The sequence below is a fragment of the Procambarus clarkii genome, chromosome 23 (assembly GCF_040958095.1).
Source record: "Procambarus clarkii isolate CNS0578487 chromosome 23, FALCON_Pclarkii_2.0, whole genome shotgun sequence".
Classification (NCBI taxonomy): domain Eukaryota; kingdom Metazoa; phylum Arthropoda; class Malacostraca; order Decapoda; family Cambaridae; genus Procambarus; species Procambarus clarkii.
This window is the reverse complement of record NC_091172.1, coordinates 38498349-38570437: the sequence shown is the minus strand read 5'-3', so window position 1 is coordinate 38570437 and position 72089 is coordinate 38498349. Positions and strand designations below refer to the sequence as shown.

General features: G+C 42.0%; 3 protein-coding genes across 3 annotated transcripts; 1 reads left to right on the top strand and 2 right to left on the bottom strand.

The window, feature by feature from the left end:
- The first annotated feature begins 32020 nt into the window (after positions 1-32020).
- LOC138367831 (uncharacterized) lies at positions 32021-33480 on the top strand. Its single transcript, XM_069329810.1, has 2 exons — positions 32021-32829; positions 33198-33480. The coding sequence occupies exons 1-2, from the start codon at positions 32021-32023 to the stop codon at positions 33478-33480; spliced, it is 1092 nt and encodes a 363-aa protein (XP_069185911.1).
- A 2134-nt stretch (positions 33481-35614) lies between these two features.
- LOC138367830 (uncharacterized) lies at positions 35615-35992 on the bottom strand. The gene has a single exon (XM_069329809.1). The coding sequence runs from the start codon at positions 35990-35992 to the stop codon at positions 35615-35617; it is 378 nt and encodes a 125-aa protein (XP_069185910.1).
- A 78-nt stretch (positions 35993-36070) lies between these two features.
- LOC138367829 (uncharacterized) lies at positions 36071-41468 on the bottom strand. Its single transcript, XM_069329807.1, has 3 exons — positions 41238-41468; positions 36662-36783; positions 36071-36425 (listed from the first exon to the last, which is right to left on the bottom strand). Exons 1-3 carry the CDS (start codon positions 41466-41468, stop codon positions 36071-36073), a joined length of 708 nt encoding a protein of 235 aa, XP_069185908.1.
- Positions 41469-72089: the final 30621 nt, after the last annotated feature.

Sequence of the window (72089 nt, the reverse complement as noted above, 5' to 3'; positions counted from 1 at the left end):
ACTTCGTTTGTGCTCAGTGTGGGATGGACTGCCACTCTCGGATTGGCCTCATCAGTCACACCAGGCGCTGCACCAGGATTGACAACTAGGGCGCAACTCCATAGTCTCCCGAGACTGAAGGATGCCTACTACTACTACTACTACTACTACTACTACTACTATATTGTAACACTTACTTGTATTCAAGTACCTTGTATTCAAACACTTATTGCCACACCTTGTGTTGTTACTCTGCCACACCTTGAATTTTAACACTTCCTGCCACACCTTATATTGTTCAACCTCCTGCCACACCTTGTGTTGTAACACTTCTTGTCACACCATGTATTGTTAAACTTATTGTCACACCTTGTAATGTTACACAGCCACACCTTCTATTATTTCACTTACTGCCTCACCTTGTATTGTAACACTGCAATGCTTTTTATTGAAACACCTACTGCCACAAACATGAGTTTTAAAACTTACTTCCATATCTTGTGATGGAACACTTACTGCTACACTTTATATTATAACACTTTGTGCAACGCCTTATATTTTAAAACTGCCTCATCTTATATTGTAACACTTGCTGCCACAGCTTATTTTGTAACATTTACTGCCACACTTTGAAATTTAACACTGCCACACTTTGAAATGTAACACTGCCACACCTTGTATTCTAGTACTTTCTACCATATCTTGAATTTAAACATATTACCTCACCTTGCATTATAACGCTTACTGCCACACCTTGTATTGTAACACAATACAATGTCACAATACTTTCTGTCACTGCTTGTAATGTAACACCTTGTGTATAATGCCACGTCTTGTGATGCAACAGTTACTGTCAATTTTTATTGTAACATTTACTGCAAATCCTTTGTTGTATCAGTGACTGCCAGACCTTGTTTTGTAAAACTAACTGCCAACATTTACTGTAATACCTACTGTCACACCTTGTATTGTAACACTTACTTCACCAGATTAAATTGTTACACTTTCAGCCACACACCTTGTTTTGTAGCTTACTGCCACATCTTGTATTGTAACACTTACTGTCAAACCTTATATTGAAACACTTACTATCACACCTTGTACTGTAACAATTTCTGCCAATCCTTGTATTGTAACACATTCTGTCGCACTTACTGCCACATCTTTTATTATAATATTTACTGTCACACCTTTTATTGTAACATTTACTGCCACATCTTGTATTGAAATATTTACTGCCACATCTTGTATTGAAATATTTACTGCCACATCTTGTATTGAAATATTTACTGCCACATCTTGTATTGAAATATTTACTACCTCACTTTGTATTTTACTATCTCCCCCCCCCCCCTTGTATTGTAACTCTGCTCTACCCTTATCATAACTCTTTCTGTCATATCTTATATTGTAACACAGTCAGTCCTTATATTGTAATATTGCAATACCTTGTATTGTAAAACTTACTGCCGCACCTTATATTGCCAAACTTAATGTAACACTTAGTATCGTAAAACTTACTGCAACCCCTTGTATTGTAACACTGCCACACCTTCCTTTAATTCAAACACTTACTGCCGCACCTTGTTTTGAAACATGCCACACCTTCTATTCCACATTTACTGCATCACGTTCTATTGTAACACCTAGTGCTTCACCTTGCATTGTAAGACTTAGCGCCACATCTTGAATTCTAGCACTTACTGCCAAACCTTATATTGTACCACTTACTGCCATACTTTGTATTGTAAAACATACCGCCATACCTTGCATTGTAACACTGTCACACCCTGTATTATAACACTACAACACCTTTTTTTTAACACTAACTGTAGCATATTTTATTGAATCACTTCCACACCTAGTATTGTAACACGTACTGCTACAACTTGCATTGTAAAACTACCACACCTTGTTTTGCAAAACTGCCACACCTTGTATTGTAACACTTTCTGCCACACCTTGTATTGTAACACTTACTGCCACACCTTGTATTGTAATACTGCCACACCTTATACTGTAACACTTTCTGCCAAACCTATACTGTAACACATGCTGCCACAACTTATATTGTAGCACTGCCACACCATGTGTTGTAATACTTACTGCCACACCTTGTTTCAAGGGTTGTCATAGCCGGGGAGGGGCGTTTAGGGTTGTGGAGATAAACTCCCACAGTCTGCAAAGTGTCCCTGATTGCGTAAGTCTCAAATAGCCTCTGACAACCAAGACCAGCTACTGACCTCCTCGTGTGGCCTAGTCTCTAGGCCCTACGGAACTGCTTCTACTAACAGGAGAAGGGGCGAAGGCGGGCCTCTGGTGGGCAAATCAGTTGCTTCGGGCAAATAAAACCCGTTAGACTGGGATGGTAGCTCATCTAGGGGAAGGAAAACCCCGAATTCAAACCTCTGCTATCTTGCAGCTAAACCCATTCATGGGAATGGCTTCGGGAGTCAACCCCTAGGAAAAATTCGGAATCGGAGTCCCTAAGGCGATTTGCAGCTGTTTACAGCTACATTCCGGCAACTCCTGCGACGTTACTGGTCCAACTCTTGCCGTTCCCTTGGATTGCATCGGTGGCGTGGAAAGGGTGGATCTGCTGCATAGGCAACAGCCGGTTCTCCAATAACTACTGGCCAGGCCTATGCCCTGGAGAGGACACTCCAGCGTCGCCTTGACGATGGCTCAACACGGGAAGCGAGTTACCAGTGATAAGCCTACCACTCAATTGGCGTAGAGTGAGGCGCCAGGGGTTGCTTCGGACAGTGGGAGAAATCATCCGATTGCATAGGAAAGCTACTGCCCTCCTCAACCTGGGCAGCCTCCCAGCAAATAATGTGCTGTCCCGCCACGGTCCGCCTGCTCCACTGGGTGCGTGGGGCTTAGACCACAATCCAACAAGCAGATCGTCAACCATGCACCAGGCAAAAGAAAAACACAGAGCCACCCAGCTCACAAACTGGGCACGTGGAATGTAAGGTTCATGACACCGGGTCTCTCGGAAGATCTACTGGAAGTGAACGACGCCCGCAAGACAGTTGTGATCAACAATGAACTCCTCGGGATCCAGATGGACGTAGTCGCCCCGTAGGAGACACGTCTGCCCGCAACCGGCAGCATTCGGGAGAAGGATTTTACCTTCTGGCAGGGTAAACCACAAGAAGAGGTAAGGGAGTATGGCGTTGGCTTCGCTGTCAGGAATAGATTGCTAGGGTCCATAGTACCGCCCACGGAGGGGTCTGCAAGTATCATCAAACTTCAGCTTTATACAGCAGCAGGAATGGTCAGCGTCATCAATGCCTGCATACTGTGATGGTAATCTCTTTCAAGAGAGATTGAGCCTGCTCATCCCTACGTAAAGTTACTTATATATACACAACACTAAGATGCTACCTTCAAGATAAGTCTACCAGTAGCACAAAACGTTTCGACCAGGAGGCAAACGTACCCTAAACTCCCCCCACTCCTCACTCCCTCCATGCCGGCTCGCCACCGTCGTCAACCAGCAAACTACCATTCCAGCCTGCCTGCTTCTGATTGGTGACCCGCCATCTGCACACCTGCACCTCTGCACCTCAGCGCTCTCTACCAAGTCAATGTCTGGGCTTGAACCAGCCATTGAAGTCAGAATATCCTTGTGCTCTCAAGCTGTGAACTGATATACGCTCTGTTTATTGGTGGAGGTTCTCAGCTAGCGCTATATTCTCAGCACCTGTTAATCATTTTTCTGTCTTTATTTTATTTGTAGAGTAACGTCACCCTAGTTCTTAATTTTTATGTTATATTTTTTGACATGTTTGTTTGCACTGTACATAGCCAAGGAATTGTCTTATTCATAATTTTTAAAGTTAATTAAAGTTTCATTGTTCATACTATGTGTTTTGCGTGTCTTCCCTTACTCTACCACAGACAACAGCCAAGCAGTTCATATTTTTTTCTAAAATGTGATAACCATTGATACCAGCCATTAGGAGGACTGCCGAACACCTACACTTCTACACTTTCCCGTCACACTGACCTCCTCTACCGAAGAGAAGGACGAATTCTATGATGACCTCTGCCTAATTCTTAGAGACCTACCTCAACAAGAGCCAGTCTTCCTCCTGGGAGACTTTCATGTAAAGGTTGGTTCTGATCACAGCTCTTGGTCTTGCTGCCTGAGCCAGTTTGGATAAATAAATAAATAAATAAATGTTTATTTAGGTAAGGTACATACATACAAGAGATTTTACAAAGTTTGTTGGATTAATAGATAGAGCTAGTACATACAATGCCTAAAGCCACTATTACGCAAAGCGTTTCGGGCAGGAAAAACATTAATGACTAAAGCTTAATACTAATGGGTATAAAGAATAAAATGTGTTGAGAACAAATAAAAATAGAGGTAAAAGAGGAGGGAACATGGCTGAAAAAGCAGCAAAATACAATTACAAATTATTACAGACAATTACATTCAAACAGCGTTGTTTTGAAAAAAAAACAGACATGGGTTGACAACAGAGGGGTAAGGTAGGTTACAGGGAATTTATTAGGTAGTGCTTCGTATTTATCTTAAACTGGTTGAGAGAGGTACAGTCTTTAACATGGTTGGGCAGGTCATTCCACATTCTGGGTCCCTTGATTTGAAGAGCATTTCTAGTTTGATTAAGTCGTACTCTAGGAATATCAAAACTGTATTTATTTCTGGTGTGGTGCTCATGGGTTCTGTTACAGCCTTCAATGAATCTTTTGAGGTCAGGATTGGCATTACAGTTCAGCGTTTTATATATGTATAATACACATGAGAGAATGTGCAGTGACTTAATATCTAACATATTCAGAGATTTGAGTAGGGGTACCGAGTGATGTCTGGGGCTAGAGTTGGATATTGTCCTAATAGCAGCTTTGTGTTGAGTAATTAGAGGACGTAAATGATTTTGGGTAGTAGAACCCCAAGCACAAATACCATAGTTGAGATATGGATAGATGAGGGAGTAATAGAGAGTCACCAGGGCAGGGCGGGGTACATAATATCTGATCTTAGAAAGAATGCCAACAGTTTTTTAAACTTTTTTTAATATATTTAGAATGTGTCCTTGGAAATTCAGCTACTGGTCGATGAGAACGCCAAGGAATTTGCCATCTAATTTATTACAAATTTGGGTATTGTTTATTTTGAGATTTATTTGATTAGATGATTTATTGCCAAACAGAATATAGAACGTTTTGTCAATGTTAAGGGTGAGTTTGTTGGCAGTTAGCCAAAGATGGACTTTCTTTAGCTCAGTATCTACTGTGGCATTTAGAGCAAGGGGGTCAGGACTGGAGTAAATGAAGGTTGTGTCGTCAGCAAATAGAATTGGTTTGAGGTGTCGGGAGGCATTTGGAAGGTCATTAATGTAGATGAGAACGAGGAGAGGGCCAAGTATGCTGCCCTGAGGAACACCAATGTTGATGGGTAGGGTGGGAGAAATTGTATTATTCACAGAAACATACTGGAGCCTGTCAGTAAGATAAGATTTGAGGTATTGCAGGGAGTGTCCTCTGACTCCATAATGATGTAATTTAAGAAGAAGGTTTCGGTGGTTGACAGTGTCAAAAGCCTTACGCAGGTCCACAAATAACCCAACAGGGAACTTCTTTTTATCAAGAGCTGCGTGAATCAAGTTAATCATATTAATAAGTGCATCGTTAGTGTTTTTTTGGGGTCTGAAGCCATATTGACAAGAGCTAAGTATATTGTGTTTGGCTAGAAAAGCTGCTTGTAGATTAGTTTTTCAAATATTTTTAACAAGTTAGGCAGGATTGATATAGGTCTGTAGTTGTTAACATCTGTGAGATCACCACATTTGTGGACAGGGGTTACTCTTGCTTTTTTTTAGAATGTCTGGAAAGGTTTGGAGTTCAAGTGACTTGTTGAAGAGCAATGCAATCGCAGGGGCTAAAGATCTGGAGGCTTTTTTGTAAATTAAAGTTGGTATCTCCTCGAGGGCACTAGACTTGGTTTTAAGGAAAAGGATTACCTCATTGACATCAGTGGAATTAGTAGGCTTTAGGTACAGAGACTGTGAATAGTTACCTGTAAGATAGTCCTTAACAACATTACTGGAAGATGGAATATCATTTGCAAGGGATGACCCAATGGAAGAGAAGAACCTATTGAACTCAATAGCAGAATCAGAGGCTGAAAGCTGACCAACGTTATTGGACAGTAGTGTTGGTTTGTTATTTAAAATCTTCTTTGATCCCAATATTTGTGAAATTGTGCTCCAAGTTTTTTTAATGTTGCTCTTTATTTGGGTAAATTTATCTTCATAGTATTTAGTTTTGGCTCGTCTAATTATTTTAGATAGCAATAACGAGTAATTCTTTGAGAATTCTTTGGAGACGGTTCCTAACCTATACTTCTTCTCAAGGTCGTGTTTTTTGTTAATGGATTTAAGTATTCCCTTTGTAAGCCAAAGATTGTTAAGCCTTTTGTTTGTGACTTGTTTTGTAAGCATAGGACAGTGGGTGTTATAAAGCCTAAGAGTTGTTTGAAGAAAAGATTGCACTGCTAGGTTGATGTCCCCCATGTTACCTAACTCGGACTCCCAGTTGACATAATCAGCAGCAGTTATAAAATTGTTTATAGCAGTTTCATTGTGCAGCCTAAAGCTTAACTCCCTTGACTCAAGAGGTGGTTTGATAATGTTAGTTAAGAGAAATGTGGGGTAATGGTCTGTAGTGCTATCGGTGATTATACCTGAAGTAAGCGGAGAGGTTATGTTGGTCCAGATGTGATCTAGAGTCGTAGCAGTACTATCAGTGATTCTAGTTGGTCTAGTGATTAAGGGTATGAGGAAGCAGGAATTCATACAGTTGAGGAAGCTAACGGCAGTAGGGTGTTCAGGCTCGCAGAGGTCAATATTAAAGTCCCCTGCGATAATTAGATGGTTTTTGTTCAGTCTGTTATCTAGTATTAGATTTCTAAGGTTTGGATTGAATTCGGACACATCAGTGTTAAGGAATCTATAGACTGCACCCACAGACAGGACAGACTCGGCACCCTTGACTCTGAAACTGGCGAAGATATACTCCCCACAGCAGTCTCTAGTTCTAATTACTTTTAAGCATGTTAGTTCTTAGTGGTAGTAAAGAGCAGCACCAACACCTCTCTGAATTTGACGACAGTTGTGAATTGCCAAGTAGTTAGGCATGTTAAAGAGTTGAGTAGTATCCTCTTTCAACCACGTTTCAGTAAGTATAATAAAAGAGAATTTGTTGTCAATAGTTTCAATCAAGGCACTAACATCATCGAAGTGTTTACCTAGGGATCTAACGTTCAAGTTGATTACAGAAATATTGTGATTATCTGTTAATACATTGTTTGCATCATGTGCTGTAAAATATCTGCAATTTTGATAATTGAATTTGATTGAGTTTTGATTTTCATTGAATTTTGATCATTGGATTTGGGAAAATGAATGAGAATGGGCAGCGCCTCCTAGAGTTCTGCTGTCGTTATGATCTCTGTGTCATCAATTCCGTCTTCGACACGAAGTCCCATTACAAGGTTCCCTGGAGACACCCCAGGTCTAAGCATTGGCACCAACTCGATCTGCTGCTTACAGGGCGTAGCAATCAGAGAAGCGTCAAACTGACCCGCAGCTTTCAGATCGCAGATTGTAATACCGACCATTCCCTCGTAATTTGCTAAGTAAAGTTCCAACCCCGGAAAATCCACCGAGCAAAGAAGGAGGAAAGACCACACATTAACGTAAACAGTACCCGTGACCTTCATAAGGTGGGTGAATTCACAGCTGTGCTTGTAAATGCCTTTCTTGGACCACCCTGCGATAGCGCAAGTGAGAGGTGGTCAAACCTCGGGGGTCTCTATTTTCAAAACTGCCATGTCCACCTTCGGTAAGAGGCAGAACAAGTCAGCAGACTGGTTCGAGGCCAGTGGAGAGGAACTGTTGCCCTTCGAAGACGAAAAGAGACGAGCTTCTCAGTCTACAAGAACCTGCCCTCAGAGAAGAAACCTACAGGTCCTCCGAACTGCCTGCAGAAGAGTTCAACAAACTGCAAGGCGCTGTGCTAACGATTACTGGCTCCAACTTTGTTCCAGCATGCAGACCGTGGACAATGTCAGCAACATAAGAGGCATGTACGAAGGGATCAAACAGGCAACATGCCCTACACAAAACAGGACGGCTCCTCTGAAGTCAGCCACTGGAGAGATCATTTAAGATCGTGATCAACAGATGAATCGCTGGGTGGAACGTTGCTCCGAACTCTACTCCAGAGATATAACTTGGTCAGCATAGAGGCCTTGGATAAAATCGAGTGTCTGTTCATCATGGAAGAACTAGACTTTGAACCGATTGTGGAAGAAGTTGAGAAAGCACTGCATTCAATTTCCACTGGGAAGGCGCCGGGAGACGATGGGATTCCACCTGAAGTTCTCAAATGCGTTCGAGGAACACTTAAAACTGAGCTGCATGAACTTCTATGCCAGTGCTGGAGGGAGGGCTGTTGATCCGCAACATTTATATAATAAACATCATAATTCCAGTGCCCGGCTCTGTGGCGCAGCGGCCAGCACGTCCGCCCTTAAAGTGGCAGACTCGGGTTCAACTTCTGGCTCAACTTTCATCTCAGGTTCAACTTTTTGTCTCCAGCTAAATTTACACCGTGATAAATTTACTAATTAATGTTTTACATTATCTTCAGCAGAGTATTGGTAAATGTGAATATGTATATTTAACTAATTATAGCATATATGAGAAACTATATTAGATCTACAGTGTCATGATCATTTGTTATTTATTTTTTGAACTTTTAAATAACAAACATAGAAGAATTTGTTCTGTAAAACAAACAAAAATAAGAAGAATAGTAAAACTGGTGATGGTACATTACGTTGGTGCCAAATACAGTATGTGGGACGTTACGTTGTTAGTCCAAATACATTAGGTGGGTCGGTCCCATGGGTTCCAAATACAGGAAATAGCGCGTTTTCTTGGTTCTTCAATTAATGTATGTGGGGCGTTATATTATTTATTCATATGCAGTATGTGGAATGTTACGTTGTTAGTCTAAATACAGTAATGGGAAACTACATTGGTTGTTCAAATACAGCAGGTTATATGTTTTGTAATCTATTCAAATACAGCAAGTAGAACGTTACTTTATTGTAACCTTTAATGCCACCCCGTGTATTGTAACGTTTAGTGGTGCACCTGCTATTGTAACACTTCCACACCTTGTAATGTAGCTCTTACTACTACACCTTGTATTGTAACACTGCCACACCTTGTACTGTAACACTGGCCTACCTTGCAATGTGACACTGCCACACCTTGAATTGTAATACTTACTGCCACACCTTGTATTATAACTCTGCCACACCTTGTATTGTAACTCTGCTATACCATGAATTGAAACACTACCACACCTTGCATTGTAACTCTGCCACACCATGCGTAGAAACACTTCACACCTTCAGGGGAGCCGGTGGCTGAGCGGACAGAACACTGCACGCGTGATCCTGTGGTCCCGGGTTCGATCCTGGGTGCTGGCGAGAAACAGTAGGCAGAGTTTCTTTCACCCTGATGCGCCTGTTACCTAGCAGTAAATAGGTACCTGGGAGTTAGTCAGCTGTCACGGACTGCTTCCTGGGGATGGAGGCCTGGAGGAGGACCGGGCCGCGTGGACACTAAGCCCGAAATCATCTTAAGATAACCGTGTATTGTAACATTTACCTACTTGTTGACTGACGGCGCCGTGGGGGGGGGGGGGGGGGTAGGGGACCTGCTGCAAAGGTCTACGGCTTCTCCTCCGTATCAACACATTAACATTGTGTTGTCTTTGATTCTTTAACGTATCTACCCTGGCTTTGCACCCTGGAAAGGCCACTCCTGACCCACAACCAGAGCGCAACTTTATAGTCTCCTGAGACAGAGGGATGCCTTCTAATACTACTGCCACACCTTTTGTTGTACCATGTACTGCCACACCTTGTATTGTAATACTGCCACACCTTGAACTGTAACACTGCCCTACCTTGCAATGTACCATCTACTGCCACACCTTGTATTGTAATACTGCCACACTTTGTACTGTAACACTGCCCCACCTTGCAATGTAACATTTACTGCCACACCTTGTATTGTAACACTTACTGCTACGTAGATGATGAGTCACAATAACGTGGCTGAATGTGTTGTTATTGTGTGTGTTCTTCTTTATCTTCTGGTGTGTTGACTAAACAATACACCAGAAGATAAAGAGACAGCACTGTGGAGAAATGCCCGACAGACCACTGGAACATTTTCTAACACAGTACACAGTTACAAACCCATTAAGACTTCAACATCGATTCACAGAGCAGAAGAAGTTGTTAAACACAAATGGCAAAATCTTACTTAAGCGACCATACGAGTCATAAATACTCATGCTCCGCCCTAGTAAAACGGAAACAAGCAACACGTACTGGGCCAGCCAGAGACTTAGGGCACGCGCTGGAATATCCCTGCAAAAATAAAAAATAAAAAAAAAAATTAGAGACGACGACGTTTCGCTCCGTCTTGGACCATTATTAAGTCGATTGTGATGAGACAAGGTTGTTGGTATTGTGGTTTTAGATTTAGCTACTCAGAACAAAATGTCCATTTAGCACGGCCTATGGTGAGCCAGTAATTGAGTTCGGTTACTCACGATATGCTTGTTACTGTGATATATGAGTCAAAATTTAAAATGAGTGGTTTCCTACTTTTCCAGTTTCTTTCTCGTTTCTGTTTTAGTGCACTGGTTTTATTCTTGTTTTAATAACATTATCTCGGTGGTGGATGTAGATGCAGAATGTTCACTAGTGTGTTCCATTCTTCAACTGCTTTTCTAATCACTGTAGTCGCTGTGGAATTTGCAGTTAATGCAGCTGCTCTTGTTGGATTAATGTGGAGTTTGAAGCTATTTTATGCCTATCGATGCCTATACTTAAACTATTGGGTTTATTACCTCCCAGCAGCACTTGCAAACAAGTCTTAGTTTGTGTATGGCTGAGACAAAAAATGCACGGGGCATTTAGTAAGGCAAGAGAGAGGTGAGGAGGAGGAAATCTTAGAGGAAGGTAAGAGCAAGGCAAAAGGTACAGATAGGATAGGTGTAAGGGGGTAACAATAGGTGTAAGAATGGGAACGTAAGTAAAAGAGGCGAGAGAAATAGACAAAGGATTGGTAGGCTTATGTTAGGTCCCGCTTGTTAGAAAGTTTAGATCATCTGAGTATGTACTGTGAAAGGGAAGAGTGAACGGCAACAAAGACAGGACTAAGTTTCATGTTGGGCAGGTTGTGTATCAGAGCCGATTAGACAAGACGGCGTCTGTGAAAAGTAGAGTTAGGAGAGAGCAATCAATATTATGACAAAAATCTCTAACATGACTTAAGATAGCATTGTTTGTGTCTGCAGACATAAAACCTCTTTTGAGTTCCTTAAGTCTGTCATTAAGTGTACAGCCAGTTTCCCCAAAATTTTGGAGTGGACAAGACGAACATGAAATAGAGTAGACACCGGCAGCATTAGCCTTGTATTGTAACAATGCTACACATTGTATTGTAAGACTTACTGCCACACCTTGTATTGTAACACTGCCACACCTTGAATTATAATACTTACTGCCACACATTGTATTGTAACACTGCCACGCCTTGTATTGTAATTCTGCAACACCTTGAATTGAAATACTTACTGCCTCACCTTGTATTGTAATCCACCCACACCTTTTATTGTAATATTTACCGTCACACATTGTTACATACGATCATTTATATTGTTTATATATAACCATTTTATCCGCAAAATTTATATAATAAACATAATAATTCCAGAGTCCGGCTCTGTGGTGCAGCGGTCAGCACGGCCGCCTCTAAAGTGGCAGACTCAGGTTCAACTCCTGGCGGAGCCTTTTTCTCTCCAGCTAAAGTTACACCCAGATAAATTTACTGATTACTATTTTACATTATCTTCAGTTAAGTTTATGTGATATATGTTAACAAATATTTAGCTAATTATATCGTATAAAAAACTCAATTAAGCCTACATTTTCATAATAAATTTTTATTTATTTAACATTGAAATTGCAAACACTGAAGCATTTGCTCTATTAAGAAGTGCAAAAAAAGTATTGTTAAACTGATATTGCTACGTTATGTTGGTAGTCAAAATACAGTATGTTGGCCATTACATTGGTAGTCCAAATACAGTATGTTGGCCATTACATTGGTAGTCCAAATACAGTGAGACGTTATGTTCGCAGTGCAAATACAGTAACACCGCCACACAGTTTATTGTAACACTTACTGCAACACATTGCATTGAAACACTTGCTGCCAAACCTTGTTTTGTAACACTTACTGATACACCTTGAATTGTAACACTTACTGCCATACCTAGTGTTGTAACTCATGCTTCTACACCTTGCATTCTAAGACTACTGCCCTTTGAAGTATAAAATTTCCAGAAATACTTTATATTGTAATACTGCAACACCTTGTTTTGATGCACCATCACACTTTGCATTTCAACACTTTCTACAACACCATGAATTGTAATACTTACTTCCACATCTCGTAGAATATAGAATATAACGAGAATATAAACAATATTTAACTCCCTATAATTGCCACCCTATTCTCATTGACGTAAGTAGAGTAATTACAAGGAAAAAAAATTCAGTTTCTACTAAAATATGTTGCGCATGCACGAGAGAGGGGTTGAGGGAGGAGAGAGTCGGACACGAGACCTCCATGCGGGTGGACGACGCCTGAGACAACGTGGCGGCCATAAGTCCAGGGAAAGGCAAAACTTTCATCAACTACATGATCGGCCCTGGAGTGTGCAATTACTACATTAGCGATCCAAGGATAGCATCGGTGGACAACCAGCAGGTTAAGTGGTATAGTTTTTATATAGGAGCTCACTATATAATAACTTTTCCCTTAGTTCATCATTACGTCGTGATACCTCCCCTAACGACAAGTACGTCCACAAGGAATTTAATTAGTCCCTTCCATTGAATCGTAATGATATAATTTAACTTATATAGACAATTTTTACACCCCATTGGGTTTCCAGCGTGTGTTGGAGCTGCCGTGAGTGCAACAATTTCCCACGCTACGCTAGCGAGTCACGTGTTCCAGCAAGTTCCAGATGACGCCATCTCGACACCACGCTTCCGTTCACTGTCACAGCTAAGCAGGTGAGATTATTTCAATTTAGTTATCACTTACTTATGAACAGTTGAAACCTAATAATAATTAAAAATTATATTTCATTTACGTGAGCTAGGAAGTCAAGTATAATTTCATAGCCTCATGAACTTTAGATAGGAACAATTTTCTTATCTAACCATTATTCAATATATTCTTGGTACTAACCAAATTATCAAATGTTTATATCATTTATATATCTTAGTAAGAGTTACTAATTTTATTCGAGGAAGAACCAGCCTCGATGAAGTGTACTAGGAGTAACTCAACTTCTGGTATTAACCCCCCATTTGTGAAGTTTGGGAAAGTTTACCTCTTGAATAGTAATCTAATCTACAGTCCATTAATATTCAAGGAATAATTCTTAATGGTTACATTATCCACAGGTACTGGTATTTCAGTCCTTTTCTATTGTTTATTTATCTGTTTCCCTTTTCAGTGAAAATAGGGAGGTCCTTCGAGTAATTCAATTAAATATCAATATATTGAGAGTTAGCTTTCCTTCATGACACAAATTTGGTCTTTTTCGAACCGGATACATCCAAATTAATATTAAATTCTACATCAATTCTCAAGAGAACAAAACAAATTTAGTCCTCTTCGAATCTGATAGATAGTTGAGAATCAAGCTATCCTAATTAACCATTACTAATTACCGCGTGAAGTAACCTAGACTAACCGTATTTCATTATCTGTGGGTACCGGCAGTGTACCACATATGTTAGCCTTACTCACACCAATTTATTTGCTGTCTATATCTCATGTATAAGGTAGCACTAGTGTCAGTTACCCACAACACTCAGATCTATACCTCACACTGAGGTAAGAATCTTTAGGTCACCAGGAGCAACAGCTCACAATTTCTACAATAACTCCACATTAACACCTGGGTTAAATTGGCCTCACCATCTAACCATTATTTATCTAGGTGGTAATGACATCCATCTGCCTCTGGCGCCTTAAAACCAGCTGCTCCGGGTAGATGGGACTCGCTAGCCTGGGATGGCAGCCCATCTAGGGTGAGGAAAACCCTGATTTTAAACATCCGCTGCCTTGCGACCATACCCCTTTTTTGGGAAAGGCTTCAGGAGTCAACCTCGAGGAAAAATCCGGAGTTGGAGCCCCTAAGCCAGTTCGTTGTTGACGTCCACCTCGTTCTGGTAGCTCCTGCGACGTTGCTGGAACCATGTGTATTGGCATTTGCCTTTCTATTGGATAATTTCATTAACGTGGAGAGGAGGGACCTGCTGCATGGGTAACAGCTTCTCCTCCATATCTACCTACCCAGGCTTTGCGCCCTGGAGAGGGCACTCCAGCTTCGCCTCACAGCGTCGAACCAACACGGGAAACGACAGTCTACCGGTTTTAAGTCTTCTGCTCGATTGGCGAAGAGTGTGACGCCAGGGGTTGCTTCCGACGGTGGGAGGGGTCATCGCGCCCTACTGGGCAGCTACCACCCGCCTCAAGCTGGGCAAACCCCAGCCAATAAGGTGTTGCCTCGCCACGGTCCGTTAACCTCACTGGGTGCGTGGGGTTTAGGGTTTAAACCGACAAGCGGCCCGACAACTTTGCACCAAGCAATACCAAACCAAAGAAGAAAATATCAACTTCCCTAAAGCTGGGCACATGGAACATCAGGACACTGACACCAGGTTTCTCTGACGACCTGCAAGAAATCAATGACGCCCGAAAAACAGCAATCATCGATAGGAAGCTGAGAAAACTGCAGATGGATATTGTTGCTCTCCAAGAGACCAGGCTCCCTGGATCAGGATCTGTGAGAGAGAGGACCTTCTCTTTCTTCTGGCAAGAATTACCACCTGATGAGACCAGAGAACATGGTATGGGATTTGCCGTCAGGAATGCACTGTTGGGACACATTATGCCATCGATGTGGGAAACCGAACGAATTCTGTCTCTGCAACTGCACTCCCAAACAGGACCAATCAATGTAATTAGTGCATATGCACCAACCCTGACTTCTCCAGCAGAGACAAATGAAAAATTCTACGATGACCTCAACCGAGTCATAGCGAGAATCCCTGTTAAGGAGCCACTGTTCATCCTCGGCGACTTCAACGCCAGAGTGGGTGCCGAGCACAACATTTGGCCCACTTGCCTGGGTCAATTTGGCATATGGAGGATGAATGTGAATGGGCAACGTCTGCTAGAACTCTGCTGCTTTCATGGTCTTTGTGTCACCAACACGTTCTTCGGCACAAAGCCTCAACACCGAGTATCTTGGAGACACCCCAGATCCAAGCACTGTCACCAGCTTGACCTGATTCTTACCAGGCGTGCAAGTCTACCCAGCGTCAAGATTACGCGTAGCTACCAGAGTGCTGTCTGTGACACCGACCACTCCCTGGTATGTAGCAGGGTCAAGATGCAACCAAAGAAGATTCATCACTCGAAAAGGGCGGGCAGACCTCGCATCGACACTACCAAGACCCGCAACCAGGACAAGGTGGAAGATTTTGCATGCGTGCTCGAGGAAGCTCTCCCTGGCCCAGCTGGGGTCACTGCCTGTAAAAGATGGGAGTACTTCAGAGACGCTATGTTCAACGCTGCCATTTTCACCTTTCGCAAGAAGACCAGCAGGTCGGCAGACTGGTTCGAGGCTCACTTGGAAGAGATGACACCTGTCATCGAGGAGAAGAGAAACGCCTTGGCAGCCTACAAAGCCTGCCCAAGTCAGCACAACTTACAGATCCTTCGGGCCGTCCGCTGCAAAGTGCAGCAGAGCGCCAGGCGATGTGCGAACAACTATTGGCTCCAGCTCTGCTCCCAGATTCAGACTGCAGCGGATACAGGCAGTGAAAAGGGAAGGTATGATGGCATCAAGCAGGCCCTCGGCCCAATCCAGAGGAAAACCGCTCCTCTGAAATCTGCCACTGGCGAGGTGATTCAGGACCAGACACTGCAGCTGAAGCGCTGGGTCGAGCACTACTCTGAGCTATACGCCAGGGACAATGTGGTCGCCGAAGACGCCCCGAGCGCCATTGAGCGTTTGCCTGTGTTAATGGAGCTCGACAGCGAGCCGACCCTCGAAGAACTCAGCGATGCCCTAGACTCCCTTGCTTCTGGTAAAGCTCCTGGCAAAGATGGCATTCCTGCTGAGACCTTGAAGTGCTGCAGAGGTAGCCTGCTCATGGCGCTGCATGAAATTCTCTGCCTCTGCTGGGAAGAAGGAGAGGTGCCACAGGACATGAGGGATGCCAACATCGTCACGCTGTATAAGAATAAAGGTGACAGGGGCGACTGCAACAACTACCGTGGAATCTCCCTAAATCAGTATTGTCGGAAAGCTGTTTGTTCGAGTCGCATTGAAGAGGCTCCAAGTACTTGCAGAGAGAGTCTATCCAGATTCACAATGCGGATTCAGAGCTGACTGGTCCACCATCGACATGGTCTTTTCCCTGAGACAACTGCAGGAGAAATGCAGGGAACAGAAGCAGCCACTTTTCGTAGCCTTCATAGATCTGACGAAGGCCTTCGACTTCGTCAGCAGGGATGGCCTGTTCAAGAACCTCCCCAAAATCGGATGCCTACCCAGGCTCCTCAGCATCATCAGATCTTTCCATGAGAACATAAGGGGCACCGTGGTCTTTGATGGCCTAACATCAGACGCCTTTGACATCCGAAGTGGAGTAATGCAGGGCTGCGTACTGGCTCCAACCCTATTCGGGATTTTCTTCGCAGTTATGCTGCGGCACGCCTTCGGATCTGTCACGGAAGGCATTTACCTCCGGACCAGGTTGGATGGAAAGCTCTTCAACCTCGCCAGGCTGAGAGCCAAGATGAAGGCTCAGGTACACGAAGTCGTTCACGACTTCGTGTACCTGAGCTCCACAATCTCTGACTCCCTCTCTCTTGATACAGAGCTAAACAAACGCATCAGTAAGGCATCTACTACCATGTCCAGACTGACAAAGAGAGTGTGGGCTAACAATAGGCTAACTGAGTATTCTAAGATTCAGGTTTACAGAGCCTGTGTCCTGAGCACTCTTCTTTATGGCAGTGAGTCTTGGACACTCCGCGCCCGTCAGGAAAGACAGCTGAATGCCTACCACATGCGCTGCCTTCGACACATCTTGGACATCACCTGGCAGGACAAGGTGACAAACAACAACGTCTTGAGGAGAGCAAGAATCACTAGCATGTACACAATGCTGAAACAGAGACGAATGCGCTGGCTCGGGCACGTTGTTCGAATTGGCGACGGAAGGACCCCAAGGATCTCCTGTATGGAGAGCTGTTGCAAGGAAAGCGTCCAACAGGCAAGCCCAGCTTCGGTACAAAGACGTATGCAAGAGGGACCTGAAAACCATGGACTTCGATCTTGCTATATGAGAGACACTGGCTGCAGACCGTTCAGCCTAGAGGCAGTCTGTTCAAAGAGGTCTCTCCAAGTTCGAGGAGTCACTTGCCAAGGAATCGGAGGCAAAGAGACAGAGAAGGAAAGCTGGTAGCCAGGAAGACAGACCAGAATCGAACTTCGTTTGTGCTCGGTGTGGGATGGACTGCCACTCTCGGATTGGCCTCATCAGTCACACCAGACGCTGCACCAGGATTGACAACTAGGGCGCAACTCCATAGTCTCCCGAGACTGAAGGATGCCTACTACTACTACTACTATAATGACATCCATCCTACTCGACACCCAGCTGAGGTAATTAATCACCTTAAAACAATAATTTCCTCATTTAAACTTGTTAGCAGGTCAGTAGTGTGCACATTAGTGCAACCTCGTCAACTAAGTCGTAATAATCGTGGGGGAGTAAGTCCAGAATATTACCAAAGGGCTGCCAAATAAATAAACTTTCGGCTGAGGAAAACAGTATGATTGGATGCCACTTACATTCAATTTACAGCCAGACCATACAGGCAAACCTGGCAAGGGATGGTATACACCTGTCAGGTGAGTTTAGGTCATATGTAGTTCACAAATTGATCAACACAATCAACCATCATAAAAGATTGTGGCTAGCAAGCCAAAATTAACTATATATTTTATAGTTTTACTTGTGTGTTCAAGTGCACATTTATATATTATAAAATCTAAAAAAAACAAAAACACAGCACATATTCACTTTACCGCACCATTAATTAATTTACGCCCCCTTTATTAGGTAGGAATTTAGGCTGTGATTGTGCTGAGTTTTGTGCAAATGCAGACTAAATAACTTAGTAGGTTCTTTAGTAGAAATTATTTCAACTAGTCTTGAACTAGTCAATAGCGCATTATATTATTCATTATTGTGCTGACCCTGCAACAGGGGTGGGATCCAAGTACCTTATATTCATTATTGTGCTGATCCTGCAACAGGGTGGGATTCAAGTACCTTATACTGACTCTGATTACAGTATATATACATATGTTTTTAAATCATTTTGTGTATTTACTATTTGCATATATAAATTTTGAGTGCTGCTGAATGTTCACTATTACATCAAATGGTGATAATGAAGAGAATTTCTAATTGTGACATTCAAGTATTGCTCAAAATTCTTAGCTGCTTGTTGTTAGGTAGATGCATTTAACTCGGAATGAGGAAGAGTGAAACTTAGCCAGAATAATTTAGGCTATAATCAATTTACTTGCCAACTAATGAACAAGTACCCAAGCTACATTAGCAACACCTATTCAAGTCCTATGAAATTTGGACTTAAAGCCACCATGGCTACTCCTTAAAAATTAAAGAGAACCTATATTGGCCTTAAAGGTCATTTAACCAGACTGATTAATAAGTCTGAAACTTTATCTAAAGAAACTCCCATTGATTACCATCAATTAGAAATATCATTGAGAGTAGCTGATCTCAAATTTGATCAAGTCAGATCTACAATCAGGTCTTATCTTGATATACTGAATGCAGCAGAAACTGATCCTGATAAAACCGATCAAACTCTAGCTGAGACATCTCAATATGAAGATGACACTCAAGATAAGCTTAATGTACTGTGAAATATAGTAAGTCATCATAAATTCAATGCAAATAATACTGTGTCTCAATCCAGTGTACAATTACCTGAGGTTCGTCGACCTACTTTAGACTTACCTACATTTGCAGGACTGGATGAAGAAAATTGGGACACATTTTGGACTTCATTTTAGTTCATATACATGCAAAACCTTCTCTTGATAAGGTTTCTAAATTCTCTTACCTAAACAGTCTTCTCAAAGGGGAGGCTAAAAAGGTCATAAATAACCTAGCTCTTGCTGAGAGCAATTATGAAGAAGCTATAAAACTACTAAAGTGGAACTATTGCAACAAGGAGTTAAGTATAGCTAACCTATGTTATCAGTTAGTGGATCTGAATGCACAAAGTAACCGACCAGACTCACTTCAAAGCTTCAGGCTAGAAGTAGAGTCTCTAGTGAAGGCCTTAGGTACTAAAGTTCATGTACCAGCTTCCGAATGGTCAGTTAAGTTACTTTTACAGAGGAAATTACCTCGAAATATTTTAGCAGAAATCTGCTCACACTATAAAACCGAGTTTCTCACTCTCGAGCAAATATTCGAGGGGTTAAGAATAACGGTCAACAGGTTGAAAACTCATGATAAGATTAAACCTGAGTCTAAGCAACCTAATACTGACAATTCAGTTAAACCAAAATCGACTTTGAACAAGTCTAGTAAATTCAAGCCTAGGACTGCTCCATCCACGGGAAAGAAGAGTGGTAACATAGGTATTTATTCAGTATCTCCCTCTGAGACTGTAGTTGACGTGTCTGCCAAGAAGACAAACTCAGCAAGAGAGAGAAAGTGTCTGTTCTGTGAACAAGAGCATGTCACTTATAAATGCAATGTTTATCCTAATTTTGATACCAGGATTAAACGCCTACAAGAATTACATTTAGTGTATTGTGAGGACTAATAATAAACAGAAGCTCCCCTATGACTCTGTAATATCCCCATTGGCCAAACTATTATGTATTAACGACAAGACCTACCATTAATGTATGATGACTTACTGTAAATATGTAGCTCTTGTAATAGCACTTTCTCTGTAACTAGCTGACATTGTATCTATAAGGTGTGAAGGATTGAAGAAATTGTTTATGTAATAATCTAAGATGAGGTCTGATAAAGACCTTTTGTGCCCTCTGTAATGCTTTTGCGCTACCGCTCACAGGATGAGTATGGGGTGCACAATAAACTAGCCGCCTTCGGCGGCAACAATCAATCAATCAAGAATTACATAGATGCACCAAGTGCATGGGTTCTCATGACCCCAGTAAATGTGTAGTCCATCTACGGTTGTGCAGTAGATGCAACAAAGGTTTGCATCATTATGCCTTATGTAGAAATACATCACAATCTACCACACCTCGGGAGGATTTTATGAATTCTCCCACATTTCAAAACTGCAAAGTACACCAAGAAATTAATGTACTTGCAACTGAGTCAGGCAATAATACTACTCTGCCTACAGCTCAGCTTAAACTAATTAATAGGAAGTATAGAGTCAATACTAGAGGTCTTTTCAATCAAGGATCACAGAAGACCTTCATCACACAACAGTTAGTTGAGCAGTTGAAATTAAAACCTGCCAAACGTGTGAAATTAAGTATCTCTGGGTTCTTGACTAACAGTGGACCTCGTGAATACCAAGTAGTCAAGGTATTAGTACGACTTGGATCTTCCACTAATTCAATATTAGCGGAAGTAGTGGATAAGCTTCCTTCAGACCTGCAGATCACAGGACTCGTTCACACTGCGAAATATCTCAGACGTAACCGCATTAGGCTAGCGTATCACAAAATAAATTCTGACCGCCTCACAGACATTGGTATCCTAATAGTTGCTGACTATTATTACAGATTTATAAATGGATGCACCCGACAACTAGGGATGAATTTGTTGTCATTTGCTGGAGGCAAATTGCTAACAGGACCGGTGCTTTTTCAGCAAAAATCTGTGTCAACCAACAAACAATCAAACAATACAATAGTGGCGTGACTAGGCTTGGAACAGTCACCCCTACATTTCAGAGAAATATCTGAAGATAACTATCTGAGTCTGATCCACCTGTATATCGTCTGTGGGATTTAGACACTTTAGGTATTGTCCTTGATAAGCCAATCCCTGATGATTCGTGGACTTACAGCAATATCTGGACACAGTTGTCTATATAGATAAACAATACTGGGTGAGACTACCATGGAAGTTGAATCATCCCCAACTTCCAGTGAATTATTTCATGGCAGCCTCCCAATTAAAGTCTCAATTAATACGGCTACAGAAACAGCCTGATAAACTGAATATGTACCATCAATTAATTCAACAACAACTCGACAGTAAATTCATTGAAGTTGTTGATAATGATGACCGAAAAACAGGTTGTTCTGTTATGGTTTTGGTCAGACAAACAATCTTCGTTCACATGGTTTTATTCTCCGCCAGTAACAACAATAAAAAACATTATCAGGTACATGAAATAGTATTAACAAGATCATAAACAAAAGAGCATCTGCTCCAAACATGCTACCTCCATCATCTGTAGTACTCAATCCCAACATTCCTCCCCTTTTAAATAAACTCAATCCCTACAGGTTAAGTCTATCAGGCGGTCGTATGACTCTTCCTGATTTTCTCAACTGGGAGTCCTGACCTGTTACTTCTGGGAAACATTCTTCTGAATTACTCCTTGTAGAGTCCATAGGGTTAACTGTATCCCCATTACCCTCTACTGCCCCTTGCTCTGCCTCCCGGTCTCCTGCAGGTGCTGCTATCCCTTCATTATAAGGATGGGTATCACTAGTTGCCCCACCTGAAGGGTCTTCAAAATTCCCTGTGAACCTTGGCATGAGCTGATCGGCATGCCTTTTCCAATTAATGTTCCCAAAACTCTGCACTTGCACAGTGAAGTTCCTGCGGCCTAGGACCTCCCTAATTTTCCCTTCCACCCAGGGCTTTCCACTTCCAAAATTCCTTGCATATACTGCATCCCCCTCATTAAACAACAATTCCTCTCCCTGAGCCAACTGACTGGCCAAGCTAGTTACCGATTTCTCTTTATTGGGATCTGTCTTTACTGCTTCCATGTGCACTTTAAAGTGTCTATTAAACAGTAATTCAGAAGGAGATTTATCAGTAGTAGAATGAACAGTTTTCCTTCGATTATATAAAAATCTACAAAGCCTTGTATTAATAGTACCTTCCGTAAACCGCTTTAACCCTTCTTTCAGGGATCTCACTGCTCTCTCCGCTAGACCATTTGAAGAAGGATTATAGGGGGCAGGTGTTACATGTTTAATACCATTTTTCCTAAAAAAAATCCTCCATTTCCACAGAAACAAAATAAGGAGCATTGTCTGAGACAATTATGTCTGGCAATCCAAAATTACAAAATGTTTTCCTTAGTAATTCACAAGTTACAGATGATGTGGTGGAATTACACACATGCACATCCAGAAATTTGGTGTATGAATCCACCACCACTAGGTAATATTTATTATCCATAGGTCCCGCATAATCTACATGAAGTCTAGACCAGGGTTTTCCAGTGCATGGCCAAGAAAGTACTGGGGCCTGTGGTTTCTGATAATTCTTAAAGCAAATATGACAATTTTTTGTTACCTCAGCAATATCCTGGTCTATTTTTGGCCACCAAACCCAGCTTCTAGCTTCTGCTTTCATAGCATTTATGCCATTATGGCCTACATGCAGCTGTTCTAAAATCTTACGTCTCAGTTCCCCACGCACATCACTTTATTCCTATACAAGAGTACATCCTGGTGAATACTAAGGTCAGCCTTCACTGCAGCATACTCTGACAATAACAAATTATCATTCCAACCATATTTGACATTTTTCAACAACAGACTTATTTTAGGATCTCTACCAGTTGCCTTCCTAATAGTCTGGAATGAAATATCCTCAAAAGACATAGATTCCACAAGGTTAACATACTCTACTGGAATTTAATTCTTCTATCACAGGCAATCTACTTAATGCATCAGCTACTACATTATCCTTGCCTGGCTTAAACTCTAAATCATACTCAAACTGAGAGAGTAGTAATGCCCATCTTTGAATTCTAGCATTGGCATTAACTGGAATCTGCTTACTGTTACGTACTCCTAGCAGAATACGTATATAAATTTAAAATAAATATTATTTTATTATATCATTGCATGTATATGTACACACATTGTGTTTTGGGTAAATTGTCGTGTGGTTTGGCAGCGTCAGTGGACAGGAGAGCGGTTGCCGTTGCACATGTCTAATACCTGATTGATACGGGAAAGCTGGACCTGTTCAGTTTGAGAGTTCCAGATGTCACTTTTATTTTAGTTAGAAAATGTTTTATATACTGTAATTAAACAGGTGTCATTGTACTTATATATTTTGTAAGTAACTATTATATGTAACTTGCAGTCTTATGTGTTTGAGAACAAGTGGTTGTTCAATTAGTTTAAAATATTAAAAAGTCCTTAGTTTCCATCCCTCATCCTGGGATGAGGCAAACGGGAGGTGAGAATGTGGGTGGCGACAGAGCGAGAGTTCAGTAGCTTCGGGGAACTAGGAGGAGTAACATGTGGGAGATAAGTCTGTTATTATTCATTGTGTGCCATAATTACTATTATATATTAAGTGCCATGACAATACTAACATATATTCTATAAGTTAACTTTACCATCTGTGTTTTTATATTATACTGTTTTGAATATAATTATATAAAATTGTTTTATCTATTCTTCAGTCCTAGGAAGATTTATTATTTATTGTGCTCATTACTTATCAAGGGGTTATACTGGTGATTCGCTATTGAGAACAGCAGTTGTGTCGTATCCCTAGACGTATTAAAGTTTGGCTGCTGTAGGATCACGAGCCGTAACGTACGATAGGTAACAAAGAGTTATGGGGGCCTGTGCCGGGAAATATTGTCCCACTTTAACTTAACTATGCTAATCTAACCTTGCCTTCCTAGGTACCAGTGTGTCAAGTGTCTCTGTGTGTTTCTTAAGAACTATTCCATGTGCCAAGCAAGCCTTCCTGTGTGTCAAGTAACAACGTTTCACGATTTTGAGGTAAGTCATCCTATATATTTTGTTTGTGCAGTGAGGCCAAGCGAATTTTCAGTGTGGTGACAATTTTACAGTGAAGTGTAGTGCAGTGCCATTATTTTAATTATTTTTGTGAATCAAGTGCCAAGTGTTAGTAACGATGGAGGAGAAAGTTGCAGCGTTGGTGGCTCACCCAGACTTTGAAGGGATTCAGAACCTTAAAAAGACTGAGTTAATACAAATGGCAAATCATTTGGATTTGACCGCCAGCAATAGAATGGTTAAAGCCCAAATATTGAAAGTCATTGTGACGCATTTTGTTGAGAATGGGGAGTTAGATGAAGAAATTCTAGAGGAGTTAGGAGAGGAGTCGAGTGATCAGATGACGTTAAAGCGTCTTGAGTTAGAAGCTCGCCAATTAGAGCTTGAAGCTCAAAAAGAACAGAAAATATTAGAGGCTGAAGCTCAGCAAAGGGAGCTTGAGACTAGGCGTTTAGAAATTGCGGCACAAAACCAGAGAGGTTTAATTGAGTTGCAACTTGAAGCCACAAAGAAGCAACAATTAGAGATTCAACAACAAATGGCTGACACTAACTTCAGGCTTGAATCACAGCGTATGGCAGCTGGGCATGGAAATACTAGTAATGTTTCAACAAATAGTGATAATAATCCCATCAGGATGAATAAGTATATAGAGTTGCCCAAGTTCAATGAGGAAGATCCTGAGGGTTTCTTTGCACATTTTTATAAAATTGCCATCAGTATGAACTGGCCAAGGGATCAGTGGGTAGCCATTATGCAGTCTCAATTTAAGGGGCGTAGTCAGGAGGTTTTCACATCCCTACCTGACGCTCATAGCTTTGATTACGAATTTGTAAAGAAAAGCATCTTAAATGCTTATTAACTAAATCCAGAGGCACACAGGCAAAAGTTCAGAAATCTAAGGAGGACAAGTGATCAGACAATAGCAGATTTTACTCGTCAGAAGACGAAATTTTGCAACAGATGGTTAAAGTCACTTGTAGTCACTGATTTTGATGCTCTAAAGAATCTTCTTATAATGGAGGAAGTATTGTCATGTCTCCCAGACCAGTTGTCTATTTTTATGGCAGAACAAAAGAATGTAACAGACATTGATGAGCTGTCAAAGCTCGCGGATGAGCATGAGTTGTTGACTAAGGCCCCGTTTACGGCCACTTCACCTAAGTCTAGTCGTAGAGTAAATTATAATGCTCACCGAACTCCTTATCAGAATCCATCCAGTCCTAGTACTCCAGTTACTCCCATGAGCTCTTCTCTTACAAAATCTAACCCTGCTACTACATTGTCAGGAATGTCAAATAATAATAAGGTTATTTCTAAACCTACAGTTGGTTCTACCAGTGTGTCCACTGTAAGGTCCTGTTCCCATTGTAAGAGAAAAGGCCATGGAATTCATTCATGTTTTATATTGCACCCTGAGTTACGACCAACTGGTCTCATTTATTGCAGAGGTGTGCAAAATAAACTTACTAATAACCATGTAACTGTAAACCCCAATTGGGTGAAACAGTATTCACCATATATGTCTTCAGGTGAAGTCTTGTGTATTAATGGACAGTGGAAGCCAGTGGTTATTCTTCGTGATACAGGTGCTTCCCAAACCATAATTTCATCCAGTATTCTTTCTGATGTTGAAAAGAGAGAGACAGGAAAGTTTGTTGTTCTTCAGAGTGTTGCAGGATGTAAAACTGTACCTCTAATAGACATTAATTTCAGATCCACCATTACACCACGTTTATGCACTGTGGGTGTTAGTACACAGTTGCCCATCCCAGGTGTGGATGTTATATTGGGTAATGATGTGGCCATAAATCATGTTGTGGGTGAGATTGATCCCCGTTTGTGTAAACAGCCAGTTGCAGACCATGTTTATTCTGCCTGTGCTGAAGTTAGTTCTATGAATGAACCTGTTGTAGAAGATGGTTTTGTCCATTCTACCTGTGCTGATGTCAGTACTAATATAAATCCAGTTGTCAGTTCTGATGTTGTTACTCAAGCATTTGTTCCAGTAACCAGTACCCCTTCAGTGGAGAAGTGGGATGTGGTTGTTCCAGATTCCTGTGTGGCCGATTTAGTTGTTGAGAGTAAGCTTGATACTATGACTCTGCTTTATTCCAATAAATTGGGAAAGGATGTCCATGTACCATTGTCTTGCCCGCTCACTACGAACGTTGTGCCAGGAGTTGAGAGAAACTTAAAAGCCACGACTCTGTATTCCAGCCAAGTGAATGGTTTAGGACAAGATGTCGGGTTGGCAGAAGTATTCCCGCTCACTCCAAGTTTAGAATCAGTTGTCGAGAGTAAGTCTGTTGTAGAGGCCCCGCCTCACCCTAGTCAAGGTGATATAATAGGGGAGGAGGTCAAACTACCTGTTACTTGCCCGCTCGCTTCAGATTCCTTTCATTTATGTGCTTTGAGTAGAACTGACCCTAAGATTTCAGAGAGAAGCAAGGAGACAGTCTGTACTGTAGATCCAGTTTTGGAGAGTGTGGGAAAGCAGCCAGAGGATCAGCTTCTGTTGAGTAGATGGAGACCCATTGAGCCTCCCTCTTCAGTTGTCTGTGAGGATGTGACCCAGCTTGGTAGTGATATTGTTGATTGTGAGCAGACAGTACTCCAAGCAGCTCCAGAAGTCATGGGAGGAAAATTTGGTAAAATCATTAAGAGTGGTAAAGCAGCAATTGGATCTAAGTTGAGGAGTTGTGATTCTTATTCTATGTGGAGGAAGTATTTCTCATTGTGTACATTGAGTCAGAGTGTGTGTAGGATGTTGAAATCTACTTTTATTCTGCAGGAGCCATTTTCTTGTGAAGTAATGGACTGTGGGACATCTTTGTCAAGCCTTGTGGTTGAGCAGAGAGAGTTTACTCAAGTAGGTTGTGCATCCAGTTCTGAGGAAGTGGTGAGTTATGCTAGAGCAGTGTCTCTATATTCAGATCCAGTTAATTTTGATGCACGAGTGATAAAAGTGTATGTTCCACTCAAGTGTGGTGTTGATTTTCAGAATCATATTGTGGGTGAAGGATTAAATCATACTGGGGAGCAGATGTTTGAGGCTCCAGGTGTGCAATTCAAGTTGGAGGATAAGGTTATCCTACCTAGAGTTAATCATTGTGAAGGGTTTCAGATTGTCCTTGGGCGTTTTCCAGGTAATCTGCTGTTCATCTTCAAGATGTTAAGACCCTTAAACCTCTTGGTTGATTGGTTGTCATCAGACGTAAATCACTTGGGAAGTGATGGTGAGGGTTGTAAAGTTTTCGGCATGTTTTATTTAGTCTCTTGGAAGACTAGACGGTTGATGAACGTGGGTGTTGTGTTCAAGTTCACCATCAGAGGGTGTGAACTTGTCTTGAGAGTTATGATTGAGATATGGTGCCTAGGCATATGCCTGTTTTCTTTCACTGATCGTTATGACAGAGTTATGAGGAAATTGATTTCTGTGTTCCTTATGGATCATCTGAGTCAGTTCGATCAGGTAGTCTTTGCACTTGTCTTGGGTTGTATTTCTTGGTTGGAAGGTCAAAGGTTTGATAAGTCGGTGTCTTGTGTTTCGGAAGGTTCTATGAATGGGAAAGTTTTCTGCATAATTGTGAGGTTTAATGCTACTTTCTCTAATTTTAGTATCCATTGGGCGAGAGTATGTGTTCCACAGAGGATCAAGAGTGATGATGAGCAGATGTCTGTGTCAGAGCATACCCAGGAGAAGTCCCAACTCAACTCAACATACAGCCTGCTTCAATTAAGCAGTTCAGCTCCAGAAAAAGGGAGTAATGGAAAATCGAGGCTGTCTTGGGAAAATTCACCATGTGGAAAAGGAATCACATGGAAAAATGAAACTGATCTTGAAGAAATAGTAGAAACATATGAAAAACTAAATTGCCATGATAACTGTGTGAAAGCAGCTACCTTTATTGACAATTCTATTCATGCTACTAATGATACTGTTGTAGATAGGAGTGTGAAATATGATCTAAAACAAAGTGAAATAAATGAGATAGTACCTTGGAGAGATAAATTTGCATACTCCAGTGACACATATGTAGAACATAGTCATAAGACTGAAATTTCTGAGTTTCCTGTAAAACTATATTTGGAGTGTTTTCATTTTTGTCCAGAGATGTGTTCTAATTACTTATACATGTTTGGTGTAATTAATACCATAAATCTCAAGTGTCATACATTTTACTTTGAAAAAATGCCATATATCTTCAATCTATTGCATTTTTTTTCTTGGAGGTGGAAGTGTTACGTACTCCTAGCAGAATACGTATATAAATTTAAAATAAATATTATTTTATTTTATCATTGCATGTATATGTACACACATTGTGTTTTGGGTAAATTGTCGTGTGGTTTGGCAGCGTCAGTGGACAGGAGAGCGGTTGCCGTTGCACATGTCTAATACCTGATTGATACGGGAAAGCTGGACCTGTTCAGTTTGAGAGTTCCAGATGTCACTTTTATTTTAGTTAGAAAATGTTTTATATACTGTAATTAAACAGGTGTCATTGTACTTATATATTTTGTAAGTAACTATTATATGTAACTTGCAGTCTTATGTGTTTGAGAACAAGTGGTTGTTCAATTAGTTTAAAATATTAAAAAGTCCTTAGTTTCCATCCCTCATCCTGGGATGAGGCAAACGGGAGGTGAGAATGTGGGTGGCGACAGAGCGAGAGTTCAGTAGCTTCGGGGAACTAGGAGGAGTAACATGTGGGAGATAAGTCTGTTATTATTCATTGTGTGCCATAATTACTATTATATATTAAGTGCCATGACAATACTAACATATATTCTATAAGTTAACTTTACCATCTGTGTTTTTATATTATACTGTTTTGAATATAATTATATAAAATTGTTTTATCTATTCTTCAGTCCTAGGAAGATTTATTATTTATTGTGCTCATTACTTATCAAGGGGTTATACTGGTGATTCGCTATTGAGAACAGCAGTTGTGTCGTATCCCTAGACGTATTAAAGTTTGGCTGCTGTAGGATCACGAGCCGTAACGTACGATAGGTAACACTTACCTCTGCCAAACAATCCTAGCAGGGGTTTATGATCTGTTCTAGCAAGAAATTTCCTCCCCAGCAGAAAATACCTCACTTTTTTTCCAGCATATACCAAAGCTAAGGCTTCTTTATCTATCTGAGAATAATTCTGTTCCGCAGGAGATAATTTCTTGCTAGCAAAATATACTACTTTATCCTGACCATCTACTTCCTATAATAATACACAACCCACTTCTACTGGGGAAGCATCTACCTCGAGTTTTAACGGGAGTCTACCTGTAAAATTAGTGAGCACTGGAGAATTGATCAATTCCTGCTTAATATTCCTGAATGCCTTTTCCTCTCTTGCTGCCCACTTAAATCTAGCCCCTTTTTTCAACAATTCATACAAGGGTGTTAATTTTGTTGAAAAGTTCTTCACGAACTTACAAAAATATGTAACCATCCCAACAAAAGACTGTACTTCCCCAACTGATGTTGGGGCTGGGGCATCTATTTTAGCAGCTACATTTTTGTGAGAAGGAGTAAAGCCCTTACCTGAAATATGGTACCCCAGATATTCAATGGCCTTGGTCTTCAACGTTGTTTTCCCTTATTAATCTTCACATTGTGCTTTTGCAAAAGATTCAAAACTTGTTCTAATCTAACATCATGCACTTCCTCATTCTCCCCACATACAATAATGTCATCTAAAAAACTAGCCACACCTTCAATGTTAACTAACAACTGGGACATGAATCTCTGAAAAATTGCTGGAGACGAGGAGAGTCCAAAAGGAAGTCTTTTATACTTAAATAACCCCTTGTGGGTATTAATCACTAACAATTTCTGGCTTTCCTCCTCTACAGGAATTTGCAAGTAAGCATCTTTCAGGTCAATCTTAGAAAAAATTGCTCCCTTGCAGACCACTGACAACAACTCATCTATCTTAGGTAAAGGGTACTTCTCACAGTGTATGCGGTTGTTCAGTTCTTTGAAGTCTGCACAGATTCTCAAGGATTTCCGATCTGCCTTCAACACTGGTACAATTGGGGCTGCCCACTCACTATGTGTAATTGGCTCTAAGATGCCTTCTGCCACATGCTTTTCCAGGGCTGATTCTACCAATTGCTTGTAATGAAACGGCACTGTTCTTGCCTTGAAAAATTTAGGTGAAGCCCCACTTTTCAGGTGAATTTTTGCCACCAATCTATTAATTGGCTTATTTGCCTCCACTGAATATTTGTCTAACATTTGTTCGGCACTTTTAATTGTTTTAACTATCGACAATTCATCTAGGCCCGCCAAGAAAATTCCCACTTTTTCCATGAGATCCTTACCACATAGGCTAGGATTATGTGAATCCACTACATAAAAATCCTGGACAATTTCTTTTCCATTATAACCTACTTTTGCCGACACCTTGCCATAGACCTTAATCGGTACATTATCATAAGCACTTAAAGATTTTTTACCTGGTTTTACATTCAATTGCAAGGTATCTGCCCAATCTCTAGACAATGCAGCACCAGTGTCCAGTTCCAAGGGAACTAACTTCCCATTAATTACAAAATTCACCACTTGTGACTTCACTGAACATACCTTTTCTTTCACCGAATATAGTCGGTTTTCCTCACCTGCAGCTTCTTCAGACTGGTTACCTTCCTCTACTGCCTTGACCACAGTACCACTACCTCTTCTTCCTGCATTCCCTGGTCGTCTCCTCTCCCAGGCCTTGTTGTTCCTGTTCAGATATTCCCTACACACTCTCTGCAAGTGTCCCTCCTTGTTACAAAAGTTGCATATATATGCACGAAACTTGCACTTGCTACTTATGTGCTTGTATCCACAGTGTGTACATCTGGTCTGGTTCTGTACGACCATAATTTCCTGAGAAGAAGTCTTACTTCCAAAAGCCCTTTCCAGGTTCAATATCTTCTCCAGCACTGTCCATGAAGTCATCGATTGTAGATCCAAATTTTCTGCCACCAGGTTAGGGAAATAAGTCTCCTTTTCCACTGCCATGAACAACTGGTCCCTAACCCTGCCGTCCAACTGTGCTCCGAAGTTGCAGTGGTTAGCCAAAGCCTTCAATTCTGCAAATAAATCCGGTACGGATTCCTGCTGCTTTTTCGTCCTCTTCTGGAAATCCATCAAACTCCTGTGATATGATGGTTTCACCCCATACTGACGTTTAAGCAAAGCAATCAAGTCTACATAGGTCTTCTTGTGCGGTAGCTCAGGTGCACACAAATTTCCGAGAACACTATATGCTTCAGAACCCAGTGAAACTAAGGGTACCGCTTTCTTGGTGGCGTCCTTCTTAATCTCCTGGTACTGAAAGTTTGCTTCCAGCAGGCTGAGCCACAGGTCCAACGAGATCTTGGCAGTGTTTAACGGCTCGATTGACATGGTAGCCATGGCCACGGTGTAGCACACTCCACTGTTATATGCGAAGCGTCCACTCGTCCACACGACGTACCCAGCACTGTCTTGATCCTCACACCACGTCTCGTACCCAGGCTCTCTGCCAGCGATGTTTAATTCTCGTCGTCACTGTTATGGTTTTGGTCAGACAAACAATCTTCGTCCACATGGTTTTATTCTCCGCCAGTAACAACAACAAAAAACATTATCAGGTACATGAAACATTATTAACAAGATCATAAACAAAAGAGCATCTGCTCCAAACATGCTACCTCCAACATCTGTAGTACTCAATCCCAACACAGGTCACTATCTACCCCATCACGCTGTAATGAAAGACTCAGTGACGACACCAATATGTATCGTTTTTAACTGTATTGCCAAAGTGAAGGCAAACAGCGTGTCCTTGAATGAGTATCTAAAAACTCGACCTAGCCTAACACAAAGGCTATGTGACGTATTATTACGAATCCGTACTGGTATTTTTGCTTATACTGCTGATATCAGTAAAGCTTTCCTTAGAGTAGGTTTACAAGAGGAGGATCGTGATTTTATCAAATTTCTCTGGATTAAGGATCCACTGGATCCTGACAGTAATGTCATAACCTACAGGTTTGCCTCTGTGCTATTCGGCGTGACCTCTTCACCGTTTCTACTTCAAGCAACGTTAGATACACATTTGAAGAAGTCAAATAGCCCTTATAAAGCAGAAATTAGTGGCAACTTGTATGTAGACAGCTTCCAGGGTACCACTAACGCCAAATTTAAATTGGTAGAAATTTACCATGAGGCTAATTGTGAGTTGCTAGGAGCCAATATGCCACTACAATCATGGGCTTCAAACAATAAACAATTAAACCAGATGATCGAGAAAGAGTTTCCTGGTTATTGGGTACCTAAGCAATTAAAAGTTCTGGGAGTGGAATGGAACACAGTTACCGACGAGATGAATGTCAAGTCAGTACAAACGAATAATTCAACCCTTACCATGAGAAAATTACTCTCGTATCTCAGTCAACCATTTGACCCTTTGGGCTTATTTAGTCCTATTTTAATAAGGGGCAAACTCCTCATGCAAGAATGCTGGCAGAAAAATATGGGATGGGATGATCCGTTGCCAATTGAGTTGCAAGATAAATGGCAAACACTCACAATGGATTTCAATCAGTTAGGTGTTTTTAAATTTCCTCATAATGCTTCAGGACAAAACTTACCCACGAATTTGCACGTCTTTTGCGATGCCTCTGGTAAAGCGTATGGCACTGTAGCCTACTTAGTCAATAATGCACAATCATTTTTACTCACATCCAGAGCAAGAGTTGCTCCAATCGAGAAGAGATCTTTACCTCAAATGGAGTTGACTGCAGATTGCTGGTGAGAGTAAGATTGGCTCATTGCCTGACCACGACACTCAATAATATTCACTTTGGTGAGATTGTAGTGTGGTAAGACAATGAGGCAGTCTTACAATCGTTAATAAACAATAATAATAAAACTCCTCACGTCAGCAATCGTCTTAGGGAAATCCATGAATTATCTGCAGGATTTAAACTCAGACATGTTCCTACCAAGGACAATCCAGCAGATTACCTTTCGAGAGGTTTACCATTAAAAGAGCTGATCAAGTCTCCGATGTGGTTTAATGGACCTTCATGGCTTGTTAGTAGTCCGTGGCCTAAACAGAAACCACAAGTCATAGTGACCAATATCACTACTCCCATGACAGACCCGGAACCTCATCAGACCTTAGCTATTAACCCTCACAATTATTCCAACTTGAGTAGTTACTAAGAGTAACGGCACATGTATTTGATTTTCTTGCGAAGATAGGAATCAGACATAAGTTTCCCAATCCTATCCTCTATTGGATCAAACGTGCACAGCAAGAGACGTATGGAAGTGAATATGAAAACCTTCCAGATAAATTAACCAAGTCTCTAGGTATCTGGTATGATGCCAACACCTATAATATATTAATAATTATCATAATAATAATAATAATATTATTATTATTCAAAAATTAGATTATTCTAATATCTGTATTCATATGATAGTCATCCACAAATGTAATCATTCATTATGCAGTGATAATTTCAAAACTAAAATAGCTACCCAAATATTGTACCCCATTTTAAGCAGAATTGTACGTCTGACAGCAAAGCAGATAAGCTGTTCAAGTATTCATGAGATAGTAAACTGTCCTCACATCCATCAAATAGCAGCCCATGTGGAAAATCTTAACTCGTAATGTAAATAATATTTAATTAACTGAAATAGAAATATTCGAAGGACCACCCTCTTTGACAAAAGAGGGAGGCCACTTTTTGCGCTTGATATTAAGATCACGAGATATTAGCCCATCCAGATCTTGACTCAACGTACGCCGGTATTAAACTGCAATGGCGTACAATGGCGTGTGTTGGCGTCGCTCCTACCACGCTTCCGTTTTCCGTTTTCAAAGCATATAAGGTGCGTATAAGACACCACCAGGCTGCACCACAATGGCGTTTTATATCACAATGGCGCTCCTTCTCTCTCCCTCTACCCCGTCTCGTCCGTGCAGGTGCGGATATGTTTTATAGAAATGGGAAATTCTTATCCTTATAATTGCTTTACTAAATGAGACGATAACACGGGGGTTTACATTATAGGGAATTTAATGTTATATAAATTCTCGTCATGTAATAATTAATACGAACAGAGTTCTTATTACACGAGAAATGGAGGGAAATTTCTGATTCCACCATGACGATTTATTATAACAGATAAACTGTTAGATAGTGGTGATATCAGCTGATAACACGCTAATATCAGATCACTGATTGCTATACTGTCAGTTAATAATTCACAGAGGGAATACTGACAGAGTGAGAATATTACTTAATTCTCTAATATGTAGATAGTATTTATACCTCTGCGAAGTTGTCTGACGCAATACCGCCATTCCTAGTAGGAAGAATTTGTCAGATGACGCGCAGTAGGGGAAAATATAAGTTTCAATTAGTACCACATGTTAGTAAATGCTATACTTAGCATACAAATGATAATTAAATGTTGGTCTATTTCCAACATAACTCGGGGGGGGGGGGGGGGGAACTCGGGTCGCAGTTCAATGTTGAGTACTGACATACCTTTGCCCTGAAGTTATATCATAAAGTTAGTATGTTCGTACGTTAGTACACACATAACGGATGTCCCGAAACTGTTACAACAGATAAGACTCTAAGTCTTCATAGGGATCTTATACTAAATGTTGAAACATCAAATTGTTAATTTATTCAGAGTTAAGAACTCTCTAAAGCCTACAGTAGACTCAGTGACTTGTGTCACTATGACGAGTAAAACTTATGTTACTTAGTCACAGAATGGTTCTGTAAACTCAGACATATTTTCAAACTAATGATATAATGGTATAGTCTGTAACCTACATGGTTAGATATAAGAAAATATAAATGTTAAATGATTAAATCATTCAAAATTTAGGAGACTTTGAATCCACAGTGAGGTGAATGTTCAGGGTCACAATGACTTGTAACTGGTGAGTTACTGAACATCAACCTATCACTGTATCATCACAACTTCCTTAAATCAAATGATGAATTATCTGTTCTTAGTCAGAGCTAAAGTACTGTTTAAGTTTCCGTTTACATTGTTGAGCAGCGGCTCTAAGTGGCCGTGTGCTCTGTGGGACAGTATCACTGTTCTCGGAAACTGAGGGTAAAGTTGTCTCTGTGGAAACTTCATGTTCAGCTAATTCCAGAGGTGCCAACTTTCCCAAGATCTTTAAGGTAGTAGTGCCTCGACACTGAACCTTAACTATTCTTAGGATACCTTGGTGATCAGGATGAACCTCGACAATCTTGCTTAAAGGCCAATCTGACCCAGGTCCATCACTTTCAACCAGGACTAGATCTCTCGGTTTCAGTTAAACTTTATTATAGGGGCTTGTAGCTCTGTAATGGTACTCTCTCAGAGCAGTGAGGTATTCACGAGTCCATATTTCAGATAATTTTGCTATTACTCTCGAAAGATGTTTATAGCTTTCCACCAAGTCGCTTCCTCTAACACATGAGGGGTCAGCTGGCTCCTCATCTGCTAGAGATATTAGAGGACTCAGAAGACCACCATGAATCAGAGGAGAGGGACTCAGGGGTTCTCTCTGGGAGAAGTCATCTGAAAGGTAAGTTAATGGGCGATTGTTGACTCGTGCCTCAATTTCGGTGACAAGGGTCTGCAGTTCAGGGAAACTAATTTTCTGTCGATGCAAAGCCTTTCTTAGGCATTTCTTGACAGTTCCCAACATCCGTTCATCAAACCCACTTTGCCACGGGGATCTTGGAGGTATAAATTTCCACTGGAACGGTCTTTGTTTTAGTACAGACTATACCTCAGGATGGTTCCATATTTCTCGTAAGCAAGCTTCTCCGGCCACAAAATTTAACCCATTGTCGGAAATCATTGATTTGGGGCTGGATCTGAGTGCAGCAAATCTACGAAAGGCTTGGATAAAGGCTTCTGCACTCATGTCAGAAGTCACCTCTAAGTGTTCGCCTCGTGTAGTTGCATACGTGAAGAGGCAAATATAGGTTTCCACCGGAATTCTATCTGGAGTGCCTGTTAGAATTAAAGCTCCTGTGTAATTGACACCTGTGGTCTCAAAGGGACGAAGGTGGACAACTCGCTCCTTAGGAAGTGGTGGAGGTCCTGCGTAAGGACACACTCGAGCGTCGTACCTCCTGCAAATTACACAAGATTTAATAAGTAATTTGACAGTTTGGCGACCTCGGGGAAGCCAAAATTTCTGCTTAAGATCGGTGAGAGTGTCCACCACGTAAAGTGCCATATTGATGGTGACGTAAAACTATAAGTTTGGGTACGTGGTAAAAGTATTGGATTTTTAGTATCCAAGTTAATTTCTACATGAAGCAGACGTCTTCCACGCCTTAATATGTTGTAATCATTTGCATCATACCAGATGCCTAGAGACTTGGTTAATTTGTCTGGAAGATTCTCATATTTACTCCCATAAGTCTCTTGTTGAGCTCGTTTAATCCAATATTTGATATGACTGGGAAAGCGATGCCTAATTCCTATCTAATTGAGAAAATCAAATACATGTGTAGTTACTCTTAGTAACTAGCTTAAACTAGAATAATTATGAGGATTGATAGCTAAGGTTCGTGGAGGTTCTGGCTCCACCATGGGTGTTGTGATATTGGTCACTATGACTTATGACTTTTGTTTAGGCCACTGACCACTAATCAGCCATGGGGGTCCATTAAACCACATATGTGCCTTAGCTGGCTGTTTCAATGTTAAACCTCTTGATAGGTAATCGACTGGATTGTCCTTAGTAGAGACATGTCTCAATTTCAATCCGTTCTCACACTTTCTTACAGTCAATATTGACTTATTAAATACGTGCATATGTGACATACTAAACATACTAGTTTACCTTGAAAAGCTTCATAGAAAACACCGACCTTACCTAACCTTCTTAGTATGCTAAGATAAGCCTCTTATTGCTTCGTAATTACAATTATTACTTAACCTATACCTATAATAGGTTAAGTAATAATTGTAATTACGCAGCAATAAGATGCTTATCTTAGCATACTAAGAAGGTTAGGTAAGGTCGGTGTTTTCTATGAAGCTTTTCAAGGTAAACTAGTATGTTTAGTATGTCACACATGCACGTATTTAATAACTCAATATTGACTATACGAAAGTGCGAGAACGGGTTGCTCAATTTATATCCAGCAGATAATTCATGTATTTCCTTAATGCGGTTACTAACGTAGGGAGTTTTTGTTGTCTCATTGTCTGACCACACTACTAATATCTTACCAAAGTGAATATTACTGAGTGTCTTGGTCAGGCAATGAGCCAACCTTACTCCCACTAACAAGGCAGTAAGCTCCATTTGGGGTAATGACCTCCTTTTAATTGGGGCTACACTTGCCTTTGAAGTAAGTAGAAATGACTGTTGTGTATTAACTAGAGAGGCTACTGCGCCATATGCTTTGCCTGAGGCATCACAGAACACATGCAAATTTGTGGGTAAGTTTTGTCCTAAGGCGTTAGGAGGAAATTGTATTATGAGTCCCTGTGTCCAGTGGTCGGAAAAGACACCATGCTTTAGACTTTGATTAAACAATTCTAGCAAAGAGCTATTTGGCAGCTCAGCAAGTACTCTCATGATGTTGTATGTGATGCCATCCTCTCCAGGAGAGGTAGCCTTACCTTTCTTGAGTGCATTTTTAATTTCAAAGGGGGTTATGCCATAGTTATCGTCAGGCCCTATCTCACTACAAGCAATTTCAATATTGAAGTTACGATTCATTTTGGTACTAGCCAGATGGTGTTGTACATCTAGAGGCAGGCTGCTTATACTGGCAGTGCTTGCATATTGTTGAAGCAGCATAACGGCATAGTCTACAGGTGAATGGTGATCAAGTTGATGACTGCTAGCACGAGAAATCTTGTTAATTTTATTCCACATTTGCGATGAGGATGTTGCATGATTGATGCCTTGCAAAAACTGTTCCCAGTGCTGGTTATACACCTGTTCCTTTAGCTCTCTAAACTCTCGGCTGGCCTTAAGAAATATGTTGAGGGTGTCAGTTGTTTTATGTGTTTTATACTGCTCAGCTAGGAATAGAACTCTGTCATGCAGGGGCTTAAGGCGTGAGTCAGTGAACCACCTCTGTTCCTTTCTCACTGTTTAAGATCTTGTGGATTTTACAATATTGTGATAAAAAGCTGTTACTTCAGTGACCAGGTCCTCATATAATGCACTGACAGTAGTAAAAGAGTAAGTATTGTACCATTCGGAAATGTGGAATTTGAAGGACATGTGTAAATTTTCAGGGATATTAATTATTTTTTTTTCAAAGCTTAGGGGTTTGACATTATTGATAGTGTATGAACTGAATATGGCAAAGTGATCACTAACTAATTCGTGAACAATTGATCCTCCGACAGCATTATCAATGAGACCGTGACCAATGACATAATCAAGCCTGCCACCCAGGAGGTGTGTGACGTTAGCGGAGTCAAAGTTGAATATGGACATGTTATTGTCTTTTAAGTATTTTATAAAGATCCTGCCATTCCTGTTTGTTTTGGTGTCACTCAGGCGAGTGTGTCTGGCATTAAAATCACCCATGACAATGGTTTGAGAGTTCTTGGTGATTTTTGGAAGAGAAGCTTCCACCATTTGATCGCACCTTACACATACATTAACTAAGTTAATAAAGCCGGTCGCTGTAGCAATCTTGAAACAGCTGGTAATATGAGTTGTCACTTTTGTGGTTTTTAACATGTTTACACACTAGGTTACTTTTAACATTCGTCAAGATACCGACATCATGTGAACCAACATTTGAGAATGCTACATAACCTGAAAGTTTGGGTGGCGTTTTATTTTTTTTGTGTTTGCAGTGTATGGTTCCTGCAGGCACAGTAAATCAATGTTGTTGGCACCAGCGTACATCATTAGTGCTTGCAGTGTATGGTTGCTGTAGACACAATACATCAATGTTGTTAACACCAGCGTACATCATTAGAACAAGCAGCCTCCTTCACACGCTTCTCACATTCCACGTGAGAAATTTAAGAGTGAGTAGTCGTGGGGTAATGGTATTCATAAACCTGGTGAAGAGAAGTGTTTACAGGTTTCACAAGTTGCAGACTATTGCATACAAGTGACAATTGTTCAGAGTCATTAATGGCTAAGAGTTCTTTCATCTGTGACAAGGTCAGTTGTTTGCCTCATCTTTCCTAACATTTACAATCATTTTGTGGGATGTCTGGGGCTTGACTCAATTTATTAAATTATTAAATTAATGAAATCAATTACGAAGGACCACCCACTTTTAAGAAAAGAGGGAAACTAATAAAAAGTGATCATTAGAAACACAAGGAAGAACCAGTGTCTATGGCTAAATATTAGGAAGCATAATCACTTAAATAATTAATGGGCTGTATAGTTAATTAACTTAAATCAGAGCCTCAAACACCTACATTGGGGGGTATTGCTAGAACTTCATGTACGTCTAGGAACTAGTGTGGTTCGTGCACCAGTTCATTGTTTAATAACTAATCTTGTGACCAAAATATTAAAGAATCTATAGAAGATTATCACCAGAAATTATAAAGATTATTAGCATTAGAAATTAATCATCTAAATAAACACAGATTATCTCCAGTGTACATGACGAGCATCCAATTAGATAGAATGATGAACAAATAACCAAATTTGGAATAATTAAATGTGTACAAAAAAGTCTTAGCTTTAAGATGATTTCTATGACATCATTCACGCCTCGTCCTCGTGATCTCAGGAATTCCTCGTAGAAACCCTTAGAGGTGAATAACATGAAGGTAGGTAACAGCTCGTTGACTCCTCACATACGAGCTGTAATTTAAGGGATATTACGTAGCATTGAACTAGGCTACTTATATCTCAATATTCATGATATATAAATTAAATTTAGTGTGGTACTAACGTTGGAATTGTTGTAGTCGTTCGATATAACGACAAGCTGCCCCGACATATACAATCTCTAATGATGCATCAAAAAAGAACTATATACTTATCTAAGGGTGCAAATTATGTTGAAGCTTGCCGGTATCGCGTCTCAGGCTCAAACTTCCACAATGTCGTACACGGGGTTGATAGCTTGGCCTAAATATCGACGCGTTATTAGTTGACCGAGCACTGCAGCTCACATAGAATAATAATAATTCATTCTGGGTTGAGTACCAGTGTAATTCTTGCTGATAATCTCAACGTCACGTGTCTCAGACTCTGACGCCACGACCTTTGTTGCTCAATTCCGCAACACGAGTCCACCACGCCACACACACAATGGCGTCTCCCCTTCCCCAACCGCGTCCCCGCATTCGCCACAGAAATTATTTATCACGAATAATATTATTTCGCGTAATTGTGGCTGAAAGACTTTAATAAAGACTGGGTTGTAATTCTAGGGATTTTAATATTATTACTTTCTTGTCTTATGGTAGTAAACAAGAAATGGAGAAGATTTTAGTTTTCTCCATGGCATTCACGCGTGATGGTAAAATTATTACTTGATAACAATTGTAACTAAAAACTCTCAATTTAGAGTTATTTGGGAGTTATGTTATCCATAAATAACTATCACACGGAATACTGATGATTTTAGAGAATCACATTCAATTCTCTAACACACTGGCTATAAATGTGTTTAACTAGATATAATCTGACACAATACTGGTGCTTGGTTTCGTAAGAATTCCAGTATCCATATGCAGATATAATAGTTCATGTGAACATTACTGTTAGTAAGTTTTAGTAACTACAGTAATTAGTATATTTTAATACTAATTTATTATAATACAATAGTATTGTATTAGTGTTGGAAATTTCCAACACATTTCATGTTCATCAAAATTCATAGGGACACAAGAGGTATTGTTTGTAATGAGTTCTTGAGCGCATTTGCTTATTACAGTTAAGACACTCGGATTTTTTATGTTACACTCGCCACAGCGGTACTTACAGCACTGGAGGAAGGGTCAATACTTGCTTGAGATGTGTCAACACTTACATCACTAGAAAGCATTTCACTAGAGACTTGGATGGTCACTTCACTCCTTGGGCTGGCGAGAGGTTCGCTTGAACACTGCCTTAGGGTGCCCATCTTGATCTTAGCATAAATGCTGCTTAGATCATTTTCAATGTGCGTGAGCATTTCTTGGAGCTTACAGATAGTAATTTCAATTTTACTCATGCGTGCTGGAAGTTCCAGCCCTCTGCAGGCTGGTGTCAGGCTTCCCAGGTAGGGGAGGGAAGGATGCCAGGTTGTTGATGTCAGGAACGGTGGTGGGGACATCCCGGGAAGGGGGGGGGGCGGGCAGGTTTAGTGGTGGGGTCATCCTAGGTGGAGGGGTTGACTGGGGTGGTGGGGGGTTGCCCCACTGTGCTGTGGGGAGGGGGAAGCTTGTCACAGTCCATGTGCCAGGCGGTCACACCCTCCCACAAGCACCTGGAACACTTTTGCTTGGTGACTGAGGATGTGGTTTCATCAGTCCCAAGGGAGTGGTCTTTATTGGGGCATTCTTTAGTGGGATGACTGTCTACACAGAAGGCACAGGTGATAGAAGATTGACAGTGCTTGGCTATGTGACCAAAGTGTTGACATTTAAAACACATGACAGCTGAGGACACCCAGGTTGTTATGGGACTGTCTGGCTGGTAGGGATCTAGGAACCTGTGATGTATGGGGGGCGGTGCCTCATTTTCCAAGACGATGACAATCCTGTTTAGTAGCCTCCCCCCAAGACTTGATGCGTCTTACACTGTACACACCTGGTAGTTCTTTCGCATGGGAGATGTCAAGGTCATGAGGGTAGGATGTGACAAGGTACTCTCTGTACCTCCTGGCCCTCTCAGGAGAGTCTGCTTTACTGAATGTGATGCCACCCACTTGACCTTGGAGTAGGGCCGAGATGGTGACTTGATCGGACCTGGCTATATAGATATAGGGTGATGCGTGTCCAGGAATTATGAGGTCTATGGGGTCAGCAAAAGCACGAGGGAGATCACGTTTCATCCAGGAGTACCTCTGGTCACTGGTAACTTTAGATGGAAATGCCAGCTTGGCATATTTATTACGGGCTGCTAGAGGAGGTCGTGGTCCCCTCCCTTTTGTGAGGGTGACATTGGTCATCTTGACAGTATTGTTGGCTTTCCTGAACTGCTTCTCTTTGCGTAGGTTATTCCGGCTTTTGTGTACAGTAAAATTACCATCCAAGGCTGCCTCATCACTTGAGCTGGTGTCCTCCTCAGACAGGGATGTAATGGGATGGATTGCTTGTCCGTAATGTACGCCATGCGGGGAGGTGGCCGAAGTGGACGCATGTGCGTCTGAAGCATTTTGGGAAGGGTCACTGTGATTATCCCCAGCAGGCAAGAGGGAAGTGGCCATAGTCGCCAGAATCACAACATGAAGTTACAAGACACGTCAGCTTCTACCACAGTGTAGCACTTCCTGGATCCAGAACAACAGTGGCCACTAATCATAATGCAGAAACAAGATGAATAGTTCAGACACCATACAAGCAAATGTAGGTGTATACACGTTCAGCTGACAATGCTGCTGTGGGTACCTCGCTGGCAGTGTGGTTTCAGCTGGAGTGGCAGGTGCTCTAATAGTGCCACACTGATACTACATTATCCACACACACGTGCTTAATAGTTTTCTACACTTTATATAACACTGCACTGGTATCACCAATATCACTAAAACACTGAGGCATCAGTATAGCAGGTGAGTGATCCGTTCGTGCCACCGTGTCCAGGCTGCACAGGGAAAATACAGCTTTAGGGAATGGGGCAATAGGGGCTAAAATTCCAGCGCCCGGGGTACCTCCTTAGGCGTCTGACCAGGTGTAAGGGGAGGCGGCCATTTCCCCACTGCCCAAGGCGCCAGTTCAAAAGCAGTCACTTTTTGTCCGAATATCTGGTCAAATCGCTCTGCTCACCACTTTGAAACCTAGGTGAAAGTTTCCAGTAGCAAGATGGTATATATCACTGCTAGGTTGTGGAGCTCCAACAGCCGCCTATACCCATTTTGTAGTAAATCCAGTAGCAGAGAGCAACAAGCACGTCTACTCGCCACCACGTCCACGACGAGACTGGCCTTTCCAGCAAAGATCTGCATCAACTGTCAAACAATCAAATAACTCTATAGTGGCGTGACTAGGCTCGGAACAGTCACCCCCTACAGATCAGAGACATATCTAAGGATAATGAGTCTGATCCACCTGTCCATAAATTGTGAGGTTTAGACACCTTGGGTATTGTCCCTGAAAAGCCTAGTTCAGATGATACATGGACATATCAGCAATATATTGATACTGTTGTGTACAAGGATAAACAGTATTGGGTGAAATTGCCATGGAAGTTGAATCACCCACAACTTCCAGTCAATTATTTTATGGCAGCATCCCAATTAAAATCTCAATTAGCAAGGTTGCAGAAACAACCTGATAAGTTAAATTTGAATCTTGAATTGATACGACAACAACTTAAGAGTAAATTTATAGAGGTTGTGGATAACGATGACCATAAAACAGGTCATTATTTACCCCATCACGCTGTCGTGAAAGAGTCAGTGACGACGCCAATAAGAATAGTTTTCAACTGCAGTGCCAAAACAAACGCAGACAGCATATCTTTGAATGAATGTCAACAAACTGGACCTAGCAAAGGCCACAAGATGTATTATTACACTTCCGCTCTTCTATTTTCGCCTATACTGCAGATATCAGTAAAGCCTTTTTAAGAGTAGGTTTGGAAGAAGAGGATCGTAATTTCACTAAATTTCTCTGGGTAAAGGATCCACAAGATCCTGATAGTGACGTCATCACCTACCGGTTTGCTGCAGTACTATACGGGGCAACCTCTTCACCATTTCTACTCCAAGCTACATTAGATACACATTTGAAGAAGTCAAATAGTCCTTATAAGTCTGAAATCAGTAATAACTTGTACATGGAACCCTTCCAGGGAACTACCAATGATGAAATTAAATTTGTTGAAATTTACCATGAGGTTAACCGTGAGTTGTCAGCAGCCAATATGCCTCTACAATCATGGTCCTCTAATAACAAACAATTAAAGCAGATAATAGGAAAATAATTTCCCGGCTATCAGGTGCCTAATAAATTAAAGGTTCTAGGCATGGAATGGAACACAATTACCGACGAGATGAATGTCAAGTCAGTATCAACAAATATATCACCCCTAACCATGAGAAAATTACTCTAATATATCAGTCAACCATTTGACCCTTTAGGCTTGCTTAGTACTATTTTATTAACAATCTGTCCCCCGTATATTTCGGGTTCGATTATATCGTAGCATCATTAGTAGTAGTATCATTTTTTAAATACATGACCTTAAACTGCTTACATATATCTTCAATGCTTCGTAAATATTGGATGTCTTGCCATGTATTTTCCAGTATTCTGTGAAAAGTGCAGTTATAAATGTCTACAATCTTTGAAACGGCGTGAATGTATTTTAATGAATTAGACTGTGTTATATAACGATACAGCTTACGTTGTAAAGTTTTAATTACAAATAACCGTGAACATCTTCAAGAGGAAACTAGATAGTTTCCTCCGAGGAGTGCCGGACCAACAGGGATGCGGTGGGTATGTGGGGCCTGTGGGCCGCTGCAAGCAACAGCCTAGTGGACCAAACTCTCATAAGTCAAGCCTGGCCTCGGGCCGGGCTTGGGAAGTAAAAGAACTCCCTGAACTCCATCAACCAAGTATCAACCAGGTACGCCCCACTATACTAAATTTCATTTCCGAAAACACGCTATACATTTTTTTTTTTAGAATATATACAAGAGTTATTACATTCTTGTTCAGCCACTATTATGCGTAGCGTTTTGGGCAAGTTCTTAATCCTATGATCCCTGGAATACGACCCCCGCGAAAAATCGTTGTTACAACCAAGTTCCCATCGAAACAGAGGCTAGAGTTAAGGATTTGCACCCAGTAAATCCTCCCTGGCAGGGATACGAACCCAGGACTAAGTGCTTGCGAAACGCCAGGTGAGTGTCTTACCACTACGCCACAGAGACTAAAATTTAATAATATTAATAATTTAAAATTTTTCTTATCAACGTAGGCAACTGATGTCTGACGAGGATAATAACAGCCCCCAACTAGGTCCCAGTGGAGTTAGAGACCATGGTAAATCTCAAGGTGGGGAAGTGATGAGTGTTGAAAATTTGATGGATTAGGACTAGTCCTTCTATCACCCCAACTTAATTAATAGGGAGTGGGCCCTGGGGGATCCCTTTACTAGATTGGAATATTCCATCCGTTAGAGCTATGATTCGGACCCTATAGGTCTACTAAGTAATTTCAGGTCATACTACACTAAACAAATAGAGAATTACATGAATTCTCTCGTGGTACATGGTAATTTTACTTAGTCCTTCAAAATCTTGCTGGAATTAAAACTAACCCTTTTAGGGAGGGACTCACAGAGGATGACTTAATGGAACATTTCATAATGACACCTGCTAGGTTGGTATCACTTGAGGAGGTCAGGGGGCTTATAGATAGTTGGGTTGATTACCTCTTCGTAAAATTAGAGGAGCTCCTTTCGGAAACTGAAGGTATTGAAATTATCTTATATAATGTCGATTTCCTAAAAAATTATCATCGGTAATGGTAGTGTGCGATCTATATTAGGTGATTATGTACCATATCCCCCCTTTTTAAAGGGGGAGAAAGGAGGTCATCTACCCAAATCCCACCAACAACAACAAAACTTGCATAATTCAGTGTCTAGCTGCCTTTATGGCTTCACAACAAGGGTGGAGGTGGAGGCGGATAGGAAGACTTGTAGAGTCTCATACTAGGATGAAAAAAAATGATCCGATATGACCATTTATCCCTCCCACTCTCGTGGGAGGATATCAAATTAGTGAATGGGAATCGTGTCAATATATTTGTATTCAATAAACAAACATACAGATCATGTGCATCACGTCTCACTTTGTCGGCATGAAAGCAAGCAGTACTCAGTCATAATGCCATTATTGCTGTTGGGGGAGTCACATGTGGCACTAATCAAGAATTTTAATAAATTCTTGCGTAACTTTACACGTAGGCACTACCGAAAAAACATTTTCTGTAGTAACTGCCTTTCGGAATATCGTGATTCTAGTGACTTCACAAATCACTCATTGTTACGGCCCTCTCGGGACGCAACGGGGTTCTTGCTCTGATGTTGTTAGAGGAAGATATATGTATCCGTTCCCAAGCCAGTAGTGGCTATCAAGGGATGAGATCCGTGACGCAAGTAACTTAAAAGGGAGTAGGGAAAGAAAGTTAAGAACTTAATATTATATAATGTCCACCATCACCATTTAAATATATAAGAGTAAAACGTACACAAGGGGGAGGGGTATTAACACTTTACAAAGGGGATCAACACTGTAGTCTTCTGCTGGAGACTATGGATCCTTGAAGCTAGGTGCCGAGTCCGCGGTGCTTTCTTCGTGGCCTCAAGACGTGTCCTCTGAGAACGCCGAGTCTACCCTGGCCACAGGTCAGCCACAACACAGGTCCACTGGGGGCACCGTCGTGGAGGCCGTCAACCACACGTCCAGCAGGTCTGCTGGCAGGTACTGAGCCACCAAGGCTGGTACGGCCACTCCACGAACGATAAAAGGGGTACGCCCTAGACAGGAGTCTCGTGTGATATCACCAATCACCCTCCTGTCCTCAATACCACAGTGGATTATCGTCTCCAACCGTCGGTCCCGGGTAAATCCTTTAACTGCCCCTCCAATGGCAGGCTAACACACCACAGTGTTCTTCCGGGGGGACGACGTCACAAAAGCTGCAGCAAACTTCACTGTATGGAGACTGGCTGCCTCGGGTAGACTGACTCCACCTTCAACACAGTGGTCCCAGGTCGGCTCTGTAAGCAGACACGTCATTAATAACCGGGACACTAATACACCACACTCACAGGCTCAGATACAAACGCCCGACATATCCACTCCATAGATGGCGCTGTCGTCGGAGCACCACCTCACCAGAGGTCAGGAGCGGCGGTGTTGAGCGCTGAACCAGACTGGAAACTGGTCCTCGAGGCCAGTACACGCTGTCCTCACTAGGTGTCGTCGTTCGTTTGGCGGGGGTTTCGGGAGCTGACCCACAGATGGCGTGTTTGTCACTGCTCCAGGCTCGGACGCTGGATCCGGGTTCGTAACACCTCCCCACCAAAAAGAATTTGGTTTGGGGTTCTATAAAAAACACAAACCAAATTAGCAGGGCGACACAACTCCAAATGGACTTACTTATACTATGAACTGGAGAGATGAGGCTGTCTTGTCCACAGAATTGTCCTACTGGGCAATTCCGGCACAATGGGAACTTGCAGATTGAAGGCGATGTCCTGCCTGGCGTAACCTTCCACGTCTTCCACGTCTCCACTGCGATGTCAAGCAGGGGCATCATCTCACCTCTCTCGAGTACGGATTGGTTTCGACACGATCTGGGGTGACTCGACACTTCCCTATGTCGTGGCACCGATGATGGCTGACCACTGACGGCATTTCTGGTGCCGGTCCGATGGTCCTTCAGGGAGACAGGAACCTGGAATACAGGGGTCTGATAATTCAGAGTGATAGCGACAGCGGGTAAAACAGTACTTACAGCATACTCTACTAGGTCCACACCTAGTCCCAACGGGGCTGTTCGTACGTCGCAGGTGGCATTCGCTCTGTCACCGTCAGGTCGACCAACGTTCCGCATAACGCTGTGTTGAGGCTCAGCAATCACACGGGGGGTGTCAACCTGCCGGAAACAGTCACTCATTTTATCATCTGTCGTACCTCCTGTATCTACTATCAGCTTCCAGGTCCCTTCTTCAACTGCAACACTTGCAGTGCAAATCTCTAATCCCAGGGACCTCTTCTCGATGTTCACGGGAGCCATCATCCTTCGGGTCGTCCACCGGTCCTCACTGAGAGCACAAACGAGAACACATACGAGAATCAAACAAAGTATCGCTAAGAAACACGAGGCCAATTGAGGGATAAGCTTCCCGAGCCAGTCATGTCCATAGCCGGCCACATCCACACGCCTGGCTTGGACCGAAGAGGGCACTAGACCTTTTGAACACACCGCACCTACCTCTGACGTCTGGGGAATCTCTGGCTGGTTCACTACATGCTGTAACTTGCCATACCGCAAGCACACATCCGCCTTCGCTCCAGACTCGTTGGTATCCGTGGGTGCCCGCACACAAGGCCTCTCTTCTTGCTCAGGTACCTCTGCCTTCTTAACTTCATGTTCCTCGTCGAGAGAATCAGGAGACACTGCTAGAATATCGTCGATCTGCGGGTGAAAGGACAAATTAAATATGTTTACATCCGGGTCTGTCTTTACCAGGACATTACCATTGCCTGTTACCTCAGACCGTGCTGTTCCGGTAGACTCGTCCGCAACCTTGGGAAGATTGATGCTCCAATCTGTCACCAAGTCGTTGGCTAGTACCACGTCAATCCCAGCCACAGGGAGGGTATCGACTACTGCCAACACACATGTGCCACTGAAATAAGGCGTGTCGAGATGTACTGGCACTAAGGGGGCGATGTACTGCGTCCTTGGAAACCCAACCAGGACAACCTCTTGTCTCCCGTTCACACTTACTCCCTCGGGTAACGAGCTCTTCACGATCAGGGACTGGGCTGCTCCACTATCTCTGAGCACTACAATTGATCTACCAGTATGATCACTCGTTACATACCCGGTTGAAGTGTGAGGGACCAACAAACTTGGTCCTTCCTGCGTCGTCGTAGACTGGTTTCCTACTGGTGGTGTAACACAGCTCATCAACATCACCTCCCTTCGTGCGCTGCCACCTCTTCTGCCTCGGCACCTAGCAGCTACGTGCCCTTTCTGCCCACAAGTCCAGCACACCATATTCCTCCTTGGACTAAAGTGTTTCGGACTACTAGGACTTGTTCTTCGGGGGCTACTTGGGGGCGTCTTCTTAGCGCTTCGTGTGACGGGAGTCTCTTCATCGTCCTGAGGTCTGTCAAACCGGCGCTGGTAATTCCTCGGGACGTACTTAGCAGACGGCCTATGAGTCAGGATGTACTCTTCAGCCATGGTGGCTGCTGCACTCAAGGTCTCCACCTGCTGTTCCTCTAAGTACGTCTTCAGGTCTCCAGACAAACAATCCTTGAAGTCCTCGAGCAGAATCAGCTGCTCGAGGTCTTCCTTGGTCTCCACCTTCCGAGAGGCACACCATTCTTGAAAAAGTCGCTCCTTGATGGTGGCGAATTCGGTGAAAGTGTGCTCTGAGGTCTTCTTCAGGTTTCTGAACTTTTGCCTATAGGCCTCAGGTACCAATTGGTACGCCATGAGCACCACTTTCTTCACCATATCGTAATCGCCGGAGTCGTCAAGGGATAACGTAGAGTAGGCGATTTGGGCCTTCCCAGTCAAGACTGACTGTATCATGATGGCCCAATTCTCCCTTGGCCACTACAAAGAGGCAGCGACTTTCTCGAAGGCTGCGAAGAACTTCGAAACTTCTCTCTCGTTGAATTTGGGGACCATTTTGATATTCCTTACCGGATCGAAACCGCTTACTCCAGTTTGTCTCTGTCCAGCGCCTAATCGTAATACTTCTAGTTCATGTTGTCTCTGTCTTTCATTTTCTTCTCTTTCTCGTTCTTCTCTCTCTCGTCTCTCTTCTCTTTCTCGTTCTTCTCTCTCTCGTTTCTCTTCTAATTCTAGACGCCTCATCGCCAATTCCTTTTCTTTCATCTCCATTTCTTTATTTTTCATCTCAACTTCTTTATCTTTTAATTCTCGTTCTAATTCTAACTTCTTCCACTCTATCTCACGATTGATCTCTAGGGCACGCATTTTGACCGTTAGGAAGCTAATATTAAGCTCACCTGCATCACTGTCAATGTCACTGCCCTTATCTTCCTTTTCTGTGGAAGCTATTTCCTCACCTTCCCTTGTACTAGGAGTCTCGCCTTCCTGTTTCTCTTCTGCCTTCAGGTGCCGGTGAACCTTGGACAAGATCTCCACACGGGAATCACTGGCACGGATCTTGATCTCCAGGTAGGCGCTCACTAGTACAAGTTCCGGTTTGCTCAGATACTTTAATCTGGCAAGACAGTCCACTCTGTTCAGAAAAGCCTGAACATCGTCCAGATCATCGATGGTAGCTTTGTCTGCCATTGTCACAGATGGAACACTTTGCACTTAACACACTGCTTACACGTTAGCACTTAACACACCGAGCACTGTTCTACGCCAATATTGCACCAAACACTGCACTTGCCAATATTGCACGTAATCACTCCGGGCACCGCACTACCCAATATTGCACCGAGTCCAAGCGAACACTTCGCTCTACAATATTGCACTAAATCACTGAGCACCGCACTAGTCAATATTGCACTTAATCGCTTAATCACAGCGAGCACCGCACTGCACAATATCGCACTTAGTCACTGAGCACCGCACAGGACGTATAACGTCACAATCGTCACACAGGGGGAATTATATACAGGGATTACGCCACTTCACCACCCCTGTCAAACATACTTAACAAGGGGACAGATCCCGCTGGGGATGCCAATTATGTTACGGCCCTCTCGGGACGCAACGGGGTTCTTGCTCTGATGTTGTTAGAGGAAGATATATGTATCCGTTCCCAAGCCAGTAGTGGCTATCAAGGGATGAGATCCGTGACGCAAGTAACTTAAAAGGGAGTAGGGAAAGAAAGTTAAGAACTTAATATTATATAATGTCCACCATCACCATTTAAATATATAAGAGTAAAACGTACACAAGGGGGAGGGGTATTAACACTTTACAAAGGGGATCAACACTGTAGTCTTCTGCTGGAGACTATGGATCCTTGAAGCTAGGTGCTGAGTCCGCGGTGCTTTCTTCGTGGCCTCAAGACGTGTCCTCTGAGAACGCCGAGTCTACCCTGGCCACAGGTCAGCCACAACACAGGTCCACTGGGGGCACCGTCGTGGAGGCCGTCAACCACACGTCCAGCAGGTCTGCTGGCAGGTACTGAGCCACCAAGGCTGGTACGGCCACTCCACGAACGATAAAAGGGGTACGCCCTAGACAGGAGTCTCGTGTGATATCACCAATCACCCTCCTGTCCTCAATACCCCAGTGGATTATCGTCTCCAACCGTCGGTCCCGGGTAAATCCTTTAACTGCCCCTCCAATGGCAGGCTAACACACCACAGTGTTCTTCCGGGGGGACGACGTCACAAAAGCTGCAGCAAACTTCACTGTATGGAGACTGGCTGCCTCGGGTAGACTGACTCCACCTTCAACACAGTGGTCCCAGGTCGGCTCTGTAAGCAGACACGTCATTAATAACCGGGACACTAATACACCACACTCACAGGCTCAGATACAAACGCCCGACATATCCACTCCATAGATGGCGCTGTCGTCGGAGCACCACCTCACCAGAGGTCAGGAGCGGCGGTGTTGAGCGCTGAACCAGACTGGAAACTGGTCCTCGAGGCCAGTACACGCTGTCCTCACTAGGTGTCGTCGTTCGTTTGGCGGGGGTTTCGGGAGCTGACCCACAGATGGCGTGTTTGTCACTGCTCCAGGCTCGGACGCTGGATCCGGGTTCGTAACACTCATCTACCTGCAACCTCACCCAGAAAATGATTTACCCCCAACCAGGGCAGTCATCAAGTTTTAAGAACAGGGAAGGGTTATGCTCCTTCACATCTGGCATTTTTCGATTTTGAATGTCTCCTGAGTACCGAGGACTGTGTTGGTTCTGTTACAGCCATACATAGACCCTATAGCACACAGCTATATAATTGTCGATAGGAGGCACACTGTCATTGATAAATTTACATATTTTGAGGGTGAAAGTGTCATTCATTTCATGGAGCGAGTAGCTGTCAAGTGGAAAATTATTAGATCCACTCTCCCCAATTATGAAATAGACAAGTCTTTGTAGGATGTGGTACAGTTTAGGAAACAAACACGATGTTAGTTTTGTGAGGGGATATTTACCCCATCCAATCACAGGGTTCATCACCACAATCATTTAAAGGAAAAACTAAATTACCTTGGAGCTTCATGTAACTATTGTAATTTAAGACATAGGAACATGTTAGCGTTCAAATTGCTAATTAGTCTAAATTGTTCACAATATGTGATATCATATGGGATTAATTTAAAAAAAAATAGAGATGGGACCAATGTTGAAAGCAACATCTTAATGAAGAAGGGGACCAAATTTATAAAGGTAAAAAAAGGAAAGCTTAAATTTCTTGATTCACTGGCTTTTATCTTATTCACTGGGAGTCTTTCGTCCCTAGCAAAGGCACACATTGATTCTGGATGTCCCTTAACATTCACCCATAAAATGATAAAAGATTTACCCACATAGAGTCACAATCTGCTCTTGGAAAAGAAGCCATTTTTCCCATATGAATATGCTACTAAAATCAGTTGCTTCAATGACACATCTCTTCAACCTCTTCCACCTATTGAAAACTTTTACAGTTCAGTGAACAAATCAGGTATCACCTCGAGTGAATATAGACATATTGACAACAATATGTCAACACATATTATATAGGGAGACAACAGCATGTGCAACATTAAAAAACTATCTCCTTGTTTATCTATGGTGTGATGTTGGTTTACTTGCTGATATTTTTAGTTATCATAGGGACATACTAGGAGATATATATTCATTGGAATTAACACATTATTGTAGTCTGCCAGTTTACTCTTACGACTGCTTCTTGAAAAGCAGCAAAATATCACTAGAATTGTGTGCAGATGTTTCTCTACATAATCTACTCTCATCTAATATACAAGGGTATTTTACAACCGCTGTTAGGAGCTATGCTAGGGCCAACAATCGCAATTTAACCCTCAGGAGGATAGATCTTCCTATTTACTGTATCTTGACTTCAACTCCCTTTATGGGAGTTGTATGTCTAAGAAATTGCCTTATGGGGGCTTAAGGAGACAATCGTCTGATGATATGAACGCCTTTATTAGTGAGGGGAAGTTAATGTAGGAAGAGCCTTTCTCCTCTAACAAAGAGGGTACTGACTCTTGATTGACACCAAACACATAAGACCTTGAATAGCTAGACTAACTGAAGACCAGCCCATATGTCTGTATCATAGGGAAATAATCATGGCGGATATCTCACCTTATAATAGAGGACTTTTATAACAAAATAAAATCACAAAACTCCCTCAATTTTTTTTTAAACTGATTGGAGATCATCTCCACCAAAAACATTATTTCAATTCTTTAGCTCTGTTACAGCTATTTATTAACTTAGGTCTTGAAGTAGAGTCTGTACACTCAATTTATGAGTTTCGTCAGGGGGATTACATGGCTAATTTCGTCGAGACCAATGTTAAAAATAGAAATGCTTTCACTACAAGGGATAGGAAGTCGCTCTTCAAGATATTTACCAACTGTGTTTTTTATAAAGCCCTATTAAATCAAGCTCGTTATGCCATTGACACCAAACTAGTGACTTCTGCCAGGGGGCTTTTTACGTGAGGTGAGAAATCCACACTTTAAACGAATGATTCACTTATCTGACAATAAATTTTTGCCAATCAGTTCCAGACCATTCATCAAAAAACCTACCCCAACTATATAGGTTTCCAGATCCTTGAACTTGCGAAATACTCCCTGTATCATTTTTGGTGTAAAGTGCTTTAAATGCACTACAAAGATAATGTTAAACTGGTCTTCAGCGATACAGATAGTTATATTTTTCAAATGGAAGGGGTGATTGACATCTTCGGAGAAATTGGGAAAGAGCCCCTAAAGTCATGGATGGATACCAGCAACTTCCCTAAAACTCACCCTTGGTATGATCCTAGTAGTATAGGTGTTTTAGGACTTTTAAAGTCTGAAGTTTCAGACCGACACATCCTCGAAGTTATTACTTTGAAACCTAAGATGCACAATGTGTTATTGCATGACAACTCCAATTCCACTACTGCTAAGGGTATTCCTCGTGCTGTGCAAAGGTCAATAACACATAGACATTTTAAAAAGACACTAGATAGTAATGGAGAGGTGGACACTTTTCAATATTCACAAATTAGAAATGTGGGTGGGCAGATGGTTACCATTTTGAATACTAAGTGTGGCTTAAGTGCCTTCCATGATAAGCGCTTTTACTTTAAAAAAATCACTAGCTTAGCTTATGGTCACCCGAACATATCGGTAGAATCACACACCTTTACAACACCCCAAGAAATGAACAGCAGTGATGGGCTTGAGGAGGTCCTCGATCCAACCATCATCGCCACACCGGAAGATGAGCCATCAAGCCAGGAAGAGGAGAAGGAGAAGGAGAAGAAGAAGATGGTGAAGAAGAAGAAGCAGAAGAAGAAGAAGAAGAAGAAGAAGAAGAAGAAGAAGAAGAAGAAGAAGAAGAAGAAGAAGAAGAAGAAGAAGAAGAAGAAGAAGAAGAAGAAGAGGAAGAAGAAGAAGAAGAGGAAGAAGAAGAAGAAGAAGAGGAAGAAGAATAGCCCACTACAGATGTATGGTCAAGGCAACGGTCACTTGTCAGTCACTACTATGAGGACAGAGAGGAGTTGCAGTGTGAAGACTTATAGTAAATTTACATGTTCTATGATTAATGTTTTATGTACATTGTTATTATATTTATAAAAACAGATTATTATTTATTTTACCTCTTTTTATTCTATTAAGTGGAGTTTGATTAAGGTCACTTGAGTATCTGATAATTATGGAAACAGTGGTTATCAGGTCATTGACCTCAAACACCTGCTCAACCATCCATCAACAAGATATGGTTACACACTTGACAGCCGCTACTATAACTACGGAGATGAGGTGGTGTGTGTCTATAGCGACACCTGCAGCAGAACACACCTCAATCTCCTTTGATCTGTACCCCGTACCCCCCTATAAAACAGATTAATATTTTTTCTTTTTACCATCCTTTATTGTATTAAGTGGAATTTGACTAAGGCCACTTGAGTATCTGATAATTATGGAAACAGTGGTTAAAACACCCCAAAATCATTAAACCACTATGTTACTGAGAATCTGATAATTATGAAAAAACAGTGGGTTAAAAACTCCCAAATTCATTGAACAACAATGATTAATGACCTCAAACACCTGTGCATCCATACATTAACCACATATGACCTTCCACCTTACAGTACTCTCTGGTGGTACCTCCAGACGACCCGCTGCAATCTCCTGGTCTCTCCCAGCAACCCCGCCTCCGATTCCAGGTCAATGACCTGGAATGACACACCATTGACCCACAATTTTGCTGGCTGCTACAGGCAGTAAATATATTACTCCCGTGGCTGGAGCTCTCTTTACCCCTTTTCTGGAGCTCTCTTTTCCCTGTGGTTGGAGCTCTCTTTACCCCGTGGCTTTAGCTCTCTTTACCCCGTTTCTGGAGCTCTCTTTTCCCTGCGGTTGGAGCTCTCTTTACCCCGTGGCTTTAGCTCTCCTTACCCGGTTTCTGGAGCTCTCTTTTCCCTGCGGTTGGAGCTCTCTTTACCCCGTGGCTGAAGCTCTCTTTACCCCGTGGCTGGAGCTCTCTTTACCCCGTACCTGGAGCTCTCTTTACCCCGTGGTTGAAGCTCTCTTTACCTCGTGGCTGGAGCTCTCTTTACCCCCGTGGTTTTAGCTCTCTTTACCCCGTGGCTGAAGCTCTCTTTACCCCGTGGCTGGAGCTCTCTTTACCCCGTGGCTGGAGCTCTCTTTACCCCGTGGCTGAAGCTCTCTTTACCCCCGTGGCTGAAGCTCTCTTTACCCCCGTGGCTGGAGCTCTCTTTACTCCATGGTTTTAGCTCTCTTTACCCCGTGGCTGAAGCTCTGTTTACCCCGTGGCTGAAGCTCTCTTTACCCCCGTGGCTGAAGCTCTCTTTACCCTGTGGCTGAAGCTCTCTTTACCCCCGGTGTTTTCGCTCTCTTTACCCCGTGGCTGAAGCTCTCTTTACCCCCATGGCCTTAGCTCTCTTTACTCCGTGGTTTTAGCTCTCTTTACCCCGTGGCTGGAGCTCTCTTTACCCCGTGGCTGGAGCTCTCTTTACTCCGTGGTTTTAGCTCTCTTTACCCCGTGGCTGGAGCTCTCTTTACCCCGTGGCTGGAGCTCTCTTTACCCCGTGAATAGTGCTCTCCTTATCCCGTGGCTTTAGCTCTCTTTACCCCCGTGGCTGAAGCTCTCTTTACCCCCGTGGCTGAAGCTCTCTTTACCCCCGTGGCTTTAGCTCTCTTTACCCACGTGGCTGAAGCTCTCTTTACCCCCGTGGCTGAAGCTCTCTTTACCCCCGGTGTTTTCGCTCTCTTTACCCCGTGGCTGAAGCTCTCTTTACCCCCATGGCTTTAGCTCTCTTTACCCCGTGGCTGAAGCTCTCTTTACCCCCCGTGGCTTTAGCTCTCTTTACCCCGTGGATGGAGCTCTCTTTACCCCCGTGGCTATAGCTCTCTTCATCCCGTGGCTTTAGCTCTCTTTACCCCCGTGGCTTTAGCTCTCTTTACCCCGTGGATGGAGCTCTCTTTACCCCGTGGCTGGAGCTCTCTTTACCCCGTGGCTGGAGCTCTCTTTACCCCGTGGCTGAAGCTCTCTTTACCCCCGTGGCTTTAGCTCTCTTTACCCCGTGGCTTTAGCTCTCTTTACCCCCGTGGATGGAGCTCTCTTTACCCCCGTGGCTGGAGCTCTCTTTATCCCGTGGCTTTAGCTCTCTTTACCCTGTGGCTGGAGCTCTCTTTACCTTGTGGCTGGAGCTCTCTTTACCCCGTGGATGGAGCTCTCTTTACCCCGTGGATGAAGCTCTCTTTACCCCCGTGGCTGGAGCTCTCTTTACCCCGTGGATGGAGCTCTCTTTACCCCGTGGATGAAGCTCTCTTTACCCCCGTGGCTGGAGCTCTCTTTTCCCCGTGGATGGAGAACTCTTTACCCCGTGGATGAAGCTCTCTTTACCCCCGTGGCTTTAGCTCTCTTTACCCCGTCGCTAGAGCTCTCTTTACCCCGTAGCTTTAGCTCTCTTTACCTCGTGGCTGGAGCTCTCTTTATCTTGTGGCTGGAGCTCTCCTTTCACTGTGGCTAGAGCTTTCTTAACCCTATTGGTGGAGCTCTCTTTACCCCGTAGCTGGAGCTCTCGTTACCTTGCGGATGGAGCTCTCTTATAGAAATGCACCAAACGTTTTCTTAAGATAATATAAAAGCCGATAACATGTTTTCCATAATCATTTAGATGTGCTTATAAGACTGCCGCCATCCCTTTTCAACCACAAAAACCTTCAGGCAATTCCCATAACTAAAACATGCATTATAATCACTGCCAAATGTTCCCGAACATTTGTAATTATGTAAAAAATAATAAGTGAAAGCATGTTTTACTGTGATAATTACAATGAAGATTGAACGTCATAAAGAGTAATTTTATGGAAAAATAAGTAACAGTTATAAGAGAATATCTGACAAATAAGTGGCAGGTGTTGTCAAAGGAAGATGACGCTATTATTAGATCAACTTCGTCCACCACGTATTTTCCACTGTTGAAGTAAATACAGCCTATCTATCCCCCAGAGTTACATCGTTTATAATTTAAAGGAACATAACCATATTTCTTACTTAATCCTTTTAAAAAGCCCCGAACAAGTATCTAAACCTTTTTTTAAGTGAAGAATTTTTAATTGTAGAATTCATTAAAAATTCCTATTCACAACGACTGCTTACTTATCGGTAAACGTATTTCAATAACACAACAGCATACACGTCATTAATAAATAAAAAGCCTTCTACTATTTTATATGTTTGAATTGCTGAAGTGACACTTTTAGCTACCAACTCGTTAATAAAACAGTTTTAAGATTTTGCATATTTTTGGCGAAATTAACACCGAAAATTCTTCTTATGTGTAGAGGGAACATCTATCTGACAACCATTTAAGATTCCATTTTTTGTTGGAGTCGTAGATAAGCTATGTGTAACTTAGAGGTCTAGAAAAACTTTTGAATAGGTGGGCTTTGTGAGTAAAACTCCCACGTCACCCTTAAATTGTTAATGTAACACGTAGAAATAAATTGCCGCTGGTTCTGTTAATTACTTAAAAATACATTAGTTATTCATAAAAGAGACTGAAAATTAAAACTTTCCTTTAGAAAACGTAGTTAATTTTCTGTGTCGTCATCAACTTGTCACAAAATTTATCCAGCTAATGTTACATTAAAATCATCAGTCTTACGACTAAATCCAAAATAAAATTAATATACTGCCCTCCTCCACTAAACTACCTCCATCCTCCACATCTTCAATCCTCCACTGTTCCAACCCATTCTCACCCTTCTCTCCTCAACCCTACCAACCAACCCACACCCCATTCACCTGCCATTCTCCAGTTTTCACCGCACCACTCATCCCAGTCTCACCTCACCACCATCACCACACCACCGTTTTGTACTGACCAATATGTACTAACCCCTGTCTTTCTGATCTGTTACTCTGCTCTTGCTCTTTCGCCACCTGATTTAACTGACTCTGTGCAAGTACCACGGCCGGTGTGTAGTAAATCTGGTCACGCAAAGAGTCGGGGCATCTGTTCTGCCATTGTAGCATGGCTAGGCTATCGATAGGCATAGGAGGTTAGGGTTTACTAACTACTAACTTACTCTATCTCATCTCATATCATCTTATCACAATGACAATTAAAATTAGCATTAAGTTCATTGGGAACATAGCCACCACTGAGAATGACCTTGCAGCGTTACAGAGCTCAATTGCAGAAGTTGCCCCAGTAGATGTTCACATCAAACCATGTAGAGGAGCCACAGTAATGCTCTCCAATGAAGATGAGATGAGGAAACTCCTCAATCCCGACCTCCAAGGCGCCTTTAAGAGGGCAAATATTGAACTACATCCCACTGCCCAATACCAGGCTGCAAGGTCGGTCTTTGTGACAAGACTCAGCACGATGATCAAATCCCAAAGGATCGAGGACATTAAGGATGAAATCAACACCGTAAACGACGGATTCCAGGTCATTGGGATATACAAAATCCACCATCCCAACTCGAACAGAGCAACTCTTAAACTAACACTTGACACTCCAGCCCAAGCCAGGGAACTGGTGGAAAATAGGCTCAAATGCTTTAACTTATCTGTTACACCAGACCGGATAAGCAGTGAGAGGTACGTTGAAGTCACACAATGCTTCAAGTGCTTTGAGTTTGGCCACCTACCTCCTCAATGCAAAGCAAATGTCGAAAAATGCAGCAAATGTGTAGGATTTCACCGCTTCACTACATGCACTGAAACCATCCTAAAATGTGCCCTATGCAGTGAGAATCACAAGGCAGTGGCTGTTCACTGCCCCAAAAGGAAAGAGGAAATCCAGAGGATTCTGGACCAGGCCAGGCAGGTCACCACACGTACATAAACTATACCACCACCAAACATGGGGACACAAACCTTCCACACCAGGAACCCGTCCCCAGTGTACATCCACCACCACCAAATGGTGACCAAGTGGAACCCCAAACACGGGGGGGGGGGGGGGGAAGGGTAGACCAGGCAGGCTGATCGAATGACCCCTGAAATAACCCTTTCAGTCCAAGTCCTTCCTTCACTCCTTCAGTTCAGATTGCGATCGCAGACAGGGTCGCCCAGAACGACCCTCCCCAGTTCTTAAGAACAATAAACAGCCTTCTTCAGGTCAATAACCTCCTCTGGTGTCTATACCTGCGGACCTACTTCCTACTGAAGCCTCAACTGAGCAGCCAACCCCTCTTCCCCCACCCCACAATCCTGCCGGAGCCTTCCACCTCGACACTCAGTCGACACAGACGCCACCACCCCCAGCTTCAGATCCACCCCCTACCTCTGTTACACCGCAGGAAGTCAGCACGGGAACAACCTCCCAGGCCAAGATTACCCAGAACTTTCATACCCCAAGTCGGCCCCCAACCCCTCACCCACTATCCACGTCAACACCTGCTCGAGGGGTACACTCCCAGCATCCCCACGAGGACTCCACCGACTCCAGCTCGTCTCGGATGATTCAGTGGACACCGAGGGCGAAAATTCCTCTGATAATGACTGCTCCGTAGACAACGTTCAACTTTCCACCGGTACTGAGGGGGAAAATGGTGTTCAGAGGTCGAGAAGGGACTCAATACCGGCCGGCAACACAAGAAGCAGGTCACAACAGAATGAAACACAACAACAGCAACTTTACCATCGCAAATAATGGGGCTGAAGATAGTTAAGATCAAAACCCGCCACTTTTTGAACAATCGATACTTACTAGAGATAGAACTCAGCAAACACAACCCCGCGGTGGTTCTGCTCAACGAAACCTCGGCACACCCAGATCAATACGTCAAAATTCACGGCTACACGATGATTGAGAAGAACGAGAGGCCGAACAGAGGTGTGGCTATCTTGGTCAAGAGAGGATGCCCGTTCACAAATATCTTTCTGCAGGAGGGAAAGGCCCTGGCGATTGAACTCTCCACCACCCACGGCCCTCTTGCAATCCTAACAACATATATACCCTCTGGCCTGCACGCCATTCCATCGAGGGCAATCCACAAAGTACTCAACAGGAACGTGCCAGCGATCCTTGCAGGTGCCTTAATGCACACCACGCTGCGTTCTTCAATGCTCCCCAATAGTAGAAATGACGTCAAAGGTAGAGTCCCGAACAACTTCCTAACGGCAAGGAACCTAACTTTCGGCGGCCCTTTTTTCCACTCTTATGTCGGCGTTCACCCGGGAACTCCAGACCTAGTTCTGTTAAACCACGATTGTGGCATCTTTCGCTCCAGAATCACCCCAGGTGGGGATGTGGGCTCTGACCTCATCCCGATAATTATCCATCTTCAATCGACCCCCTTCAAGACCATAGGTACTCCCAGACCCCAACTTAGCACCCTTAGACTTCGCCCTTACATGGATTCCCTGGGTGACGATCCGGTAACAGTCTTAAAAGACTGCCCAACCCACGACATAGATGCGGCAGTGGACCACCTCCATACCCGCATCACTGAAGCAACACTTGCAAACTGCGACCTAGCCAACACAAGAGTCATAAAACAGAACAATCCAACAGGGGAAATCAGGGAAAAAATGAGATCTTACCAACAAGAGTGCATCAGAAGGACTCGTACCGGCCTCCTCCATTTACACACGATTCAGGCCTTTAGACGAGAAGTAATAGGGCTCAAGCTCCTTCACAAACGCCATATCTGGGGGTCATTGGTCAACCAGGTCAACAAATATAAGAGTGAGCCAGCCGCTTTCTGGTGGAAACTTAAACAATTCCCTGGCTCGACTGCCAGCCCTCTCTCCCATCTCAACCTTACACACACCAACGCCAACAACGAGGTGGTCACGACTAGGATTGACGACCCCCGGCACCAGGCCAACTACATGGGAGAGGTCTGGCGCGGAATTTTCACCGAAAACCTTAACCAGGTTAACCTTGAGAGCCATCAGTTGGCCTGTAGGCCCAGGAAAACGAGGAAAGCCTTTACAGCAGACCAACCATCGACGAAGCCTAACTCGATCCATCCCACCCCATTATTAGACCGATCACTCTTCTAGAGTTGAGGGAGGTCCTGAAGAGTACCAAGAACAGAGCTCTGGGGCTTACTGGTATTACCCTCATCCAACTCAAGTTCCTTCCCGTTAACTACATCCAAAGCCTTCTTAACATCTTTAATGCCTTCCTGGCATCTGGGCACCTACACACTGTACTGAAATGAATGGATGTCGAGGGCACTTGGTGTCAATTGCCGGCTGGAAAGATATTGCAAATCAAATGCAATATCTTTCATAGACAACTGGGAACACTTCTATGGAAGAAATTAAATGTATGCTCATGATGGGGTGCATCTATCGAGGGCTGGGGTTGTTGCTGTTGCGAACTCGTTGGAACCAGTGGTTAGAGGTGTTTGTTTGGGTTTAAACTGTTAGTAGATAGTGGTATGGGAATTGATTTGGAGGAAGGATTTGGTAATAAAAGTATGTGTTCGTGGGAGAAAAGAATTGGCAAAATGATCAGGGAAAGAAAAAGGGCCTCAAAATAACAATTCACTTAGGATATAAAGTGGTACCTCGCATAAAAATTGCCCCAAAAGACGAATATTTTGGGTAACGAACGGCCCGATCGCTGTCAAATCGTCTCGTATGACGAACGCTGGTTGGAGTAACGTCAACACCACATGGTGGGGTCGCGCTGCTTCATGCACATTCTTAGACGCCTCCGACGATGCACATAAATTATGTTGTTCTTGTTTAAAGATGCTAATGATGCTGGGATATAAAAGGGTGACTGCTGAGATGTTGCAAAGCATTGACGTTTTTGTAGGAAAAAAGAAATGAAATGTCTGATATACAACAAATGCCAAAAAAGTTCGTTCGGTGTTCGGCAGGTAGGCTGCTCAATTATAACAATCTTTCTTTGTTTCAAATGTGTTCCATTTGTTTTTTATTTGTCATTTACGTCTCAATAATGGAGAAGCCTACCTTACATACACTGAATAAACCATTATGACATATTCCTTTCTTCAAATGTGTTCAATATTTATTTTTCATTTGTCTTATAGCAAAAGGTTCGTTCAGTGGTCGGCAGGTAGGCTGCTCCATGTTTCTTACATACAAAAAACGTAAATAATAAAAAAATTGAAGAATTTTGAAAACCAGTACAAATGTCAAAAAGGTTCGTTCGGTGGTCTACAGGTCGGCTGCTCCATGTTTCTTAAAAAAAAAAACGAAAAATAAAAGAACTGTTGAAACAATTTGAAAATTGGACAAATGTCATAAAGGTTCGTTCAGTGTTTGTCGGGTAGGCTGCTCCATTATTGAGACGTAAGTGACAAATACAAAACAAATGGAACACATTTGAAACAAAGAAAGATTGTCATAATGGAGCAGCCTACCCAACAAACACTGAACGAACCTTTAGCTATAACGAATATGAAAGACAAGGGCTGCTGGCTGGGTTAGTACTGCGTGAGCAACCATTTGTGGCACACGCGCCTCTGGCTCTCAAACACCTGTCCCACACGGTGTTGAAAGACTGTGCTCAGTCGGTGCAATTCAGACCCTATTGTTTGAAGAACATAAGAGTCATAACATTGGTGAAGCTAGTAGATTTGAGCTGTTAAAGTGCCAGATTTTCGAAAAGCTGATTTTAATAGCCTAAGAAATTTTTTGGGTCAAATTGATTGGAAAGTCTTGGGTATGGGGTGTGGGCCGGTCTTGGAGCGAGACATGAACCCAGCGATAGGTGACGTAAAAGGGGATTTCGATGTGGATTTAATATATAACTTATTTAAGAATATTCTAAACAAAGCACAGGAACGTAGTATACCATACAAATTGAATAGATCGAATACTAATGACCCAAAGTGGATAACAAATAATTTAAAGAACTTTATAGGTAAAAATAGAGCTTGGTACAAAAGGATTAAGAATGGGGAAGTCAGTTTAGAACAGGAATTCATACAACTGGTTAGAAATGTTAAAAAAGAGATTAGGAAAGCAAAAAGAAACTATGAAGTTCGCATAGCAGAGCAAGCAAAGTCAAATCCTAAAGGTTTTTTTCAGTTATATCGAACTAAGACTAGGGAGAGGATAGGTCCATTAAAATCTGAGACAGGTCAAATAACGGATAATGACAAGGAGATGAGTAGTATTTTTAACAAATGTTAAATTTCCTACCCTAGGCCCAGGATCTTCAGCAACCTACCACAAGAGGACGAATGGCATCCACCAGCCCCACTGTACACCTAAGTCCTACGACCTGAAACCCACCAATTAAGGATTTAAAAACTCTACTCAACCACCAACCACTGATAAAAAAAACCAGCACAGCTCTCCAGGAAAAACGGCGAGTGACTACTTAATCAACACCACCTGCACTATGGCTACTCACCGACAGCTGATCAGGGGGGAAATGAGCCTTCTACTAACCACCATGTATCACCTCCACATTCACCCATCACTTCTCATCACAATCAACCCCAAAGTGGTTAGGCCACTTACCTGTAACGCCTTCTTCTCCCTCATACCCTAATCATTTTCAAGCTTTCCTACATCCTCCCCCATCCTTCTCTTCCTGACTTACCAGTCCTATGGTCTTCAAACTGCGAAACTGCAAAACTAAATTAATTATGTTGTCAATAAAGATTTGACTTCAAACCCATTCCTCCTTCCAAATCTCAATGAAAACGAGTTGTGTATGACACCGAGGCAGGATGAGGAAGGCAGACATGGTTGTTGTTTGTGAAACTTGAGCCATGACAGAGCGTGCCTTCCCCAACACAGAAAATTATTCCAACAAGTCCCACAATGCAGCGTGACTGTTTGGTGACTGATATTCGTTACTATTTGTTGCCGAGACTTGAGATAACTACGGAATGTGAAGAGTTCGATTGTTCTAATAGTACATAGTTTTTGGCCATTAATTTGTATCTAGGATTAAATTATTAAGATGTAGGATAACACCACCTAAAAGGGTAAGGTTGTTAATAATTACGTGAATTTCATATGTAACACCTGTTATTTACACGTTATCGTCATTTTTTTGCCTTACTTCTTGGCAGGTAAATTTTGAGTATTCATACTTTGATTTTCGGGCAGATCATGGCGGGTAGTGGGGCTGAGACTAGTGAGGCGAAAATACCGTTAGAATATAATAGTTCTGGTATTATTGATCAGTTCACCATTTGGTCACCACTTGGTCCAGGAGACATCTCCCGTCACGCAGGGTGCAGTTGCGCCTCCACAGATCTCCAGTATCATCTTTTGATGCTCGAAATGGCTCGAAAGGGCCACCACTTACGGGCTATTCATGCCCGTGCCACCTCTTGGGTGGCTTAATCTTCATCAATCAATCAATCAATTGATCAGTTCCACAGATGTAACAAAATACGCATTGTTGAGAGATAATTGCCTCGACTCATCAAATAGACATTCGACCTGTCAATCTTCTTGTCAATCAACGTTTGAGAGATAATTACTTAGAATATCTCATACCTGGCACCCAGGGTGCTTTCTTTGACTTGACCAATATCGTAATAGACTTTAAAGAATCTTTAACCAAAGAAGATGACACAAGAAAATTGGGGAACGATGAATACAAGGAATTTGTAAACGGTTTGTCAAATACAATGATTAAAGGGACACAGGTCTTCTTAGGGAACCAGGTGGTTGAAACTAATTCAAATTGTAATTATTGGTACTTTATCAAACTAATTATCTGTAATTACTAAATTAATTACCATTTATTTGAATACTAATACGATTTACCAAATTTCAGACGACTTCGACAATCATAATATTGATTGATGCGTCTGACAGGAGTAAGCTAGGTGGTCGAGGCAGCCGAGCTCGCGGTCGAGGAGGGCAAGTGTGAGGCCGAGGAGGGCGAGTCCAGTGACCTGTCAAGGGCTAGTCTGCAGCAAGCAGTGCAGTCAGTAGTTGGAATGGATGTGCGCTGTTCTTGGGTTTCCGGGGTGTAAGTGCATCGGGCCGATGGTTCATCATCTGGGGTGGTGAGCTGAGCCGGCTTGGTGAATGCTGTGATTCCTGCCAGTTCCATGACCTAGGATTGTTTTTGGGGCGTCGTGGTTAGTGTTGGTTCGTTGGGCGGCGGGTTGTGTGGGTTGGTGACGGCATGGAAGTTGCAGGTTCTCAGGTATATTCACCAAAGGGAAGTTGATGGCCTGCAACAGGCAGTTGATTGTCAGTATGAACCTTGTGGGGTTGCTTTGGGCTACCCTGACTGCAATTACGATCAGAATCTGTACTGGAGGGGTCTTAGGTGGGGTTCAGAGGAGGTGGTTGGCCTGTGTGACTGGCAGAGGCTGTCCAGGCTAGGGGCTGCTGGTGGGAGAGTGTTTGCTCTCTCAGTGAGAATAGGTTTGGGTTCGTCCGTGAGCCAAGGACGCCTGGAAGTGTCTGAGCCCATGTCCAGAGCTGGTGGAGCCGTAGCGCGATTGGAGGTCGACCTTGCTATATATCCAGTAGCCTATGAATCACCTCTTTACGTTAGCGGGGGGGGGGGGGGGGGTTCACAGCTGTTGGAAATAACCAACAGTTTTATACATCATTGTATTCATACAACCTTTGTATTAACACAAGTAGTTACTAAAATACTAACTTGTAGATTTAATCATCATCATGATTTATTTTAAACATATTGCCAGATTCTTCCTAATCAGAGTGACGACGCGAGGAACGACAGGCAGAAACATGAATTCTCTCCACATTTAGTTGGATTTATAAGAGAGTCCAGTTTATCATATCTTTTACTAAAAATAGTTACTTACTAATAAGTTTAATTTCGTAGTATACTACTACTTACTGGAACTCCTTTATTTAGTTGATATTAAACATTCTAGAGGAAATTATTTTAATGTAAATGATTTCATTTTAATTTCCTCGATTAGCTGCATGACTTTAATAAATCAATTTATGTCGCGAGAAATTATATTTTATCACAGAAGAATTAAATGTGACATCAATACTCGTCACCATATCTTCTTTTCTTAATTAATTACGATATATATATATCCATTACCGCTCGAGATGTCTATCGAGAGCCGCGCATGCGCAATCGGGAGGAGGAGGAAGACGAGAGAACGTGACCAAAGAGCGGACTCGGACGCCATTAACAGCGTGCAGCAAAGCTACGTTTCGACCGTACTTATTTCACTCCCACGCCCAGTAGAGCGGTGCCACGTTATCTGGCAAATTATAGCCGTGTCCCAGACTAGTATATCTGCAATTCTATAGTCAACGTCTTTCAAGCAGCAGCTGGAGGACGAAGGATTACTCAATTCTCTACATCAACGGACACACGGCCCGGCAGCTAGGTTCACCTGTTTGTTATCATGTGGCCACAGTTAACATTTAGGCTAGTTGTCGTTAGGCCGTATATAAAATAATAAAATCCCGTACGTGACTTTAGTAATTTTACAATCTAAATAGATGATTATTTTCATTATTTCTGCAGAAGAAATATACAGTGCTTGAATATAAATTGGACAGATATTGGCTGAAGATTTCTACAGTTAACCTTATAATGTCAGATGTATTTGTAGTTACCTATTATGTAGAAGATTTCTACAATGTAATTGCCTTCCAGGACCTAGATTCAGGAAGCTCTGTGTATTTCTTCGTAAGTGGGTTTGCTACGAAGGTTCCTAAGTGCGCCCTAAGAAGATGCTTAGGTGCGATTCAATAAGGTATACTTAGGAAGAAAATTGTTGGTTCACCTGCGTGCCGATAGAGGTCACTACTGTGTTTCGTTTGGCCAATCAGAGAGCAGCAACATTCTTCATATTGAAGATTTAGCGCTGGCTTATCGGAGCTCTACTGCCTCCTATTTACGTCGAATTTTCTTATAAAATTAGTATATTTCGAAGTAAAACAATGTTTTTTCAACTTCTACAGCCAGCACCGACATTGTAGTAAACAAATATGTTACATTTGTTGTTTACCTTCGTAATTCTAAGAGATACTGTGTAGCTGTCCTTGTTGCTCGGAAGATGCGCTGACAATTATTGTATATATTTACTGAATTTACCCAAGGGCCACTAACTATCTAGTGACCTCGAAGAGGACAGAAAGCCGGCGGCTTGTTAAAGGGCCCGCCAATTGTCTTAATGATATTTTTTAGCTGGAATTTGGCATTTACGGCTTCAGCGGGTAGGCGGTTCCATGGGTTTATAGCCCTCTTGGTGGAAAAAAAAAACATCTGTTTTCAGTCCTACTTGAGAGAACATACTCTCTAACACTATATCTGTGATTGTCCTGTTATCAGTGACTTCATACCAAATGGTATGAGGTATTTTGAGCTCTGTAATTACTTCATACACTCAGGAATATTGGAAGATATTCTTGTGCTGCACCCAGATTTTGCCAGTGGAGGCTAATAGATCAGCATTAAGTATTTTGTTCTCTCCTAATTCCATGTATGACTGGCCATCCTGTGAGGTGAGGATGTTGGGTGAGCATGTAGCTGGTTTTTGATCTACACTGTGTGGTCCTTTATACAGAATAGGGAAGCAGCACATTGCTGTGTATACCTAAACATGTTTAAAAATACATTGTTTGAGAGGAGTTTTGTAGAAACTGGTAAGAGTAATTATAATATAATGTTTCCATGATTCAGTGCTTACCTCTTGTGAAAATTGCTTAGAGTTGTTTAGTCAGAGTTGATTTGTTTTTTGTATTGAGGCTGGTATTTTCTAAATTGATTCCATGTACAGTATGTCCAACCATCTTGTGAGATGGGAGTATTAGATAAACTTATAGCTAGTTTTTTATCTACACTGTGTAATATTCCATATAGAATAGGGTAGCAGCACATTGTTGTGTATACCTAATCTTCTTAATAAAAAAAATCAGTAATAAAGATTTTAAATTATAGTTTGTATTATTACAAATACAGTACTGTATTATCCTTATTAAATCATGTTGACCATGGATCATTAAGAACTCATGTTGATATGTAATACAAGTCACATTTCTTTTGAACTGCTAATCCATGCTAATCATTCATTAAATTGTGCATTTTGTCTCAATTTTTCACTTCCTTGGATATACTGTACAGTAGAAAAAGATAGGATAAAAATAAACCAGTAATATTTCTTTCATTATATTTTTCATTTAAATAACTGCATCAATATTTTTACAGCTGACAGGATTTGTTTTCCCATACAGGTGCATTATTTGTTAAAAAAATTTGGTTTATTGTTACACACAATGGTGCTACATAGCCTTCCCTGCTTGGTGCCTTCTTTTAATACTTACTGATTAAAAAATAAATAATAAATACATTTTATTCAGGAAAAGTACATACAGTTGATTTACAAACATAATGTTGGATTTATAGGCAGAGCTAGTACATACAATACCTAAAGCCACTAATACTCATAGCATTTCGGGCAAGGTGTGGGGGGAAAAAACACAGACTAAAACTTAATAGTACTCGGGATTAGGTATAAATTGTGTTAAAAGAAGGAATAAAAAATACAAAAAGGGGGTTAACATAGCATAAATCAGCAATTGCACATGTTGGTGAACAGCGTTGTTTAAAAAATAGCGAGACATGGGTTGACATTTAGGAGGTAAGTTAGGTTACATGGAGTTAATTAGGCAGTACTTGGTTTAACTCTTAAACTGGTTGAGAGAGGTACAGCCTTTGACATGATTCGGGAGGTCATTCCACATTCTGGGTCCCTTGATTTGTAGAGCACTTCTAGTTTGGTTACACACAGCCAAATTGAGTAACAGGAAGAGGTCTTGGAGACAAATTGGTTCCATGCTAAATGTAGAGGAATCAGCTGGGTATTCCTCAAATAAAATAAGTTGCCTCAGCTTATAAGGTAAATAAAATAAGCATTTCTCAAATAAGTAGCTGCCTCACCTCACTGCCTTACTGCTACATAGCCTTCCCGGCATGGTGCCTTCTTTTGATAATTACTTGTTCCACACCCAAATTGTATAACAGGAAAATGTCTTGGACCCCTACTTCCCTCTCTTTTTTAATAATCTATATAGTCATAATTATAGCTTTAAGTATTCAGTGAATAAAGTTTTTGACATTTTTACCCTTTTCCTTACCTAACATCATTTGTGCAGCATATTTTTATTTTATGTCTCACCCAGAATTAATTTCAAAATAAAACCAAACTAAATAAATTAGAAATGGGTATGTACAGCTAAGGTACACCCTTACTACTAGGTGAACAGGGGCATTTGGTGATAGTAAATGATCCCATCAGGCAGGGCTCATCACCTTCTCTCACATTTCATGTTCACCAGTTGTTATTTACTTAATAACTACTGGTATAATATCTTGCTATTATAAACCTAATTCTACTATCATCAAACACATATTTACTTCAAGTTTCAAGCAGAGAATGCATATATAACTAACACGAAGGACTCCTCTCCACTAGATTTACCAGCTATAATATTTTGGTCATGTTCCAATATCATAAATCGATCCCAGTGTTGTGTAGTAGAGAAAAAATGACTTATATCCAGTTTACGTAAAGCTACGAGTGGTCGAAACCACACTTAAATCCCGGAATGAACTTACGAAGGTTTTTCCACTTAGGGTAGTTAATTGAATACGGACGTAGCCGCCACGAAGGCGCTAAGACGGAAAACGCTATTAGCTAAGAGGAAAAACCTTCGTAAGTACCTTCCTGAATCCGGCCCCAGTTCCAAGTCGACGTCAACCGAGGTGCAAGGCTTCCCCACCTTCACTTCCAACAATTTGCCTTATGCAACACGTCGTCGGTGGAGCGTGGCAACCGATTACACCTCTAAATTCACAGCTAAGCTGTCCCTTTTTATCTGTAGTAATAACTCTGTAGTTAAAGTAGTGATCTCCCAAAGAGATCAATTACATTAACCCGTCGATTTATAATCAATTGGCGATGATTTATAATCAAAACGGCGATGACCCATCGCCGTTTTGAGTAATTGGCATATTTTTGGTAAAAAGTCATAATTTGAAACTGAAAATAGGTGCAGACAGCCTGAATTCGGCTAAAAAATGATGCTCAGGGGTCAAATTTCTGACATTCCACATATTTTGAAAACTGTAGGCGGGTTTGGGAAAAATATGAACCTTCGATGTCTTCAGTAATTGGCATATTTTCGGTATAAAAAGTCGTAATTTAAAACAGCAAACAGGTGCAAAGAGCAAGAATTCGGCTCAAATATAACGATCAGGAGTCAAATTTCCGACATTTCACATATTTTGAAAACTGCAGTGGGGTTTGGGCACAATATGATCCATCGCTGTTTTCAATAAATGGCATATTTTCGGTTTTAAAAGTTGTAATTTGAAACTGCAAATAAGTGCAGAGAGCCAGAATTCGGCTCAAAAATGACGCTCAGAAGTCAAATATCCGACATTTCACATATTTTGAATACTGCAATGGGGGTTTTGGGCATAATATGACCCATAGCTGTTATCAGAAATGTTCATATTTTCGGTATCGAAAATAGTAATTTGATACTGCAAATAGGTGCAAAGAGTCCGAATTCGGCTCAAAAATGAAACTCAGAAGTCAATTTTCCGACACTTCACATATTTTGAAAACTGCAGGGGGGGGGGGGCAAAATATGACTCATCGCCGTTTCGAATAATTGGTATATTTTCGGTATAAAAAGTCGAAATTTGAAACTGAAATTACGTGCAGAGAGCCTGAATTCGGCTCAAAAATGACGTTCAGGAGTCAAGTTTCTGACATTTCACATATTTTGAAAACTGCAGAGGGGTTTGGGCAAAATATGACCTTTCGCCGTTTTCAGTAATTGGAATATTTTCGGTAAAAAAATCGTAATTAAAAACTGCAAAGAGCCAGAATTCGGTTCAAGAATGACGCTCAGGAGTCAAGTTTCCAACGTTTCACATATTTTGAAAACTACAGGAGGTTCGGGCAAAATATGATCCATCGCCGAATTGAGTAATATGTATATTTTCGGTATAAAAATTCGTAATTTGAAACTGAAAATACTCGCAGAAAGCAAAAATTAGGCTAAAAAATGACGCTCAGGAGACAAATTTCCGACACTTAACTATTTTGAAAACTGAAGGGGGGTTTATGCAAAATAAGACCAATCGCCGTTTTCAGTAATGGGTATATTATCGGTATAAAAAGTCGTAATTTGAAACTAAAAATACGTGCAGAGAGGCTGAATTCATCTCAAAAATGAGACTGAGGAGTCAAATTTCCGACATTTCACATATTTTGAAAACTGCAGGCGGATTTGA

Excerpts from the sequence above, each read along its gene's own strand:
- LOC138367831 (XM_069329810.1), top strand. The coding sequence starts at position 32,021 with ATGAAAGACTCAGTGACGACACCAATATGTATCGTTTTTAACTGTATT. Across the intron at positions 32,830-33,197 it reads ATTGAGTTGCAAGATAAATG|CAATCGTCTTAGGGAAATCC; the intron begins GCAAACACTCAC and ends TCCTCACGTCAG.
- LOC138367830 (XM_069329809.1), bottom strand. The coding sequence starts at position 35,992 with ATGTTGGGAACTGTCAAGAAATGCCTAAGAAAGGCTTTGCATCGACAG.
- LOC138367829 (XM_069329807.1), bottom strand. The coding sequence starts at position 41,468 with ATGAGTAAAATTGAAATTACTATCTGTAAGCTCCAAGAAATGCTCACG. Across the intron at positions 36,784-41,237 it reads TTGACCCTTCCTCCAGTGCT|ATAGGAATTAGGCATCGCTT; the intron begins GTAAGTACCGCT and ends TTTCTCAATTAG. Across the intron at positions 36,426-36,661 it reads ACCAAGTCTCTAGGCATCTG|GAGGTACGACGCTCGAGTGT; the intron begins GTATGATGCAAA and ends TGTAATTTGCAG.